The 72,089-nt window shown below is 40.3% G+C and overlaps 1 protein-coding gene and 1 non-coding gene across 2 annotated transcripts; both read left to right on the top strand.

Annotated features, from left to right (window-relative positions):
- The first annotated feature begins 43,022 nt into the window (after positions 1–43,022).
- LOC140894190 (small nucleolar RNA R71) lies at positions 43,023–43,129 on the top strand. The gene has a single exon (XR_012153736.1). It is a non-coding gene; the product is annotated as a small nucleolar RNA R71 (small nucleolar RNA).
- Positions 43,130–47,279: 4,150 nt separating this feature from the next.
- LOC140889405 (uncharacterized) lies at positions 47,280–54,630 on the top strand. Its single transcript, XM_073297118.1, has 3 exons — positions 47,280–47,500; positions 47,879–48,306; positions 54,400–54,630. Exons 1-3 carry the CDS (start codon positions 47,280–47,282, stop codon positions 54,444–54,446), a joined length of 696 nt encoding a protein of 231 aa, XP_073153219.1. The 3' UTR covers positions 54,447–54,630.
- Positions 54,631–72,089: the final 17,459 nt, after the last annotated feature.

Raw genomic sequence — 72,089 nt, 5'->3', positions numbered from 1 at the left:
CTTGAGGCATGATCAGGCTGTGGAGGAGAATGAGAAAGTCATCGCAGGTACATTTCTGCTTTATGGTATACCTGCTCTTGTACTTATTGACACTGGTGCATCTCATTCCTTCATTTCTGCACGTTATGTTAAGAAGCACAAATTACCATGCATTGCACTAGACGTAGTGATGTCTGTTTCTACTCCGATGGGCCAATCTTCTTTGGCTAAATGTCTAGTGATGGGTTGCCCCTTAGAGTTCGAAGTGAACATTCTGTTAGCGAATATCATGGTCCTGGCAATGGATGACTTTGATTGCATTCTGGGAATAGATATATTGACTACCTATTGAGCTTCAGTGGACTGCTATCAGAGATTAGTACGCTTTCATCCGGAGGGGAGTGAGAGCTGGTTTTTCTATGGAGAGGGAGCGCGACCCCCGATGCCTTTGGTATCAGCTTTGAGAGCCTGTCGATCTCTAGAGTCTGGCGGGGAAGGCTACCTTATCTATGTAGTTGATTTGTCCGCTGAGAGCATTGGGATAGAGAGCATTCCTGTTGTGGATGAATTTCCAGATGTATTTCATGATGAGATTCCGGGTTTTTCTCCTGCTAGGGAAGTCGAGTTTGGCATAGAGTTCATGCCGGGTACTTCACCTATTTCTCGAGCACCGTATCGTCTGGCTCCATCAGAGATGCGTGAGTTGAAGAATCAGCTACATGATCTTTTGGACAAGGGATACATTTGTCCTAGTGTATCTCCTTGGGGAGCTCCTGTTCTCTTCGTGAAGAAGAAGGATGGGTCGATGCGGCTGTGCATTGACTATAGGCAGCTGAATCGTGTTACAGTGAAGAACAAGTATCCATTGCCTTACATTGATGACTTGTTTGATCAGCTGCAGGGCACGTCAGTTTACTCCAAGATTGACTTGAGATCTGTGTATCATTAGTTGAGAGTCCGTGATCAGGACGTAGTCAAGACTGCATTCCGTACTCACTATGGGCATTACGAGTTCCTAGTGATGCCATTTGGTTTGACTAATGCGCCGGCTATGTTCATGGATCTGATGAACCGTGTCTTCAGGGAGTATTTGGACAAGTTTGTCATAGTCTTCATTGACGACATCTTGGTGTATTCGCGTAATACGGAAGAACATGTTTCTCACTTGCGGTTGGTACTGCAGACTCTTCGAGATGAGCAATTGTACGCCAAGCTGAGCAAGTGTGAGTTTTGGATGGATCGAGTTTTTCTTGGCCATATCATATCCAGGGAGGGGATTTCTGTTGACCCAAGCAAGATTGAAGCAGTACTTAATTGGTCGCATCCGACGACAGTTGCTGAGATCCGTAGTTTTCTGGGTCTAGCAGGGTATTATCGTCGCTTCATTCTGAACTTCTCTCAACTAGCTCGACCTTTGACGCAGCTTACCCGCAAGGGTGTGGATTTCGAGTGGTCCTCCGAGTGTGAGGAGAATTTCTGTGAACTTCGACGACGGTTGACTTCTGTGCCAGTGTTGGCATTACCATCAGGATCTGGAGGGTATGTGGTGTAAACTGATGCTACTCTTCAGGGGTTTGGTTGTGTCCTAACTCAGAATGGGCATGTGATCGCATACGCTTCTAGACAGCTGAAGCTTCACGAGGACAACTACCCAGTCCATGATTTGGAATTGGCAGCCATTGTGTTCGCTTTGAAGATCTGGCATCATTATCTGCATGGCGAGAAATTTGAGATCTTCACCGACCATAAGAGTCTCAAGTATTTGTTCACTCAGGCGGAGTTGAACATGAGGCAGAGACGTTGGATGGACTTGCTTAAGGACTATGATTGCGAGATTAAGTACCATCCGGGAGCTGCTAATATCACCGCTGATGCTTTGAGTCGCAAGGTGCGACTATCCGCACTTCAGACTTGTTCGATGACTGTTTTACTTCGGGATATACCTTCAAGCATAAGAAAGGTATGCAGAGTATCCAGATGTTTGCAATACTATCTGAGCCCGCTTTGTATTCACGGATTCGAGATGCTCAGATGTCTGATTCAAAGACCCAGCGTTTGGCTCGTCTAGCTAACGAGGGTAGCTCATCTGGATTTCACTATCAATCAGATGGCTTTCTGTGTTTGTCTTGTAGACTTGTGATTCCGCAGGATGAAGAGTTGCAAGAGAAGATATTGTCTCAGGCACATCGCACTAAGTTGAGTATTCATCCTGGGAGCAACAAGATGTACAAGGATCTATGCACTCGTTTCTGGTGGAAGGGAATGAAACGCAGTGTTTATCAGTTTGTTTTGAGATGTTTGGTGTGTCAACAGGTCAAGGCAGAACACCGACGACCTGGAGGATTGCTTCCCAGTCTGCCTATTCCTGAATGGAAATGAGAGTTTATCACAATGGACTTTGTGACCCATTTGGCGGTATTCCCGAGGAACTGTGATGCTATCTGGGTTGTGGTGGACCGACACACCAATTCAGCGCATTTCATTGCCTATAGCCGAGATTACTATGTGGATCGCATGGCACGGATGTACATTCAGGAGATCGTTCGACTTCATGGAGTTCCTGTGAGCATTGTCAGCGATCGGGACCCCAGGTTTACTTCTAGATTCTGGGGATTGTTCAGCGTGCGATGGGTACTACTCTCAGTTTGAGTACTGCCTATCATCCGGAGACTGATGGTCAGTCGGAGCGCACTATCCGTACTTTGGATGATATGCTTAGAGCGTGCGTCATGGATTTTGGTTCAGCCTGGTAGGATCATTTGCCATTGATCGAGATCGCGTACAACAACAACTATCATACTAGTATTGGGATGACACCTTTTGAGGCGTTGTACGGGCGACGTTGTCGTACTCCACTCTTCAGGGAAGAAGTGGGGGAGAGACAGGCTGAGGGATCGGAGTTTATCCAGCAGGCGATAGACATTGTTGATCAGATCAAGAAATGGATTAAGACTTCACAGGATCGTCAGGCCAGCTATGCTAATATCAAGCGTAGGCCTTTGCAGTTCGATGTCGGGGAGAAAGTATTTTTTAGAGTGTCACCTTTCCGTAAGATTCTCAGATTTGGTCTTAAGGGCAAGTTGTCTCCCAGGTTTATCGGTCCGTTTGAGATCTTGGAGAGCATCGGCGATTTGGCTTATCGACTAGCTTTACCACCACATCTATCCAATATTCACGACGTGTTCCACGTATCTCTTTTGCGACGGTATATGGCGGATGAATCTCATATTCTGCAGAGGTCTGAGGTTCAGGTGAACAAGGATTTGACCTATGTTGAGAAACCTATTCGTATCCTGGATTATAAGGATAAGGTTTTGCGGAACAAAGTCATTCCTTTGGTTTTAGTTCAGTGGCAGCGCCGAGGCACTGAGGAAGCTACTTGGGATCTTGAGGAGAGTATGCGTGAAGACCATCCTGAGTTCTTTTGATTTCATTCTTAAAGTTGTATTCAGTTGCAAACTCTATAAACGTTTGATTTGAATAAAGAATGTTTCTGTACCTTGTATTGCATTCAGTACTTAAGATCCATTTTCGAGGACGAAATATCTTAAGTGGGGGAGAATATAGTACTTCGTACCCGAAATTGGTAATTAAGAGATTAATTATGTTAATTAAACCAATTTGGTATCGGACGGATCGGAAGCTCCGAAGGTGAGATCGGAAGCTCCGATCAGGATCAGAAGCTCCGATCGATATTACGTCATGCATGACGTGTGGCAGGATCGGAAGCTCCAATCGCCCTATCCGAAGTCAACCAGTGATATTTTGACACGTGGTAGATAATGCAGATCAGAAGCTCCGATGGCAGGATCGGACGTTTCGATCGTGTTCGGATGTTCCGATCGCAGTTCGGAAGCTCCGGTCGCCGTCTATAAATAGGGGGTGCCAAGCTCATTTTTTAAGTGCACCATTCACCTCTTTTCTCTCGATTCCTTAGCCTTAGAGTTTAGATTTAGGGCATTCTAGGCGTTTCGTGGGGAATCCGGAAGTGGCATAGCAATCCAGGTGTCGTAGCGGAGTTGTGGCCAAGTTTTGAGGCTATCTACAACAAAGGGCTAACGACCGACGAAGGTATAGCTTTTGGTTCCTAAAAATATTTAGGAGTATGTTTTAACTTAGTTAAGGCTTTTAGAGTGCTTTAATGATAGTAGTATCATTTGGCATTGTAGAGCAGACTATAGGCGTGGACCTAGAGTTGGTAGAGCTTGCACTGATTTGAGGTACGAAAGTACTGTTCGAGATATCCTGACTGAATATGCATGTATTATGTGACTGCATGGTCAATATGTCATTGATTTATGTTGCATTCATTTGCATACTGAGCTATCTCCTTCAAGATGTTTGTTAGTAGGGTTGTACCCTATCCTGTTAGTGGATGGACTTCCATGGCTTTGGGTTCGGTAAATCCACTGGTATTATGGTATGGGAGCCACCTCCTGAAGCGACGGCACAACGTGCTACATACCAAGGCCCGGTCTGTCTCTGTTATCTGATCCTTGACCTCGAGTTTATAGGGAGTTCACTTTGCATGCATGTATACTCATACTCTCGTACTGAGCGTTTTATGCTCACGTCTCGTACTCTGTGTTTCTGGACACCCTATTCCATGGGGCAGGTTTGCGATTGGATGAGGCGGGTGGATCCAAGAGGGGCTAGGAAGTTGTCGACCAGCTGGAGCTTCGCCTAGGTTTTATTCTGTTGTTGATACAACTATTCGATTGAGTTGTATAATATTTGGGTATTTACAGATTCCTTTACTTGGGATTGTATAATATTTATGGTTTCCGCAGTTTATTCTGATATCTGTTTTATTAAGTTAATTGCATGCCTAAGTTTTGTTTAGTAGGTGATCCGGGTAAGGGTCACTACATCAATCCTCTAGACTCCGGAGCATTATAGAGAGTTAAATCTTGCAATTGTAGTAATTCGCCTACAAAGCCACTCAACTATAATCCCCAGAACGTCTAATTCAAAATGAAACAATCATTTGGCTCAATATGAATGCATGTGAATTCTAATACATTCAATCAATAAAATCAATTAGTTCACATAAACATGAAAGTATGTGATTTCTCGAGGACACTCGAATCAATCCGGATTCTAGTTAATCGTCCTATTCTTTCCAATATCGTCTTATACCTTCTCGTTGATTCACAATCTTCAATCGGCTTCGATCTTTAAAACAATCCAAAGCTTCAACCTCGCAACTCCACTGGCTTCAATTCAATCTATAAAAGAAGCCACAAAGATCAATATCGACAATCCAAACTCCAAGCAAACACGGTTCGATCAAATCGACGAAACGATATTCAAAACTCAAAATGACGACATAACGACTATATTCTGATCAACAGAAAACACAGACAACATAATATCGATTCAATAAACTCATATCAAACATCAATCATCCAATTCAACTCAAATCCAACAAATCCAAAACTCAAAATATCAAAAATCATCAATAAAATCATAACAATTCCGAACGACGTTCTAACTCCGATCCGACAGAGAATAAACACTGCCAAGTAGTTCAAGAACAACGTCCCCGATTATCGTTCGATTCTATAAACTTCAAAAAAATCAAACTTCAAATAAATAAGAGAAACTTAATTCTGAACGGAGCGCTCTCAGTCATGATCGTTAATATAACTTCAGAAATAATTCCTATCGGACGGATCGAGTCAAAACCGAACTTTCAGAAGCTTGAAAAGCTTTTCCCACGCCTTCAATGGAGGAACACGGCAAGGAGGAAGAAGATTGAATGATAAAAAAAAAATTTAAGTCATGCTTATATATATGTTAATGTCCAATTTTGCATTTTAGTCCCTAAAAATCCAAAAATTTTCAAAATGGTCCTTGATGTAAATCAAAACGGCACTCGAGTAATTAAATCTCCAGTTATCTAAAATAAACTCATTTAAGACAAATTCGAGACGTTACAATTCTCCCCCTCTAAGAATAGATTTCGTCCTCGAAATCAAATCAAATCAATCACATAAGATAGAATAAAGAATTTGTAGCACCTAAAATCCAATCTACTAAATTGCGTGAATTAAATTAAATAAATATTATGATTATTATTTTTAAGTTTTATTGAGTTAAATTCTTTATGTGAATTATGTGTTAATAAAATATTAATTATTTATTCAAATGATTCTTTTGTACTAACTATTTAATTAATGTTTTAATTGTTTAAGTTTATTTATTTAAATGATTTTATTGCGTAATTTACTTGTTTTAAAGATTTTTAAGATATAAGATTTGTTTATTTAAGTAATTTTTAAACGTTTAATATTTTTCTATTTAAATTATTTGAATTGTCCAGTTTATTTATTTAAAATAATTAAAGTTTATCGATTAGTTATTTAATTTATTTTAAATGTCTAGCTTATTTATTTAAATGTTTTTTATCTGTCCAAATCATTTTAAAAGGTTTCTTATACCGCTTGTGTATTTATTTAAATTATTTTTAAACGTTCGTTTAGTTTGTTTAAATTATTTTCTAATCCCTCTGTTTTTAAGTGTTTATTTTTAATTCCTAAGATAGTGCCTAAATTCATTTTTTTATATTTATACTTTTAATTTCTTGAATTTAAATTGCTTAAGTTTCTTTTAAAGTTATAGTTGCTCAATTTATTAAGTTATTTATCTTGAGATACTTGAGTTAGTAATTTCCATTTCCGGCAAGCGACGATGGTGGACTTTGGCGATAAGTTTCCAAGATTTTTATTTCTAAAATTTTGAAGTGAGAGAAATGAGGAGTTTAGACTAGAAGTTTTATTTTTGAGTTTCCGGGCATCAAAAACCACTTTTATCATTTTCTTGAGTTTATTCTTTAACTTTTTCAAAAGTTAGGATTTTATTAAATCCGAATTAGTAAAAACCCAATTTAAATACCTTGACTTGGAATTTTTAAATTTAAGTATTTTAAAGGTTCAAAGTTGTTGAGGTAAAGTTGTAATACTTAGACTAGCACTTTTACAAGTGTACTAGCACTTTTAAAATATACCTACACACTACACACTAAAACTTTTAACCTAAAATAAATCATTTGTTTCAAACTCTAGCCCTATTTTTCATGAAGGAGCCCCCCCCCCCCCCTCCCCCATCTCATTTCTTTGTTTCCCATCGGCCACCACTCCCCTTCATCTTTCCGGCTGCTGTCGCCCTCCAACACCGCCGCCGTCGCCGGAGGACCACCTTGGAAGGTCCACCTTGGTGTTGGTTTGAAGTTTCAGCCCTCATTCTCTCTTGATTTTGTTTTTTTTTTGTAGCAAAGGTTGAAGGCAAATATAAGCTTTTTTTGGGCTCTCAATCAAGCTATCTATGTTCTTGTGCCTATTGTTTCATTAAATTTTCGAAATGCTTAAGAATTTCAGCATGTTAGGTTCGATTTTTTCATACTTTTCAGCATGGTGATATGTTATTTTCGAAAATTGGTGTATGCGTTAATTTTAAGGGGTTACATGGTGATTGTGATTGGAAAGTTGAGGTGTTTTGATTGCTGGTAGCGCTTATCGTGTCACGCCCAAATTACCCGACTCAATCAGATAAATAAAAACATGCAGTAGTGTGAGTAGGGATCGTTCCCACGAGGAAAGGGAAATTTAAAAGTGTTCTTTAAAATTAAAAAGGGGATTTTGAATTGAGATTAACCACTAAAAATTCAAAAATAATTTATAATAAAATTCTATAACTGCCAAGAAAGATTAAAAATTAAACTGGAGAAATCAATAAGAAACAAGACTTGGTATCGGTCGACTACACCCTTGATATTATTCATTCAATCATTGATGACCTGAAAATAATTAATCCTATCAAATATTCACCATTGAAAATTTAATTCCTGTTTCACCTTAATTTTAGTTAACTAGACACAAGCGTTCTAAGTTAACCCTTACCCCATAAATTAACCCAATACAAGCGATTAGAATTTAAATCCACGGTAGCATTCAAACTAGCAAAACTGATAAACCTAGACAAAACATACACAAGCGGATGATTATTAATTGTAGTTGCTTTACAAATTAGATAATTCAAACAATTACGGATTTGAATTCAAATTTAGCATTCGATTGTATAATGAAATCCTAAGATGGCCAATCTAAAAAATCTCATACACAAGCATATCAATCAATTCAGAATAACTCTTGATACTTGATAAAAATCAAACATTGAAAATCAAAATCTCATGAATTAATAAATCAAAGGCTTCGTCTCCCTCAACCAAGTAATAGAGTTTAGCCAACAATACTCATGAATTTTCTACAAAAATTCATGAGAGAAAATAAAATTAAGAAAAGATAGATGAAAACCTAGCCTTCAGAGAGAGTTCTTCCCGTTCTAAGCTTGTAGAATCCTCTGAAATTCTCTCCAAAACGGAATTAAAAGTCTAATAAAAGTCTAGAGCCTTAATTAAAAGAGTTTCCAAAATTACAAATTTCTTCCCGCAACAGACCCGCGCGCTCAATCCTGGAATAATGCGCGATTGAGCGTGCGATACTGGGCAACTTTCTGCCTTGAAAATTCCTTGGGCGCGCTCAATCCGGGAAGAATGTGTGATCGAGCGGGCGAGTTGAGGCAGCCTACTGTCTTGAAAATCTCTCGATCTGGAAAAATGCCAGGAACGAGCGCATGCTTCTGTGATGAAAAATCTGCTCTGCTCCTTTCTTTGGACGCATCGACGCACTTCGATTTCTTTAATCAAAACATGGTAATTCCTACACAATAAATGAAAACTAAGTTAAGAAGCTCAATGCATGACATAAAATAAAACTAGAATAAAACATGAACAATGAAACAAAATGCATGAAAAACACTTAACAAAATGACACTAAAAATTCCAACAAAATAATACTATCAAATTCCCCCACACTTGAATCTTGCTCGCCCTCGATCAAGTTATACAAAACAAAATATGCAAACAAGAATCAAGAAATACTACGGAGCACTGGCCTCAGTTCATCTTTCAAAATTTTCACATCCATCCATCCAACTCACATTGTTTTGAAAATTTTAAAACCAGACTGATTTCACCTCACAACCATAGGCAAAATTCTCGCAACCCTCTCCACTAGTATATTGGGCGACTGTGACTCAGTCAATAGGTCTGAATTGGCTTATAATGTAGGCTTGGCTTATAGCTACAATAAAGGAAAATAATTCAAAGAGGGAGTAAATTATGTCTATATTTAGAGTTCACTCCTTTTTATTCAGTTTTCACACCGCTTTTCACTTCATTGATCTCCATTTTTTTCTTTTCTAATGCTTTTCACCATTAAATTTTCCTTCTTTTTCACCACTTTTTTCATCATTTTTTTCCATCCCTTTTTCACTACTATTTTTTTCTTTTCTTTCAAGCTATCATCACACCATTCCATATTAACCATTCAACGCAGGAGCATAAAATAATTTTAACATTAAATTCACTCCCTTAAAGGTAGGAAACATTGTTTAGGCTATGGGTAGTAGTTGTAGGACCTTGAAATAATGCCGAATGGGGGTTTACCACACGTTTGTACGCATGCCATTCGTTTTTCAATCAGGCTCAAACAAGTTACTAGGGATAATTAATAAAGTGGGTGGCTTGAAAAGCTCAAACGAATTCAGAAAAATTGCCTACATCACTCCTAAGTCACAATTTACCCGTATTTTGCCTCGAGGGGTGTTTGAACAAGTTCTAGACATGTCTCAATTCACAATCAAATCATACAAATATTAATCAGTGCAGAAAAGAGAAATCATCAACAGTAAACGATAATTTTGCATAAAATTCAGAAATATGCACCTCATGCGCTCATAGATATGTGAAAGCTCAAATGGCATCTAAGGACAAAAGATTCAAGAAAATTTAGGCCCAAATAATCCAAACAATGCCTCAATCCTATCCATGTTTGTATGTTTCAAAATTCAGATTTGAGTATAATTCACAGAGTATGTAGGAGTTCACTCGTCTACTGAGTTCCATCAGTGCAAAAACTTGTCAGATAGGCATGGAATTCACAAACAAAGCTTCATCATTGGCCAGGCTACCCGTTTCTTTTTCAACTCAATACAAAATGCAACAGAATGCTAAAATCCTAAAATGAACTAAATGCAAAAAAGCAACAAAAACAACAATGCAATGAAATGCAATGCATGAATGCACCCCCCACACTTAAACAAAACATTGCCCTCAATGATTGAGAACTAAACTATACAAAAGCACACAACAAAACAAGTAGCAATAAAAACAAAAAAAAAAAAAAAAATGATGCAATGCAAAAGTAAAAAAAAAACTCCCTAGATCTATGGATTTGCGTCCGCCCCATCCTCATCATGCTCTGGCGGTGGCACTGGGTCGACCCAAGGAAACTCAAAAGGTGGCGGGAAAGGAACAGCTGGGGGGAGCGTGGTGAGATCAATCCATAGCCTCTCGGAGATGCCACGAGATATGTAGTCCAACACCTGAAAATTTGCAGTCGTGGCCGAGTTGAAGGTATTCTGGTGCTGAGTAAAGGCGGCCATCTCTTGAAAAGTAACTGCAGTAGGGCGGCGCTGAGGTGGAATAGGACGCACCGGATCCTGGACCGCCACAAACTTGTCATCCACCACAAATTGGCTCCGCCTATAAGCCCTCTTGGCATCAACAACTTCTTGGTCAATGGGTCGCATCGGCTGCAACCATTCCTCGTCCGCTCTAGCTTGCACATCTGCTCGCATGCATAACTGTGTAATGATCATGGGAAAGAAAATACCGGCTGTCCTAGAAGTGATCGACCGCTGTATCTGATCATGAATAACTCGGCCCACATTAACCGGGAATCCGACATCGAGAGCATATAGCAACACAGCACGCTCAACATGCACTTCACTCGTGTGTGAGATTGGCATCAGACGGCGGCACAGGAATGTGTACCAGGTAGCCGGACCCACAAAAAGATATTTCTCTTTGAAGAATTTGAAAATGATCGGATCCAACCAAGCAGCCCCGGTAAAGCACAGCTGATAAAGGATTTCGTGGACATCCAGGTAAAGGGTCGCACTTTGGAATATGCTGTCATCGACATCTGGTGTCTCTAGCATGGCATTCAACTCAGAAGCTGCGTAGGAAACTAAAGTTCCCCGGACAAAGGCTTTGCCATCAGTCCGCTCTGCAACATTAGAGTAGAACTCCCTAACAAGAGGGACGATTGTTAGAGCGGGTTGCCTATAGAACGTTACCCACCCACGTGCCAAGACTTGAACCGCCACTTCGTTTTCATTCGCATCTAGATCAAAACCCCTTTCAGTAATAGGGGAGCGATGATTCTTGGCATGGTCGTAGCGATCCCAGGCCGCTTGATTGACAAAACGGTCGGCAAGGTTTAAGGATGCGGTTGCAGCTCGTGCACCTTGGCGAGAAGATTCGCCTCTCTCTGTAGTGCGTTTTAAACCCATGAGCACCCAAAAAATTGCAAGAATTGGTGGATGAGGCAATTCGTCAAACACATTGTGGACACCAACAATTCCGTCTTTTCTAGCAAAATATGGTCGTGGAGAAGTAGAGAGGAGGGAAGAAATGAAGATTCCATGTAGTGGCCCGTATCCAAAACTAATGATTAATGAGTAATGAGTAATTAAATCGTATAATCATGTCGGGATTAAGTAAAACATGATTAAGGAAATTCCAGAAGGGTTAACGGATTCCAGAAATGGATCCAGGACACTCGAAAATGGCTTAGAGGGTTTCATGGCTCGAGTGGGATCGGAACCACCGATCCAGGATCGGAGCCTCCGATCTTGGTGAGTTCAGAACCACATCGGAAGCAGGGAGATCGGAACGTCCGATCAGGATCGGAGTTTCCGATGGCTGTCGGTGACAGGTGTGTGGTTGCATGTGGACCGAATTGACACGTAGCGAACAGAACTTCCGATCGGGGAACGGAGCTTCCGATCTAAACGAACGGAGCTTCCGATCGATGCCTATAAATATGAGGTCCGAGCTCCTCATTTCTTGCCAATTCCGAGTTCCTCTCCTTCGCCTAGTAGCTCTATTTTAGGGCTTTGGGTACTCTTATTTTAGAGTTGGAGTAGAGAATATATTTTAGTATAGTCAGACAGTGTCTGACATAGTAGCGGAGCAGCGCTCGTGTAGCGGAGTAGTGCTCGAGGCTGTGGAGCTGCAGCAGGGGTGTGCCCCTAGTTGCGGGATAGTCGCCATCAGTGGGCTGACGACGGACGCAGGTATAGCTATGGTCTCCTTAAATTATTTAGGAGTATGCAATAGCTTAGTTAAGGCTTTTAGCGCTTATTGAATGATGCATGGGTATTTGCATTGTAGACTTGATGATAGGCTTGGAACCTAGAGTGGGACTACTAGGACTGCCTTAGAAAGGTACGTAAGTACTGACTGAGATTGCCAGCGGATATGCATGCTTATATGTTGCATTTATGTGTTTGCATGTTATTATTGTTATGCGGCATGTGCATATCATCTTGTGCCTGCACATCTGTATATCTTTTGAGATGAGCCAGTTAGGGTTGCTCAGCCCTGTTAGGACGTTTGATATTGAGTACCTTTAGGTACTGATATCTAGAGGACTCCGTGGTCCGCGTCCGGGATTTGGGAATGAGTGGTCGCACACAGTGGTTAGCTACCCCGATGTGACGAGCTTATATTCCAGGCGCCAGTATGAGCAGTTTGTATACAGTTATCCCAGATATGGATACCCTGTCATTTGCATGCATCATATTTGTATGTTTATCCGTATTTGCGTATTGAGCTTAGAGCTCACGTTTAGTCTTTTCTGTATATCTGGACACCATATTCGACGGGGCAGATTTAGGTGAGGGTTTGAGCACCAGGAGCTTGGAGTAATCAGTGACCTTGAAGACAATAGGATTAGCTGTAGGTTTTATTGGGTTGTATGATCGAATCTGTTTAGCCGGTTGTATTCCGCCGGTCTTTTTGTATTTAAGTCTTCCGCAGCGATGTTATTTAATGCATGTTTTGTTATGCTCTTATCTCTGATTAGGTAGTGGATCCGGGATGGGTCGCTACATTTATTGGTATCAGAGCAATGCATGCAAGGGACTTAGGAAATTGATATTAAGACTTCTTGATTATCCTTGTAGGATTGATTGAGACCCAGCGAAAGAAGATTTGGTTCTTCATTGCCGAGGTTTGCGGCATAAGTCTTTACTATAAGGAATGCAACAGTGATGAGAACACCAGTAGTAGCATATCGATAGATAGACTGACTGCTGTGGACAGTTCTCATTCGATGCATTGGGATGTTGATCGAATAATATATGGATTCCAGCCAAGGAAGTCTGGAAGAGAAGATCGAGTATATCGCGTCAGATACCTCTGAGGGCTTTTTGGAACGAATGGTGTTTAATAATCCATGTGGTTCGAGTCCTCGAATATTCTTCACTCATAGTTGGAGAGATTGTCAGATAGACCTTTACCAGGGAATGCTTCGAGTGCCTAAGGCATGGCAGGTTCCTAGCGTAAGGTCTGTAAACTCATGCAGAACATGGTTTTGCCGGTATGCTTGCATTCATGCTTTTGTTTGGCATACGGGAAACTTCATGTTCAAAAGCATGATTCGGATACAAGAAGAACGCTGATGGTAGATCGCGAGCAAAAGAAGTCGACCGACATGCACTGACGCAGAGCATAGCTGGTTAGCTATTACGTGCCATTTCTTCGGAGTTCTTCGCGGGAGGACATGTAGAGAGACTTGGACGGGAGTATGCTTGTATCGATGCGTGTGTCGATGGGAAGCTTCATGCTCTAGGAACGAAGACAAGATATGATGATTTTAAATACTGTATTGTTGTAGTTGTAAACAGTATTTCAGTTGTAACGAATCATCAGAATTTGGTTGTATCAGTTCAAGTTATTGGATGTACATTTGTTGTATTTTGAATACTGTATGTATTACATGGGATTGTAATAAAGGAAATTGTACATAACTTGAAGTAATGATAGATGTTTTATTTATTCAGCAATTCGTGATTGATTGCAAGTAATTTTATAAAGTTTGGCTTGGAATTAGTTGATTGGTAATCAACTAGGTTAGCTCATGGATTTTGGGTAAGCTAGCGGTAACGAATTGAAGTGAGGTTAGTCTAGGTGTTTTCCTAGGATTGACCTATTTAGTCATTTGACTGGGTTAGTGCCATTGATGAGGTGATTCATCTGGGGGCATGGGATTATTGATCTTGTTTTGGAATTTTGAGTTTCGTTCTAGATGATTTCCGTAGATCAATAGCTTGATTAACCTTCATAGGTTGAGACTTCGTGATGATGGAATTTCATCGGGATATATATATACCGAGAGTTGTGGACTATGACCATGACTAGACATGATGTAGCGCGACCCTATGCCAATGTTACTCTGGGAGTCTTTCGTACTTTGGAGAATGTCTGGAAGCCTTCGTGCTTCAGGATTGGCGGTGGGAAGGCTACTAGTCTAGAGTTGTGGTAACAGTCACAACGGGGTATGAATTTGGATTAGTTGCCTTGGTTAGGTATCAGTGGTTTAGATATCGTCTGACTGTCGTCAGAGATATTGGCTGGTTAAGTATCTGTGGTTTAGATATCGTCTGACTATCGTCAGAGATATTGCTTTGGATTTTGTCATAAGGACTAGTCTTGGAGGGATTTCCTTGACAAGTGCGTACTCTGAGCAGATAGTTTTAGACTAATTGGTTACTGCTAGACTAGTGGATCTAGTCGGTGTTTGGATGCTCTGGTGATAGGGGCTAACTAGGAGTTTGGTTTGTGAACTTCCTATAACGTTTGACTCGGGGATTAGTATTTTTTCAGCATTGATGGTTTCCTTCAGTGATAGATTATATCCGATGCTAAGGATTGTACATGACGATTTGAGGCGTGAGGATAGCGTGATTTATGCCAGTGTACACTTGGTGGTGATTTCAGGTGGGACACCGCGGCAAGTAACCTCAGTCTCGATTTGTTGCAGTCTTAGCAAGAGATATAATTATCAGGAGTATGTTCAACGATAGTTGAAATCATTCGGACTTGTATTGCGGCTTGAGTTGAACAAGTCCTTATGATCATCTTGGATGAAGATAGACAGTGGATAGTATGTCTAGACTGGTGGAGGTTTAGCACTAGTGACTACTTGTAACTTTTGTCTGACTCTGTCAAAGATGAGTGATTGAATCAACTGTGATTCTTTTGATTTCAAGTATTTGGGATCTGCGTACGTGTGGCATTGAGATCATTGATAGTGATCGGCCATGGGATTTTTCATTGTTCTGTGATTGTCTGATTAGAATTTGTATCGTCAGGCATAGCAAGAGCTACAGTAGATCAACTTGATTGATCAGAATATTCCAATTGGTACTGATTGGGATATAGTGAATCAAGAAGTGCTGGAATAGTACTTAAGTATGGTATGCTATGATATAGCGATTCAAATGCATTTAGGAAATTCTTTAGTCGCTAAGGAATCTCCAGGGATGCGGGAATCGAGACTTTTGGATTCTGCGGATCACGAAAGTGGTCATTAGTTTTCTTTTGCGATCGTAGTTGTTGGTAACGTTGCTTTGGCTACCAGTGACGGATTTTGATCTGAACATTGCTTGGTTTTAGCAATGATTTATTCAGTTTGCGGAAAAAGGATTCAGTGATTGTTCCAGGGTTGTCAGTCAACGAATTTTGGAGACTGTTAGTCGGAATGATCAGCTTGGGTGCTTCCAGCAGATTTCTCAAGAGTTGTTCTTGAGCGGTAATTCGACAAGTGCTTTTGGATTTCAATGAGCATTATCATGATAGCATTAGTTGTTTCATGGGATGAGACAACAGCTGAGACTTGTGTTTCTGAGTCTGGCAGGATTGTTGTCACTGATATCCCAGTGCGTTCTGATATGCTGTGTCATTGAAAGGATTTGATAACGTAATTGCCATCCGTATTGATAGATTCTATGCGGGATCGCGGTAAATCAGTTTGGTTATCCCCGCTAGGGAGCCAAGGGTTTGGTTATCTGGAACAGGATTAACCGGAATTGTTTTCGTTGATACTATCTCTAGTTCTGATATGGAAGTATACATCTGATTGAGACTACTGCTGAGGATGGTGTGGTCCATCTGGGAGTTTCAGCATGATGTTAGTGAATTTTGAGACGACGACCTCGAAGAATGCTTTTAGACAAGAAATTGTGTATAAGGATCTTATCACAATTGGGGTTAGTAATCTTTGTTTGCTAGTTGTTGTTCTTTGGGAACATTTGTTGGCCAATGGCAGGGTGAGTACTGAAAGTACATACTATGACGCCAGGAATTGTCAGGATTTTGTTGTTATCCATGGCAGGATGACTAATGTAATCGAGTAGATGCTATCTACGATGGCGAGATTCGGATCAAGGTTTATCGCAATTATTCTAAGGATTTCAAATGGTTAGAGTCGCGTGCAGTGGTGCGATTGCTCTGCGAGCGGGTGGCCGGTAGCTGCCATTTCTATTCGCATAAGGTACTGTTTTGGAAAATATATTTTATCCTTCGTGATAAAAAGTAACTCACACGAATTCTTGGAAAAATGATATCTAGGATTTGACCGAGAGTTGAATCTAGGTCGATTGTTTAGGGCTTTTCGATAACATCAAGAGATGAGATGTTACCGTTAGACCAGTGAGATACAATGTGTTGTATCTTGTTCTCTAGTTGGACTGCGATGGAGTTCGTACATATCTATAGATAACTGCTGATTAATTACTATCTTAGCAAGGGTGTCATCGCTAAGATTTGTAGGCAGTGTGACTGATTCAATGGGCAATTTGGACCGAAGGTGCCGTGTTGTTGAGGTTATCGATGGATAACTGACGGTAGTCAATAGTGTTACACTATTTTATCAAGGATTGGGTCTGTCGAAGGTTATTCGACCCAATATTTGGAACCGGAACTATTGATGAATTGGACAAGTGGTTTGTACTATATTCCGAGGTTTACCTTAGATTTCGAGGGCGAAATCCTTTTAAGGTGGTGGGAATGTAGTGGCCCGTATCCAAAACTAATGATTAATGAGTAATGAGTAATTAAATCGTATAATCATGTTGGGATTAAGTAAAACATGATTAAGGAAATTCCAGAAGGGTTAACGGATTCCAGAAATGGATCCAGGACACTCGAAAATGGCTTAGAGGGTTTCATGACTCGAGTGGGATCGGAACCACCGATCCAGGATCGGAGCCTCCGATCTTGGTGAGTTCGGAACCACATCGGAAGCAAGGAGATCGGAACGTCCGATCAGGATCGGAGCTTTCGATGGCTGTCGGTGACAGGTGTGTGGTTGCATGTGGACCGAATTGACACGTAGTGGACGGAACTTCCGATCGGGGAACGGAGCTTCCGATCTAAACGAACGGAGCTTCCGATCGATGCCTATAAATATGAGGTCCGAGCTCCTCATTTCTTGCCAATTCCGAGTTCCTCTCCTTCGCCTAGTAGCTCTATTTTAGGGCTTTGGGTACTCTTATTTTAGAGTTGGAGTAGAGAATATATTTTAGTATAGTCAGACAGTGTCTGACATAGTAGCGGAGCAGCGCTCGTGTAGCGGAGTAGTGCTCGAGGCTGTGGAGCTGCAGCAGGGGTGTGCCCCTAGTTGCGGGATAGTCGCCATCAGTGGGCTGACGACGGACGCAGGTATAGCTATGGTCTCCTTAAATTATTTAGGAGTATGCAATAGCTTAGTTAAGGCTTTTAACGCTTATTGAATGATGCATGGGTATTTGCATTGTAGACTTGATGATAGGCTTGGAACCTAGAGTGGGACTACTAGGACTGCCTTAGAAAGGTACGTAAGTACTGACTGAGATTGCCAGCGGATATGCATGCTTATATGTTGCATTTATGTGTTTGCATGTTATTATTGTTATGCGGCATGTGCATATCATCTTGTGCCTGCACATCTGTATATCTTTTGAGATGAGCCAGTTAGGGTTGCTCAGCCCTGTTAGGACGTTTGATATTGAGTACCTTTAGGTACTGATATCTAGAGGACTCCGTGGTCCGCGTCCGGGATTTGGGAATGAGTGGTCGCACACAGTGGTTAGCTACCCCGATGTGACGAGCTTATATTCCAGGCGCCAGTATGAGCAGTTTGTATACAGTTATCCCAGATATGGATACCCTGTCATTTGCATGCATCATATTTGTATGTTTATCCGTATTTGCGTATTGAGCTTAGAGCTCACGTTTAGTCTTTTCTGTATATCTGGACACCATATTCGACGGGGCAGATTTAGGTGAGGGTTTGAGCACCAGGAGCTTGGAGTAATCAGTGACCTTGAAGACAATAGGATTAGCTGTAGGTTTTATTGGGTTGTATGATCGAATCTGTTTAGCCGGTTGTATTCCGCCGGTCTTTTTGTATTTAAGTCTTCCGCAGCGATGTTATTTAATGCATGTTTTATTATTCTCTTATCTCTGATTAGGTAGTGGATCCGGGATGGGTCGCTACATTCCAAGCCCTTGAATGATCCTGTAATAGATTGATAACAAATTGTGAACAATTGTGAAATTTCGAAAATTTGGGGAAAAAGGGTTGGTAATTAATCAATTTCGGAGTGTTATTGAACTTCAAAAGAGAATATGGGCTTTTGATTTTGGGCCGGATCGGAAGCTCCGAACCCAGATCGGAAGCTCCGATCCTAGCCACTTCGGAAGCTCAGCGGAAGCACCGAGATCGGAAGCTCCGATCTTGGAACGGAAGTTCCGATCTCCAGCTGCCAGCTTTGCCCGATGACTCAGCCGCGAGTTTTGACAAGTGTTGATCGGGGGTGAGATCGGAAGCTCTGATCGTCGGATCGGAAGTTCCGATCCTGGCGTGTTCTGCATGCACGCAATGAGCTGGATCGGAAGCTCCGATCCCGAAATCGGAAGTTCCTATCCTGGCCGGGAATTTTGCCTATAAATAGGTCTCGTTCGATTTCATTTTGAAATACGAATTCCCTAGTTTCTTTCTTCAGTTATATAGTATGAGATATACACTTGAGGGCCCTATCGGTTATAATAGAGGTTCTGGAATAACCAAGGTGTGGTTATAGTCATCCGGGACTAGCGACTCCAAAGGGCTAACTACGGACGAAGGTATGGTCCGGGAATCTATTTAAGTTTTGGGAGTACTTATTAGCTTAGTTAAGGCTTATAGAATTTATGTAGTGATACGGTGAACTTTTGAATATAGGCTTGGAACCTAGGATCCTATTATACTTGAACTAGCCTAGAGGTACGTACACATTGACTGAGATTGCCAGCGAGTATACATGTTTATATGTTGCATTTATTTGACATTATTATATGGCATGATGTATGATTTATCGCTTTCTATACTTATATGTCATGTGCATATACACGTTGAGCCTATACCTTGTTATACCTGACTATAGAGCCGCTCAGCTCTATACTCAATAGTCTGTCACTGAGAGTATCGCGACGGCGGGGGCATTTATGTCTGTCTACTCTGGTGTACTAGACGAGTGTGGTTGCACCCAGAGGTTGATCCGTGCGGTGGCAGCACTCATGTGGCGCCGGTTCTGAGCATGATTTTTCTGATGACCCGTTACCAGTCATCATGTTGCATGCATTATATATATATGTTTACTCATGTTTATGTACTGGGCATTAGCGCTCACGTCCTAGTTGTTATCTTGGACACCCTATTCCATGGGGCAGGTCGTAGGATGGACGGAGCTGGTGGTTCAAGGCAGGACTAGGGAGCAGGAGCCTTGAGGATTTTATTATACAGCAGGACTCGATATAACTGTATAATATTTACTGTTTAAGTTTTCGATTTGGTTGTATCACTACAGTATTAAGCCTGGATTATTTACTAAGCTGATATGTAAATTATGGATTATGTTTCTGCACGTTTTTACTTTGTTATGTATTTTGTTGTATTAAGTTTAATGCATGCTATTAGTTGCCAGCTAGTAGGTGATTCCATGCAGGGTCACTACATTTTTGGTATCAGAGCATGCTTAGATTTTGGGATTAGTACTTGGGATTTAGTTTAGTCTTGAGTAATTCTTGCGCATTTGGGATTTTAATGTGCAATTCTTTTCAGGATATGGCTGACAAGAGTCACGGTAGTGTTGGACAGGGAGGTGGGCATCATCATCGTCATCACCGCCATCATGATGATCAACATCGTCATCATGAGGGTAGACGTCGCTACTCTATTAATAAGTTCATGCAAGTAGGACCGAAACCTTTGGTGATAGGCGAGAATCCTGAACAAGCAAGAAGTTGGATGTCTAAACTCGAGAGTACTTTTCGTGCTTTCGATTGTACTGAGGATCAGAAATTGGAAGTTCTAGAATTCATTCTAGAGGATCGAGCACGTTTTTGGTGGGATGCCAAAGCTGCTCAGGCACGGACTGAGAGAGGACAGGTGACTTGGGGGGATTTTTGTCGGGAGTTTCAGAAATTGTATTTTCCTACGGCTGTTCGCCAAGCACGATCTATGGAGTTGCTTACTTTGAGGCAAGGATCAATGACTATTGATCAATATCAGCAACGATTTCTTGATCTGCTACCTTTCAGTCCTCATATCAATGAGAGTGTTTCATCGAAGTATGATATCTTTCTACAAGGTTTGAACCAAGATATCTACTCTCAGGTTGTTGTCTGTGATGACCCGGTATGTTTTGAGACTTTGGTGAACCGTTGCCGTCTTGTGGAGACTAGCAACAGGCGGGCACAACTGATGATGCCAGGACAGCCTAGTGGATATTTTGAGCCTCGAGCTCAATCTGTTGTGCATTCTGGACCTACATCTTCTTATACTCCTACTACTTCATCTGTATCTCGTAGTTCACGAGGTATGTTCCGTTTTGGGAAGAAGAAGAAGAATGAGGAGTTTTGTAGTCACTGTGGAGGGAAGCATCCTGAATCTCCATGTCGGAGAGCTACTGGTGCTTGATATATTTGCGGTCAGCAGGGACATCTGCGAAGAGATTGTCCTCAGCGCATGGGTTTTGCTAGTGGATCAGGATCACAGGTTGGATCTCAGGCTTCTATTGTTCCACGGCAGTAGTCAGCACCACAGAGTTCTTCCGATTATCGTCCACAGACTCAAGGATAGGTGTTTGCTCTGTCTCAGGAGCAGGCTACAGAGGGAAGCGATCGCATGTTGGCAGGTACCTTTCTGTTATGTGGTATTCCTGCACTTGTATTAATTGATACTGGAGCATCGCATTCCTTTATTTCTAGTCACTTTGTTAAGTGACATAGATTACCTTATGTATCTTTAGATATGGATTTAGTTGTATCTACTCCGTTGGAGCAAGAGATAGTAACTAAGCGTCTAGTGATGGGTTGCCTTCTGGAGTTTGAGGGTAATGTGATAGTAGCTAATTTGATGATATTAGCGATGGCAGATTTTGACTGTATCTTGGGAATAGATATGCTGACATTGTATCATGCTACTGTGGATTGTTATCAGTGTCTGGTACAATTTCATTCGGATGAGGGTGATAGCTGGTATTTTTATGGTGAGGGTGCGCGACCTCCGATGCCACTTGTTTCGGCTCTGAAGGCATGTCATGTCTTGGAGTCAGGTGGGGAGGGCTACCTTATCTATGCAGTTGATATGTCCACGAGTAGTACGGGTATTGATCAGTTACCGGTTGTCAGCGAGTTTCCTGACGTATTCCCTGATGAGATTCCTGGTTTTCCTCCAGTGCGAGAGGTTGAATTTGGTATTGATTTAGTACCAGGAACTACGCCTATATCCCGAGCGCCTTATCGTCTGGCACCGTTAGAGATGAGGAAATTGAAATAGCAGTTACAGGATCTTCTTGATAAGGGATATATTCGTCCGAGTGTTTCTCCGTGGGGAGCACCTGTTTTGTTTGTAAAGAAAAAGGATGGATCGATGCGATTGTGTATTGATTACAGGCAGTTGAATCGTGTCACCATCAAGAATAAGTATCCTTTACCACGGATTGATGATCTGTTCGATCAACTACAGGGTACTTCTATTTATTTTAAGATAGATCTGAGATCTGGATACCATCAGATGCGGGTACGAGACTCAGATATATCTATGACTGCTTTCAGGACCAGATACGGGCATTATGAATTTCTGGTGATGCCATTCGGTTTGACGAATGCACCGGCAGTCTTTATGAATCTGATGAATCAGATATTTCGAGAGTATCTGGATAGATTTGTCATCGTCTTCATTGATGATATTCTTGTCTATTCTCATGACAAGGATGAGCATGCACAACATCTAAGGATTGTTTTACAGATGTTACGCGATAAGCAGCTGTATGCGAAATTGAGCAAGTGTGAATTCTGGCTTGATCGGGTAGTGTTTCTCGGTCATGTGATTTCTAATGAAGGGATATCTGTTGATCCTAGTAAGATAGAGGTAGTGCTGAACTGGTCTCGACCGACGACGGTTGCTGAGATTCGTAGTTTCTTGGGTCTAGCGGGATATTACCGTCGGTTCATCGGGATTTTTTCACAGTTGGCCAGGCCTTTGACTCAGCTTACTCAGAAAGATGTAACCTTCATATGGTCCTCGGATTGTGAGGATTCATTTCACGAGCTGAGTAGACGTCTTACTACTGCACCTGTGCTAGCTCTACCTTATGGATCAGGAGGTTATGTTGTCTATACTGATGCCTCTGGTCAGGGGTTAGGATGTGTTTTGACACATCATGGACATGTTATTGCCTATGATTCTCGACAGTTGAAGACGCATGAGAGTAATTATCCAGTGCATGATCTCGAGTTAGCCGTCATTGTATTTGCGCTCAAGATTTGGAGGCATTATCTTTATGGCGAGAAATTTGAGATATTCACGGATCACAAGAGTCTGAAATATTTATTCACTCAGGCAGAGTTGAATATGCGACTGAGACGCTGGATGGATCTTTTGAAGGATTATGATTGTGAAATCAAATATCATCCAGGTTCTGTTAATCTTACTGCTGATGCCTTGAGTCGGCAGGTGAGACTTTCTGCACTTCAGACTAGTGAAGTATCTCATATGATTCAAGAGTGCTGTTCATTGAGTTTTACGCTTAAGCATAAGAAAGGGAGGAATGGGATTCGATTGTATACTATTTTATCTGAGCCAGCATTGTATTCTCGGATCAGAGATGCTCAGATATCTGATGTTAAGACTCAGCGTTTGGCACGTCTAGCCAATGGAGTTAATACATCTGGATTTCATTTTAAGGCAGATGGTTTATTTTGCCTATCTAATCGAGTGGTTGTACCTAATGATGCGGAGCTCAGAACGATATTCTTTCTCAAGCTCACAGGAGTCGATTGTCAGTTCATCCTGGAAGCATGAAAATGTATAAGGACTTGCGAACTAGATTATGGTGGAAAGGAATGAAGAGAAGTGTGTATCAATTTGTTTCGAGATGTTTGGTTTGTCAACAGGTCAAGGCTGAACATCGACGACCAGGTGGATTACTGCAGAATTTTGATATTCCCGAATGGAAGTGGGAGCATGTGACTATAGACTTTGTTACCCACTTGCCTAGGACGTCACGTCAGTGTGATGGTATCTGGGTTGTCGTTGACCATTTGACGAAATCAGCACACTTTATTCCTTATAACCAGAAGTATTCTTATGATCGCATGGCACGTTTATACATCCAGGAGATACTGCGATTGCATGGGATTCCAGTGAGCATAGTCAGTGATAGAGACCCGCGATTTACCTCACGTTTTTGGGGTAGTTTTTAGGGGGCGTTGGGTACCACTATGAGTTTGAGCACTGTGTATCATCCGGAGACTGATGGGCAGTCAGAATGGACGATTCGTACGCTGGAGGATATGCTACGTTCTTCTGTCATGGATTTTGGCTTATCTTGGCAGGATCAGTTACCTTTGATTGAATTTGCCTACAATAACAGTTATCATCGTAGTATTGATATGGCACCTTTCGAGGCATTGTACGGTCGACGGTGTCGTACTCCGTTATTCTGGGATGAAGTCGTGGAATGACAAGTCGAGGGTCCTGAATTGGTGCAGCAGATTGTAGACAAGGTAGATTTGATCAAGCATAGGATCAAAGTTGCTCAAGATAGACAAGCCAGTTATGCTAATATTCGTCGCAGGCCACTTCAGTTTGAGTCTGTTGAATATGTGTTTCTCCGAGTATCACCTTTCAGGAAGGTGATGAGATTCGGCGTGAAATGCAAGTTGTCTCCTCGTTTCATTGGGCCTTTCCAGATACTGGAGAAGATCAAAGATGTTGCATATCGTTTGGCTTTACCGCCAAATCTTTCCAGTATACATAATGTTTTTCATGTGTCGTTACTTCGACAGTATATAGCTGATGAATCTCATGTGATTCAGTCTACTGATATTCAGCTAGAGCCAGATCTGTCTTTTGTTAAACGACCAATCCGTATCCTAGACAAGAAGGAGAAAGTTCTTCGGAACAAGACTATACCACTTGTGATGGTACAGTGGCAGCGCCGAGGCGGTGAAGAAGCAACTTTGGAAATTGAAAGTCGTATGCAAGCGGAATATCCTGAGTTGTTTGCTTTGTACTTTTAATTTACCATGTAAGATGCAATTACAGTTGTTGTAATAAAACATGGTTTGATGTTTCATATTGTTATCTTGATTTGTCTTTAGATGTTATTTCGCGGACGAAAAATCTTAAGGTGGGGAGAATGTAGTAACCCAGATTCCATTTTAAGATAATAATATGTTAAACATGATTAAGGGTTGGTAATTAATCAATTTTGGAGTGTTATTGGACTTCAGAAGAGAATATGGGCTTTTGATTTTGGGTCAGATCGGAAGCTCCGAACCCAGATCGGAAGCTCCGATCCTAGCCACTTCAGAAGCTCAGTGGAAGCACCGAGATCGGAAGCTTCGATCTTGGAACGAAAGTTTCGATCTCCAGCTGCCAGCTTTGCCCGATTAATCAGCCGCGAGTTTTGACAAGTGTTGATCGGGGGTGAGATCGGAAGCTCCGATCGTCGGATCGGAAGTTCCGATCCTGGCGTGTTCTGCATGCATGCAATGAGCTGGATCGGAAGTTCCGATCCTGGCCGGGAATTTTGCCTATAAATAGGTCTCGTTTGTTTTCATTTTGAAATATGAATTCCCGAGTTTCTTTCTTCAGTTATATAGTGTGAGATATACACTTGAGGGCCCTATTGGTTATAATAGAGGTTCTGGAATAACCAAGGTGTGGTTATAGTCATCCGGGACTAGCGACTCAAAAGGGCTAACTACAGACGAAGGTATGGTCCGGGAATATATTTAAGTTTTGGGAGTACTTATTCGCTTAGTTAAGGCTTATAGAATTTATGTAGTGATACGGTGAACTTTTGAATATAGGCTTGGAACCTAGGATTCTATTATACTTGAACTAGCCTAGAGGTACGTACACATTGACTGAGATTGACAGCGAGTATACATGTTTATATGTTGCATTTATTTGGCATTATTGTAGTAACCCAGGACTCATTTTAAGATAATAATATGTTAAACATGATTAAGGGTTGGTAATTAATCAATTTCGGAGTGTTATTGGACTTCGGAAGGAAAATTTGGGCTTTTGACTTTGGGCCGGATCGGAAGCTCCGATCCTAGCCACTTCGGAAGCTCAGCGGAAGCACGAGATCGGAAGCTCCGATCCTGGAACGGAAGTTCCGATCTCCGGCTGCCAGCTTTGCCCGATGACTCAGCCGTGTGTTTTGACAAGTGTTGATCGGGGGTAAGATCGGAAGCTCTGATCGTCGGATCGGAAGTTCCGATCCTGGCATGTCTTGCATGCATGCAATGAGCTGGATCGGAAGCTCCGATCCCGAAATCGGAAGTTCCGATCCTGGCCGGGAATTTTGCCTATAAATAGGTCTCGTTTGATTTCATTTTGAAATAGGAATTCCCGAGTTTCTTTCTTTAGTTATATAGTGTGAGATATACACTTGAGGGCCCTATCATTTATAATAGAGGTTCTGGAATAACCAAGGTGTGGTTATAGTCATCCGGGACTAGCGACTCCAAAGGGCTAACTACGGACGAAGGTATGGTCCGGGAATCTATTTAAGTTTTGGGAGTACTTATTAGCTTAGTTAAGGCTTATAGAATTTATGTAGTGATACGATGAACTTTTGAATATAGGCTTGGAACCTAGGATCCTATTATACTTGAACTAGCCTAGAGGTACGTACACATTGACTGAGATTGCCAGCGAGTATACATGTTTATATGTTGCATTTATTTGGCATAATTATATGCCATGATGTATGATTTATCGCTTTCTATACTCATATGTCATGTGCATATACACGTTGAGCCTATACTTTGATATACCTGATTATAGAGCCGCTCAGCTTTATACTCGATAGTCTGTCACTGAGAGTACCGCGACGGCGGGGGCATTTATGTCTGTCTACTCTGGTGTACTAGACGAGTGTGGTTGCACCCAGAGGTTGATCCATGCGGTGGCAGCACTCATGTGGTGCCGGTTCTGAGCATGACTTTTCAGATGACCCTGTAGCAGTCATCATGTTGCATGCATCATATATTTACGTGTACTCATGTCTATGTACTGGGCGTTAGCGCTCACGTCCTAGTTGTTATCTTGGACACCCTATTCCATGGGGCAGGTCGCAGGATGGACGGAGCTGGTAGTTCGAGGTAGGACTAAGGAGCCGGATCTTTTCAGGGGAATTTATACAGCAAGATTTGTTTTAGCTGTATAATGTTTACTTTTAAGTATTTCGATTTGGTTGTATCACTACAGATTTAAGCCTGGATTATGTTACAAAGCTGATATGTAAATTTAAGTTTCCGCACGTTTTACTCTGTTAAGTTATTTTGCTGTATTAAGTTTAATGCATGCTATTAGTTGCCAGTTAGTAGGTGATACCATGCAGGGTCACTACATTTTTGGTATCAGAGCATGCTTAGATTTTGGGATTAGTACTTGGGATTTAGTCTAGTCTTGAGTAATTCTTGTGCATTGGGATTTTAATGTGAAATTCTTTTTAGGATATGGCTGACGAGAGTCACGGTAGTGTTGGCCAGGGAGGTGGTCATCATCATCATCATCACCGCCATCATTATGATCAACATCGTCATCATGAGGGTAGACGTCGCTACTATATCAATAAGTTCATGCAAGTAGGACCGAAACCTTTGGTGGGAGGTGAGAATCCTGAACAGGCGAGGTATTGGATGTCTAAACTCGAGAGTACTTTTCGTGCTTTCGGTTGTACTGAGGATTAGAAATTGAAAGTTCTAGAATTTGTTCTAGAGGATCAACCACGTTTTTGGTGGGATGCCAAAGCTGCTCAGGCACGTACTGAGAGAGGACAGGTGACTTGGGGGGATTTCTGTCGGGAGTTCCAGAAATTGTATTTTCCTCCGGTTGTTCGCCAAGCACGATCTATGGAGTTGCTTACTTTGAGGCAAGGATCAATGACTATTGATCAATATCAGCAACGATTTCTTGATCTGCTACCTTTCAGTCCCCATATCAATGAGAGTGATGCATCGAAGTATGATAACTTTCTACAAGGTTTGAACCAAGATATCTACTCTCAGGTTGTCGTCTGTGATGACCCGGTATCTTTTGAGACTTTAGTGAACCGTTGCCGTATTGGGGAGACCAGCAACAGGCAAGCACAGTTGATGATGCCAGCACAGCCTAGTGGATCTTTTGAGCCTCGAGCTCAATCTGTTGTGCAATCTGGACCTACGTCTTCTTCTACTCCTACTACTTTATCTGTATCTCGTAGTTCACGAGGTATGTTCCGTTTCGGAAAGAAGAAGAAGAAGCAGGAGTTTTGTAGTCATTGTGGAGGAAAGCATCCTGCAGCTTCATGTCGGAGAGCTACTGGTGCTTGTCATATTTGCGGTCAGCAGGGACATCTGCGGAGAGATTGTCCTCAGCGCATGGGTTCTGCTAGTGGATCGGGATCAAAGGTTTGATCTCAGGCTTCTATTGTTCCACATCAGCAGCCAGCACCACAGATTTCTTCTGGTTATCGTCCACAGACTCAAGGGCAGGTGTTTGCTCTGTCTCAGGAGCAGGCTACAGAGGGAAGCGATCGCATGTTTGCAGGTACCTTTCTGTTAAGTGGTATTCCTGCACTTGTATTAATTGATACTGGAGCATCGCATTACTTTATTTCTAGTCGCTTTGTTAAGAGACATATATTACCTTATGTATCATTAGATATGGATTTAGTTGTATCTACTCCGTTGGAGCAAGAGATAGTAACTAAGCGTCTAGTGATGGGTTGCCTTTTGGAGTTTGAGGGTAATGTGTTAATAGCTAATTTGATGATATTAGCGATGGCAGATTTTGACTGTATTTTTGGAATAGATATGCTGACTTTGTATCATGCTACTGTGGATTGTTATCAGTGTCTGGTACAGTTTCATCCGGATGAGGGTGATAGCTGGTATTTTTATGGTAAGGGTGCGCGACCTCCGATGCCACTTGTTTCGGCTCTGAAGGCATGTCATGTCTTGGAGTCAGGTGGGGAGGGCTACCTTATCTATGCAATTGATATGTCCACGAGTTGTACGGGTATTTGTAGTGACCCGTATCCGTAATTAACGATTAATGAGTAATTAATCAAGTAATCATGTTGGATTAAGTAAAACATGATTAAGAAAACTACAAAAGGAAAATGGCTTAGAGGGTTCCAAGACTCGAGTGGGATTGGAATCACCGATCCAGGATCGGAGCCTCCGATCTTGGTGAGATCGGAACCACATCGGAAGCAGGGAGATCGGAACATCCGATCAGCAATCGGAGCTTCCGATGGTTGTCGGTGACAGGTGTGTGGTTTCATGTGGACCGAATTGACACGTATCGAACGGAGCTTCCGATCGGGAGAACGGAGCTTCCGATCTGCACGTTCGGAGCTTCCGATCAGAAACGGAGCTTCCGATTGATGTCTATAAATATAGGTGCGAGGGCTTCATTTCAAGGCGCACCGAGTTCCTCTCCTTCGCCCACGTGGCTCTATTTAGGGCTTTGAGTACTCTTATTTTAGAGTTGAAGTAGGAAACATATTTTAGTATAGTCAGACAGTGTCTGACATAGTAGTAGAGTAGTGCTCATGTAGCGGAGTAGTGCTCGAGACTGTGGAACTGCAGCAGGGGTGTGCCCCTAGTGGCGGGATAGTCGCCATCAGTGGGCTGATGATGGACGCAGATATAGCTATGGTCTCCTTAAATTATTTAGGAGTATGCAATAGCTTAGTTAAGGCTTTTAGAGCTTATTGAATGATGCATGGGTATTTTGCATTATAGAATTGATGATAGGCTTGGAACCTAGGGTGGGATCGCTAGGAACTGCCTGTAGTGAGGTACGTAAGTACTGACTGAGATGGCCAGCATGATATATATTGTATGTGTTGCATGAGTATGTGCTACTTGTTTTTACCATGTTTTTACGGCTTTAGCACATGCATGTTTTTACGGAGACTGCATCCAGTACGAGCATGATATATATTGTATGTGTTGCATGAGTATGTGGTACTTGTTTTTACCATGTTTTTATGGCTTTAGCACATGCATGTTTTTACGGAGACTGCATTCAGTACGATGTGAGTCTAGACAGTTTCCATCAGTTGAGGAATTTCTTCCTGAGGATTCGTGTCTAGGGACACTCAGCCCATGGTTTTGCTATCACTATGAGCGACCACGACGGTGGAGCAGACACTATAGTCGATAGGAGAATATGGGAGCGGCACCGCAGACTAGCTATCTGGCACAGCCCTGCATATTCTTGGCACCCTGAGTTATTGTTTAAACCCTGGTTTTAAATACACTTATGTGCTGCATATATTATATATATAATTGCTTATGTATTGAGCTTAGAGCTCACGTCCAGTCTTTTTTGTGTATCTGGACACCCCATTCCACGGGGCAGGTGTAGGTGCAGGATTGTGCACCAGGAGCTTGGAGTAGCCAGTGATCAGTGAAGACAGCAGGATTAGCTGTAGGTTTTTGCCCTTTAGGCTTAGTTATTCGATTGGGTTGTATAATCGAATTTATTTAACCGGTTGTATTCTGCCGGTCTGCTTTTATTTAAGTCTTTCGCAGTAATTTCTTTAATGCATGTTTAATTATGCTCCTAACTCTGATTAGGTAGTGGATCCGGGTTGGGTCGCTACATTTATTGGTATCAGAGCATATACATGAAAGAGACTTGGGATATAGTAATGAGACTTTGGGTTATCCTTATAGGATGGATGAGACCTTGGAAGAGGTGATGATGCGGCGATTAAGTTGCCCAGAGGTTATCATCATCGGCAGGATTTCTAAAGATTTGGCTTATGGGATTCCAGCAAGTGCGGACAGAAGTGATGGATCGTGTCCGAGTTTTCAAGATTTCTACTCAAGTGGATCCTAGCTTTGGATCGAGTACCGGATGCCAGAGGCAGTGGCAGAGGATTGGTGGGGACTTACTCGATGCTTGCATCTGTACAGTCAGTACCATGATGACACTACTCTGAAAATTCTCCACTCGTAGTTGGAGAGATTGTCATTTAACTCATGCAGAACATAGTTTTTTCGGTATGCTTATATCGATACGTTCGGTAGGCACACGGGAAACTCCAAGTTCAAAAGCATGATATGGATACGATCGTGAGCAGAAGAAGTTGACGGACATGCACTGACGCAGAGCATAGCGGGTTAGCTAACACGTGCCTTTTCTCCGGAGTTCTTTGCGTGAGGACATGTAGAGAGACTTGGACGGGAGTATGCTTGTATCGATGCGCGTGTCTATTAGAAGCTTCTTGCTCAAGGAACGAAGACTAGTACGATGATTAAAATATTGTACTGTTGTAGTTGTAAACAGTATTTCAGTTGTAATGGATCATCAGGAGACGATCGTATCATTCAAGTTATTGGTTGTACATTTTATTGTATTTTTGGAATACTGTATTGTATTACATGGGATTGTAATAAAGAAATTGTACATAATTTGAAGCAATGATACATGTTTTGTTTATTCAGTAAATCGTGAATGATTTCATGATTTTGTTAAAGTTTGGCTTGGTTTAGTTGATTAGCGTTCAACTATAGTAGCTCATGGGATTTGAGTGGGCAGACTGTGATTGTTTGACTTGTGGTTAGTTTAGACGTTTTCCTAGGATTGACCTAGTTAGTCAGAGGACTAAGATAGTGCCAGCGGTGAGTGGACTCATCTAGAGGCATTAGGAATGTTGTTCGGTTTAGAACATTGGGATTTGTTCTAGGATGTTTTCCTTAGAATAGTAGGCTATCTAACCTTCGTTAGGTTGAGACTTGTGATGATGGGTTGTCATCAGGATGCCAGGTCCAGTATATACCAAGAGTCATGGACTATGACCATGACTAGACGTGATGGGGCGCGACCCTATTCCAGTGTTACCTGGGAGCTTTTGTGCTTCAGGAGATGGTGGTGGGAAGGCTACTAGGTCTAGGGATTTGGCGACAGTCACGATGAGGTATGACCTTGGATTAGATATCAGGATTGGTATCGATGGTTCGATATCGTCTGGTACACAAGAGATATATGTTGAGTTTTCTGCTATGGAACCAGTCTTGGAGGGATTTCCTTGAATGAGTGTGTACTATGAGCAGCGGGATCCTACCTTTGGGATTACTGCTAGACGTGTGGATCTAGTAGGTGGACGGATTTCTACCAGCAATGGCTAGGGGTTGTCATCAGAGTTATGGTTTAAAATTCCTTGCGATAGGAAATCATCCAAGATACGGGATGGGATATTATTTCGAGACCTTGACTCGAACACGAGGACTACTCCGTGATGATTGAATTCATCAGTATTGGATTATATCAAATACTAAGGATTGTACAGTATTATTCAAGATATGAAGGAAGTGTGGCCTACACCCATGAAACCTTGGTTGTTATCCAGGTGGGATATCGTGGTAAGCTACCTTAGTCTTGAATTATTTTACGATCTTAGCAAAGAATATAATCAAGAGCGTGTCGGGATATTATGAGAATCTTTGGAATTCTTTAAGTAAAGATTCTTAAACTTGACGAGCCGTGGTGTTCATTATGAATGAACGAGGCAAGGACAATGAGTCCGATGTTTACGTTAAGTACTCGCTGATGCTTTCAGAAGTTGAGCATAGGATTTTCCATGGAATGAAAATGATCTAGGTTGATAGATCGTGGAAACTTATTTGGGTTTGATTCGCTTTGGTGTTCGCTCCGGATGAACAAAGCAGCGGGTAGTGATGCTAGGATGGCGCAAGACTTGTGCTGAATAAACGACGAATGTACTGTTATCTGACATCGTCAGGAATGGATGAGAGACATCCGATGCAGTCGTACGATTTTCCTAAGTGTTTGGAAATATTTCTTCGTGACAACTGAGTCATGGTTATTGACCAAGCCATGTAGGTTGAATGATCAGTGATGGTCTGATCTGATAAGTACGAGCTTAATAAAGATCAACGAGTACGATTGGTTGAGCCAATCAGGGATGATCAGGATGTAGCAATTAAGGAATACTTGGGATAGTATTTTATCGCTTTGAGATTGGGAGATGGGTACTTGGTACAATCTCAGAGCATTCGGCAAACCAAATGATTTGAAGTTTCTAGGGTTGCCAGAGATAAATAATTGGGATTGCTGTAATCGGGAATGATTGCAAGTGGACTTGCATGATCAAGTTAAGGTGCTAACTTGACAGTGGAAAGAAGCAAGAAATTTGTAGTTTCTAGTGTAGTGCTTTCTTGTTAAAAAGGAAACTGATATTGATCCAGTCAATTGCTTGGTGATAGCAATAGGTCAGGAAGGGATCATGTTGTTGTTGCATGTGGGAGTTGTCCATTGAACAACAACAATGAAGATTGTTTATCGGACATTTCGGTTAAGTGTTCCTGCGAGGACATCTGTATGTGTACCGTTATGTTTGGATCCGACGAGTAGTTGGAAATGCTAATGAACATTAGCAAGGAGACATTAGTCGTCTGATCTTTGTTGCATTAGCTAGGATTTGATTCTTGAGATCTAGCAGGATGTTTTATTAGTCTTCTAGCGTGTGATGAACGGTGTCTCTGAAATGACAGAGATAGTAGAATTTCGACTAGTAACCTACGAGGTTTGCTTTTGGGATCGAAGATTTCGCAAGATCGTGACGGATCAAATTTGTTCTTTTAAGTCAGTAAGTCATATCTATGCAGACTATTTGTCAAAAATATTGAGTTTTAGCAATGAACAACGAACAGAGGCGTTTTGTGTGGCGAGTTACTTCGAGCGTAAGTGTTTCCCAGGATCGACTAGGGGAACGACGAATTAGTTCGTTCAGTGCTGAGACTGATGCGTTCAGCAAGAGAGCGATTTGACTATCGAGATCCGTTGGGATTTAGTCTCAGGATCAGTGTGTTCAACCTCGGGAGGTTGGTATGAGATGACGATATCATCAGGAACTCCGAGTAAGTTATACCAGGCGCATGTAACTGACGAGTTTCGCGATGGAACAGGAAGCATTTCCATATGTCTGTGCGCTGTGGAATGTCCCAGTCAAGCATATTGGTGGGAGATTGCCTTAGTCTTGATGAGCGTGCAATGATTGCGAGTATGTATAACTATCAGTAGGATGTCCATCTATTAGAAATTCATGGGGTGATTAACCTATGGCTAGGATATAAATTAACGTCATTCTGGGCAAGTGATGATAGTTTTCATCAGGAAATATTGATAAGTTTTACTAAGAAACATGAACTGTGATTTGTATTAGACTGGATGGTCTGAGTTCCCGGTATTGCCTTGGGAAGCTTGTTTTGCTTTGGAATGGCATGGGAAAGATAATCAGTCTATAGAATCATGATAGGCAGTTATGTTGGATTGTAACTTTGTGTCAACTAGATTCTCTTGAATAGGAATTAGGGTTTTGTAGTGTCAGCACAGTGCTGGGATTATTGTTTCCTGACTGGAAGTGTTGTGATACACTAGTACCAGAGGAGTTCGACTGTCGACCTGTAGCGCAGTAATCTTCAGTGGAAGAATATTAATGCGGTTAAGCATTAATGGAGCTTATAGGGAATTCGACAAGAGTCGGAGTGTGTCGGAAGCTATTTCGACCAGACACTCGGGAAAGTGTCTATAATATGTTCTCGAGGGTCTGCCCTAGATTTCGAGGATGAAATCTTTTAAGGGGGGGGAGAATGTAGTGACCCGTATCTGTAATTAACGATTAATGAGTAATTAATCAAGTAATCATGTTGGATTAAGTAAAACATGATTAAGAAAACTACAAAAGGATTAATGAACTCCAGAAATGGATCCAGGACACTCGAAAATGGCTTAGAGGGTTCCAAGACTCGAGTGGGATCGGAATCACCGATCCAGGATCGGAGCCTCCGATCTTGGTGAGATCGGAACCACATCGGGAGCAGGGAGATCGGAACGTCCTATCAGCAATCGGAGCTTCCGATGGTTGTCGGTGACAGGTGTGTGGTTGCATGTGGACCGAATTGACACGTATCGAACGGAGCTTTCGATCGGGAGAATGGAGCTTCCGATCTGCACGTTCGGAGCTTCCGATCGATGTCTATAAATATAGGTGCGAGGGCTTCATTTCAAGGCGCACCGAGTTCCTCTCCTTCGCCCACGTGGCTCTATTTACGGCTTTGGGTACTCTTATTTTAGAGTTGAAGTAGGAAACCTATTTTAGTATAGTCAGACAGTGTCTGACATAGTAGTAGAGTAGTGCTCGTGAAGCGGAGCAGTGCTCGAGACTGTGGAACTGCAGCAGGGGTGTGCCCCTAGTGGCAGGATAGCCGCCATCAGTGGGCTGACGACAGACGCAGGTATAGCTATGGTCTCCTTAAATTATTTAGGAGTATGCAATAGCTTAGTTAAGGCTTTTAGAGCTTATTGAATGATGCATGGGTATTTTGCATTGTAGAATTGATGATAGGCTTGGAACCTAGGGTGGGATCGCTAGGAACTGCCTGTAGTGAGGTACGTAAGTACTGACTGAGATGGCCAGCATGATATATATTGTATGTGTTGCATGAGTATGTGGTACTTGTTTTTACCATGTTTTTACGGCTTTAGCACATGCACGTTTTTACGGAGACTGCATCCAGTACGATGTGAGTCTAGACAGTTTCCATCAGTTAATGCGTTTCTTCCTGAGAATTCGTGTCTGGGGACACTCAGCCCCTGGTTTTGCTATCACTAGGATCGACCACGATGGTGGAGCAGACGCTATAGTCGATAGGAAAATATTGGAGCGGCACCGCCGACTAGCTATCTGGCACTGCCCTGCATATTCTTGGCGCCCTGAGTTATTTTTTAAACCCTGGTTTTAAATACACTTATGTGCTGCATATATTATATATATCATTGCTTAGGTATTGAGCTTAGAGCTCACGTCCAGTCTTTTCTGCGTATCTGGACACCCCATTCGACGGGACAGATGTAGGTGCAGGATTGTGCACCAGGAGCTTGGAGTAGCCAGTGACCAGTGAAGACAGCAGGATTAGCTGTAGGTTTTTGCCCTTTAGGCTTAGTTATTCGATTGGGTTGTATAATCGAATTTATTTAATCGGTTGTATTCTGCCGGTCTGATTTTATTTAAGACTTCCGCAGTAATTTATTTAATGCATGTTTAATTATGCTCCTAACTCTGATTAGGTAGTGGATCCGGGTTGGGTCGCTACAGTATTGATCAGTTACCAGTTGTCAGCGAGTTTCCTGACGTATTCCCTGATGAGATTCCTGGTTTTCCTCCGGTTTGAGAGGTTGAATTTGGTATTGATCTAGTACCAGGAACTACGCCTATATCCCGAGCGCCTTATCGTTTAGCACCTTCAGAAATGAGGGAATTGAAACAGCAGTTACAGGATCTGCTTGATAAGGGATATATTCGTCCGAGTGTTTCTCCATGGGGAGCACCTATTTTGTTTGTCAAGAAAAAGGATGGATTGATGCGATTGTGTATTGATTATAGGCAGTTGAATCGTGTCACCATTAAGAATAAGTATCCTTTGCCACGAATTGATGATCTGTTCGATCAATTACAGGGTACTTCTGTTTACTTGAAGATAGATCTGATATCTGGTTACCACCAGATGCGGGTACGAGACTCAGATATATCTACGACTGCTTTTAGGACCAGATACGGGAATTATGAATTTCTGGTGATGTCATTCGGTTTGACGAATGCACCAGCAGTCTTTATGAATCTGATGAATCAGATATTTCGAGAGTATCTGGATAGATTTGTCATCGTCTTCATTGATGATATTCTTGTATATTCTCATGACAAGGATGAGCATGCACAGCATCTAAGAATTGTTTTACAGACGTTACGAGATAAGCAGTTGTATGCGAAATTAAGCAAGTGTGAATTTTGGCTTGATCGGGTAGTGTTTCTTGGTCATGTAATTTCTAGTGAAGGATTATCTGTTGATCCTAGGATAGAGGCAGTTCTGAACTGGTCTCGACCGACGACGATTGCTGAGATTCGTAGTTTCTTGGGTCTAGCTGGATATTACCATCGGTTCATCGAGAATTTTTCATAGTTGGCCAGGCCTTTGACTTAGTTTACTTGGAAAGATGTTGCCTTCATATGGTCCTCGGATTGTGAGGAGTCATTTCACGAGCTGCGTGGACGTCTTACTACTGCACATGTGCTAGCTCTACATTCTGGATCAGGAGGTTATGTTGTCTATACTGATGCCTCTAGTCAGGGGTTAGGATGTGTTTTGACACAGCGTGGACATGTTATTGCCTATGCTTCTCGACAGTTGAAGACGCATGAGAGTAATTATCCAGTACATGATCTCGAGTTAGCCGCCATTGTATTTGCGCTCAAGATTTGGAGGCATTATCTTTATGGCGAGAAATTTGAGATATTCACGGATCATAAGAGTTTGAAGTATTTTTTCACTCAGGCGGAGTTGAATATGCGACAGAGACGCTTGATGGATCTTCTGAAGGATTATGATTGTGAAATCAAATATCATTCAGGTTCTGTTAATCTTACTGCTGATGCCTTGAGTCGGCAGGTGAGACTTTCTGCACTTCAGACTAGTGAAGTATCTCATATGATTCAAGAGTGCTGTTCATTGAGTTTTACACTCAAGCACAAGAAAGGGAGAAATAGGATTCGATTGTATACTATTTTGTCTGAGCCAGCATTGTATTCTCGGATCAGAGATTCTCAGATATCTGATGTTAAGACTCAGCGATTGGTACGTCTAGACAATGGAGTTAATACATCTGGATTCCATTTTCAGGCAGATGGTTTATTGTGCCTATCTAATCGAGTTGTTGTACCTAATGTTGCGGAGCTCAGGAACGATATTCTTTCTCAAGCTCACAGAAGTCGATTATCAATTCATCCTGGAAGCATGAAAATGTATAAGGACTTGCGAACTAGATTCTGGTGGAAAGGGGTGAAGAGAAGTGTGTATCAATTTGTTTCGAGATGTTTGGTTTGTCAACAGGTCAAGGCTGAACATCGACGACCAGGTGGATTACTGCAGAATCTTGAGATTCCCGAATGGAAGTGGGAGCATGTGACTATGGACTTTTTTACCACTTGCCTATGACGTCACGTCAGTGTGATGCTATCTGGGTTGTCGTTGACCGTTTGATGAAATCAGCACACTTTATTCCCTACAACCGGGAGTATTCTTATGATCGCATGACACGCTTATATATCCAGGAGATAGTGCGATTACATGGGATTCCAGTGAGCATAGTTAGTGATAGAGACCCGCGATTTATCTCACGTTTTTGGGGTAGTTTTCAGGAGGCGTTGGGTACCACTCTGAGTTTGAGCACTGCATATCATCCGGAGACTGATGGGCAGTCAGAGCGGACGATTCGTACGCTAGAGGATATGCTACGTTCTTCTGTCATGGATTTTGGCTTATCTTGGCAGGATCACTTACCTTTGATTGAATTTTCTTACAATAACAGTTATCATCGTCGTAATGATATGGCACCTTTCGAGGCATTGTACGGTCGACGGTGTCTTACTCCGTTATTCTGGGATGAAGTCGGGGAACGACAAGTCGAGGGTCCTGAATTGGTGCAGCAGATTCTAGACAAGGTAAATTTAATCAAGCATAGGATCAAAGTTGCTCAAGATAGACAAGCCAGTTATACTAATATTCCTCACAGGCCACTTTAGTTTGAGCCTGGTGAATATGTGTTTCAACGAGTATCACCTTTCAGGAAGGTGATGAGATTCGGCGTGAAAGGCAAGTTGTATCCTCATTTCATTGGGTCTTTCCAGATACTGGAGAAGATCGGAGATGTTGCATATCGTCTGGCATTACCGCCAAATCTTTCCAGTATACATAACGTTTTTCATGTGTCGTTACTTCGACAGTATATAGCTGATGAATCTCATGTGATTCAGTCTACTGATATTCAGCTAGAGCCAGATCTGTCTTTTGTTGAACAACCAATTCGTATCCTAGACAGGAAGGAGAAAGTTCTTCGGAACAAGACTATACCACTTGTGATGGTACAGTGGCAGCACCGAGGCATTGAAGAAGCAACTTGGGAAACTGAGAGTCGTATGCAAGCGGAATATCCTGAGTTGTTTTCTTTGTACTTTTGATTTACCATGTAAGATGTAATTACAGTTGTTGTAATAAAACATGGTTTGATGTTTCATATTGTTATCTTAATTTTTCTTTAGATGTTATTTCGCGGACGAAAAATCTAAAGGTGGGGAGAATGTAGTAACCCAGAACTCATTTTAAGATAATAATATGTTAAACATGATTAAGGGTTGGTAATTAATCAATTTCGGAGTGTTATTGGACTTCGGAAGGAAAATTTGGGCTTTTGACTTTGGGCCGGATCGGAAGCTCCGATCCTAGCCACTTCGGAAGCTCAGCGGATGTACGAGATCGGAAGCTCCGATCCTGGAATGGAAGTTCCAATCTCCGGCTGCCAGCTTTGCCCGATGACTCAGCCGTGAGTTTTGACAAGTGTTGATCGGGGGTGAGATCGGAAGCTCCGATCGTCGGATCGGAAGTTCTGATCCTGGCGTGTCCTGCATGCACGCAATGAGCTGGATCGAAAGCTCCGATCCCGAAATCGGAAGTTCCGATCCTGGCCGGGAATTTTGCCTATAAATAGGTCTCGTTCGATTTCATTTTGAAATACGAATTCCCGAGTTTCTTTCTTCAGTTATATAGTGTGAGATATACACTTGAGGGCCCTATCGGTTATAATAGAGGTTCTGGAATAACCAAGGTGTGGTTATAGTCATCCGGGACTAGCGACTCCAAAGGGCTAACTACGGACGAAGGTATGGTCCGGGAATCTATTTAAGTTCTGGGAGTACTTATTAGCTTAGTTAAGGCTTATAGAATTTATGTAGTGATACGGTGAACTTTTGAATATAGGCTTGGAACCTAGGATCCTATTATACTTGAACTAGCCTAGAGGTACGTACACATTGACTGAGATTGCCAGCGAGTATACATGTTTATATGTTGCATTTATTTGGAATTATTATATGGCATGATGTATGATTTATCGCTTTCTATACTCATATGTCATGTGCATATACACGTTGAGCCTATACTTTGATATACCTGATTATAGAGCCGCTCAGCTTTATACTCGATAGTCTGTCACTGAGAGTACCGCGACGGCGGGGGCATTTATGTCTGTCTACTCTGGTGTACTAGACGAGTGTGGTTGCACCCAGAGGTTGATCCGTGCGGTGGCAACACTCATGTGGCGCCGGTTCTGAGCATGACTTTTCAGATGACCCTGTACCAGTCATCATGTTGCATGCATCATATATTTATGTGTACTCATGTCTATGTACTGGGCGTTAGCGCTCACGTCCTAGTTGTTATCTTGGACACCCTATTCCATGGGGCAGGTCGCAGGATGGACGGAGCCGGTAGTTCGAGGCAGGACTAGGGAGCCGGATCTTTTCAGGGGAATTTATACAGCAGGATTTGTTTTAGCTGTATAATGTTTACTTTTAAGTATTTTGATTTGGTTGTATCACTACAGATTTAAGCCTGAATTATGTTACTAAGCTGATATGTAAATTTAAGTTTCTGCACATTTTACTCTGTTAAGTTATTTTGCTGTATTAAGTTTAATGCATGCTATTAGTTGCCAGTTAGTAGGTGATACCATGCAGGGTCACTACAATTATTATATGGCATGATGTATGATTTATCGCTTTCTATACTCATATGTCATGTGCATATACACGTTGAGCCTATACCTTGTTATACCTGACTATAGAGCCGCTCAGCTCTATAATCGATAGTCTGTCACTGAGAGTACCGCGACGGCGGGGGCATTTATGTCTGTCTACTCTGGTGTACTAGACGAGTGTGGTTGCACCCAGAGGTTGATCCGTGCGGTGGCAGCACTCATGTGGCGCCGGTTCTGAGCATGATTTTTCAGATGACCCGTTACAAGTCATCATGTTGCATGCATTATATACATATGTTTACTCATGTTTATGTACTGGGCGTTAGCGCTCACGTCCTAGTTGTTATCTTGGACACTCTATTCCATGGGGCAAGTCGCAGGATGTACGGAGCTGCTAGTTCAAGGCAAGACTAGGGAGCAGGAGCCTTGAGGATTTTATTATACAGCAGAATTCGATATAGCTGTATAATGTTTACTGTTTAAATTTTCAATTTGGTTGTATCACTACAGTATTAAGCCTGGATTATTTACTAAGCTGATATGTAAATTATGGATTATGTTTCCGCACGTTTTTACTCTGTTAAGTATTTTGCTGTATTAAATTTAATGCATGCTATTAGTTGCCAGTTAGTAGGTGATTCCATGCAGGGTCACTACAATAAAACTGCAGAGAAATAAGGCGAGATGAGAGGCGCGCTCGAGCGCGCCTCTTAAATATGCCGACAGTAACTTTGGTAAAATTGCACGCTCAATCCGGTGAAATGCCAGGATCGAGCGCGCCTCTTAAATACTTGGGGCAGTGGGCTCGGGTTTTCTGCGCGCTCGATCCAAGGAAATGTCAGGATCGAGCGCGCACTACTTCAGAAATTACTTTTTTAATTTTCCAAAAATTTTCCGAAAATTAATTAAAAACAAAATTCAACAAAACAAAAAAATTAAAATGAAGCAAAAACAAAAAATAAAAAGGAATAGAAATAGAAATACTGGGTTGCCTCCCAGTCAGCGCCTTTGTTTACGGTCGTTGGCTCGACTGAATGATGTAGTTCATTAATATGGTTTAAACTTTGTTCTTTGTCCACCTTCACCCACTTAAGAAATTTTCCAGTTAATGTCCCATGCTTTTTCTGCTTCGATTTCTTGGGGATTCTTTTTGCTCGGTCAGAAGGACGTTTTGTCTCAATTTTAGGTACCAGCATAATAGAGAGAAAAATTTCAGTATTAGAAATTTCAGCAGGCATTGCAATAGTCTCCTTAACCTTATCACCATTCACAACCTTATCGTGTTCTTGCAACAAGTTATTAATGATATCAAGATTATTTACAATACTTTCACAATCAGGAATTTGCAAGTTATCAAAAATATGAAACTTAACAATCTCCCTATCAAACTCCATAGTGAGAGTACCATTATTCACATCTTTAACAGACTTTGAAGTTTTCAAAAATGGTCTTCCTAGAAAAATTGAACTATTCAAATCATTGCTTTTCATATCAAGCACATAGAAATCTGCAGGAAAAACCAAATCACCAACTTGCAAAAGAACATCTTCTAACAGACCCCTATGATGAATAGTAGATCTATCAGCCATTTGAATAACGATTGCAGTTTCAGTCAAAGGCCCAAGATTTAAGGAAGCATAAACAGAGTATGGCATGACATTGATCGATGCTCCTAAATCTAGCATGGTCGTATCAAGATGAATTTCTCCTATTTTACATGGAATCGAGAACATACCTGGGTCCTTGCATTTTGTAGGTACCTTCCTTTGAATGACAGCTGAGACTTGTTCTCCCAATTCGACTCTCTTACATCCCTTCAACATATGTTTTCTTTTCGCAGTACATAATTCTTTCAAAAATTTAGCATAACGAGGTACTTGCTTAATAGCATCTAACAGTGGAATATTTACCTCGCATCTACGAAAAGTTTCATATAATCCCTTAATACTTTCATCTTTCCAGGACTCTTTCAATGCTAAGGGAAAAGGGGCCACAGGATTATAGTCAGAAAGCGGAGGAAACTTACCTCTTGATGCATTCTTTTGAATATATTCACTCTCATCCACCTTAGATTCCTTGTCATCTTCAGTCTCTACCGGTTCTTGGACCAATCCTTCACGAATCTGCAGCTCTCGTCCACTCCTCAACGTAATAGCACTCACGTTTTCCTTCGGATTCACTACTGTCTGTGATGGTAAAACTCCAGACTGTTGTGCTTCCAATTTGTTTATTGCAGTTGCCAACTGTCCCACCTGAGCGTTTAAGTGTTGGATACTTGCTCTCGTTTCCTGTTGAAAACTCAAGGTGTTAGTCGCAAGATCCTTAACTATATTTTCAAGAAACTCACCTGGCGTTGGAATTTGTAGGCGCTGTGGTGGAGGATGATATGGTGGCCTATAAGCTTGATTGTGCAATTGTGCTTAAGGTCCAGGCTGATTCGCCTGTGGATTTCCGTATCTGAGCTTCGGATGATCCCTCCAACCTGGATTTTATGTGTTAGAATAAGGATCATACTTTTGCTGAGCTGGCCATGGAAATCCTCCTGCTGCATTAACTTGTTCCACAGATCCCTCTTGAAAAGTGGGACACATGTCAGTTGCATGTACCACTTGAGTGCAAATTCCACATACCCTTGAAATTTGTCCATTCCCTACAGCCATATGACGCACAAGAGACGTCAGTTCGCTCAGTTGTTGTTCAAGGGAAGAAACATTTACCTCGTTACTCTTCCTTGGCGCAGGATCACTTCTGTTGCTGCCAAATTGCTGAGAATTGGCAGCCATACTCTCGATTACATTCCTTGCTTGTACCGAAGTTTTATCCACGAAAACTCCTCCACTAGCCGCATCCAGCATACTCCTGTCATGAGGTAACAAACCTTCATAGCAGTGTTGAATTAACAAATTTTCACTTATCTGGTGTTGCGGACAGCTGGCGCACATTTTCTTGAAACGCTCCCAATACTCATGCAGCGATTCTCCCATCTGCTGTTTGATGCCATAAATTTCCTTCCTGATGTTTGCCGCTCTTGAGGCTGGAAAATATTTCTCTAGGAAAACCCTCTTCATTGCATTCCAGGTGGTGATGGAACCAGGAGGTAAATATTATAGCAATTCCTTTGCAGCACTCTTCAAAGAGAAAGGAAAGGCTCTAAGTTGAATCTGCTCCTCTGTCACTCCATGTGGTTTCATGCTGGTGCATACGACGTGGAATTCCATCAAGTGCTTGTGCGGATCCTCACGTGCAAGACCATGAAAAGCAGGCAATAAATGTATCAGTCCAGATTTTAATTCAAAAGTAGCATTATTTCCTAGAGTAGGGAAAGTAATGCATAAGAGCTGTTGGTTTGGATCAGGAGTGCCCAATTGTCTCAAGCTCAGATTTGCATTCGCCGCCATCTCTTCCTTAGGCTCTTCAACCTGATTTTCGTCCTCTTGCAATTTCTTTCGAGCTTCTCTCCTTCGCTTAAGTAACATTCTTTCTATCTCTGGGTCGTATGAAAATTCTTCTTCTTCCGAAGATTCGCCTGAAAGCATGAACAAAACAGAGTAGCACTACGAGGAATAAGAATTAAATAAAATAAAAAAAAACAAGGACAAAATAAATTTAAAACCGATCCCCGGCAGCGGCGCCAAAATTTGGTAGCGCTTATCGTGTCACGCCCAAATTACCCGACTCAATCAGATAAATAAAAACATGCAGTGGTGTGAGTAGGGATCGTTCCCACGAGGAAATGGAAATTTAAAAGTGTTCTTTAAAATTAAAAAGGGGATTTTGAATTGAGATTAACCACTAAAAATTCAAAAACAATTTATAATAAAATTCATTAACTGTCAAGCAAGATTAAAAATTAAACTGAAGAAATCAATAAGAAACAAGACTTGGTATCGGTCGACTACACCCTTGATATTATTCATTCAATCATTGATCACCCGAAAATAATTAATCCTATCAAATATTAACCATTGGAAATTTAATTCATGTTTCACCTTAATTTTAGTTAACTAGACACAAGCGTTCTAAGTTCACCCTTATGTAGCACCAAGAACTTCTAAAATTTGAAAATCATGCCTAAAATTATTTTCAGTATTTATATTTTAAATTTATTGGAGTTAATTGTTTAAGTTTCAGTTAAAGTTAGTCTTGCTTGACTTATTTGAATTAAATGCCTTGAACTGTTTAGTTAGTAATTTTTATCCAGGCAGGCGACGACGGTGGGCTTCGGTGGTTTATTTTCAAGATTTTTAATTTTAAGATTTTAAGTTAGAGGTAAAAGAGGGGTTTTGGCCAAAAATGCAAATTTTGAATTTTTAGGGGTCAAAAAGCAATTTTATCATTTTCTTGGGTTATTTCCTAAATTTTCCATAAAATAGGATTTTATTAAATCCGGGTTAGTGGAATTTCAATTAAAATGTTGAGAGTTGAAATTTTAAATTTAGAAGTTTGAAAATAGCAAAAAGTTTGAGGTAAAAAGTTTTAATAGTACAAGTAGTACTTTTGCTAGTACAAGTGAAATTTTAAAACACTACACACAATACACTACACTTTTAATTTACACTATCATTAAAACATTTAAATTAAAATCAAGACACAAACCCTAACTCCCAAACCCTAGCCCTAGCCGCCCACTTCTCCCCTCTCCCTTGAAGAAGCCGTCCAACCCCTCCAGCCGCCGCCTGCCGCCGTCCCAGCCACCGGAGAAGCTCCCCTAGGTGCTTAGCTTGGTGTTTGGTTGAAGTTCCACTCTCATCTCCTCTTCTTGTTCGAAATTTGTTGGTAGATTGGTGAAGGCAAGTGTACCTATTTCTTTGGGCTAACATTCAAGCAATATCTACCCCCACCCTTAAGACTTCTTGCAATAATTTCGAAAATGCATGATGTTGTGATGTTAGGGTTTCGAATTTGGGCATTTAAGGGGCTGATTTTGCTAAATGTGTTATGGGGTTGAGTTTATGTGATTTAATTTTGAGTATATGTGCAATGACATAGATTTATATGGATGTTCTTGCCAAAATTCGAATTTTCAGAATGTATAAGGACCTAAATTTCGAAATTTTGCATGTGTAGGGGCTGAAATTTAATTGATGTTGAAGTATTTAATGGTCTTGCATTGGTCTTGATTGATTGTTCAATATTTTGGAGTTTTGATGGTTAATTCTTGATGTTCTTGATATGTGTTGTGAAAGTGTGGATTGAGTGTAGCCCAAGTGTTTGGAAAAAGTCCTAAGAGAGGTTATTTGAGGTGTTTGGGTGTTTGGTGTGGAGATAAGTTGAGAAAAGTGGGCTAAGTGTTTGAATTGTTGGAATTGGAGGTGTGTGAGGTGCAGGGCAGTACTGTTCACGGGGCAGGGCAGTGCTGGTCTGAGGTCTGGGCAGTGTTTGGTCTGAACCATAGTAAATTTCGCGTCGTTGTGGTCGCGTCAATATAAAATGGGCTCGATTCGGATAAGAATTGAGTGAGTTATGGATTTTTCAAAATTGGGTGTAAGTGCAGATTTTTCCTTTGAATAGGGGCTGTCCGATTTTTGTGTTTTGAAAATTTGCTCTTTTGATCTTTTGATGATACCACCTATTCCTTGGGATGATTTGGAGTGTTTTTTGAGTGTCGGTTCAAGCGGGACGGGTTTTGGATAAGGCATGACAAAGTTAAGGGCTTTTCGGTTTACTTGCTCGAGTTAAGTCAAGTTTGAGGATTTTGTTGGGTAAGTTGTCTTCTTTGGACTTAGGGGCAACCACTCATCCACCTTAAACTCACATTTTCGAGTCGAGACTCATGTCTTAAAGATTGCTTATTCGTGTGCATATGACGTGTTCTTGAGTTTAATAAAGAAAAAGGAAGTTTACTTGTTTGCATGCCATTTAATGTATGAGTTGAGTCTTTATAAATGAAAAGGGAAAAGAAAGCAAATATTTTTGAATGAAGTGATCTGTTTGTGACAAGAGGGGTGTTGCTAGGCCGGGGGATGCCTCGGTCTACTCACCAAGAGGTTATAGAGGTTAGGCAAGGAGCAAGAGACATCTTGTTTACCCTTGCCACAGAGGGGCAATGTGGGATCGGGAGGCATCTCGGTCTCCTTGCCATAGAGGGGTTAAGTTCGTCGGGAGAAATCTCGTCGTCTTGCCGGCATAATGCACTGCAGCCATGATCATGATCGAAACAGAGGGTCACAAATCAGGGATCGGATTTCTAAGAGGAAAAAGTAAAGAAAAGTTTAAAAGTTAAAGTTTCACAATTTTAGTTGACTAGTTTTGCATTGATGTCAGTCTTTCAGTTATGCATGAGTCTAAGTTGAATGTTATGAAAGTTAAAGTTTATCATAGTGTGAGTTCATTAATGCATGATTTCTATATCTTTCTAGTTTCATGCATATTACAGTTTAAGTTGAGTTTTTGCATCACGTATTTTAAACCCTTGTTATTATCCTAGTTATGCTTGTTGAGTCTTTAGACTCACTATGCTTGAATGTTTGCAGGTGAGGATTTTGTGGAGGAGACGGAGGGGCGTGATCTACTGGGATGAGGTCATCGGTAGTGCGAGGCCCAGTGACCGTTTCTTTCTTTTAGTTTATGTTTTTCCGCACAGTTATCGAATTTATAATAATGAAGTATTATTTGAGATCTTGTAGTATTTATAGCCAGGATGTGCATTCCCTGTGCTACAGCTTATGTTTTGAAGTACGTTTTCCGCTTTTGCAAGTTTATGATTATCGTTGGAATTAATTTTAAATGCTTTAGTTTACTTTATGCTGTAACCGGGAGGTGGTTACTAGGATTGCATGTTTATGTTTAACGCACTTAAGTTTTGAAGTCAATTTTCTTTCCTTATTTAAATTGCTGTTTGAGTCTTGATGGCTTATTTGTTTTACAAATAGGTCATGTCAAAATTTTTAAAAATCCGTAATTTTCCTTTATTTTAATTATAGTCTAGTAGCGAGTAGTTAGGGTCGTTTCAGTTGGTATCAGAGCACGGTCTTGGTTTGGGCTGAGCCTACTGCCGGTTGCTGATACTCAGGGGATCTCGCCTCAAAGTCTGTATGATTTAAGTTTAATGTCTCTATCTGTTTAAGTTTTGATGTATTAGTTTCTTGAGTTATTGAGAAGTTTAAATTTGAAGTAAAAATATTTTCTAAGGCATGAAATTTGAATGTTGGATTTTCTCAATGCGTTTAGATGGCTCGTCGTCGTGATCCGCGTGCAGTTACGCCTCCATCGCTGCCTCCTCCACGGCTGCCGCCTTCACCGCCGCCGCAGGTGGATGTAGGAGGACAGGTGCTAGCGGGATTGGCCCGCATTCTCGAGCGTCATGTGGATGCTCCTAGAGCTGGGATGGGGACTGTTTATGAGCAGTTCCGGAAGATGAACCCGAAGGACTTCGCTGGCACCACTGATCCGTTGATAGCGGAGGGATGGATTCGCTCACTAGAGGTGATCTTTCGCTACATGCAGCTGGGAGATCCAGATAGAGTGAGGTGTGCTGTGTTTCTCCTCCAGGATGATGCCGCCCTCTGGTGGGAGGGAATGGAGAAGATTGTGGACCCAGCTACTCTACCTTGGACTGAGTTCAAGAAGTTGTTCTTTGAGAAGTATTTTACTGCTGATGTGAGAGGCCGTTTGAAGACGGAGTTTATGAGCTTGAGACAGGGAGACTTGTCGGTGGCACAGTTTGTGGTGAAGTTCGAGAGGGGCTGCCATTTCGTGCCTTTGATTGGAGATGATGAGAAAGAGAAGCTGGAGCACTTTCTTGTAGGGCTTCGACCTACCATCCGTAGGGATGTGCTGATGGCTGAGCCATCTGATTATGCTTCAGCACTGAGGCGTGCCTTGAGGTCCGAGCAGACGCTGAGAGATATTAGCGCGGAGGCGCATGGCAAGAGGCCCTTCCCTCATCAGGGCCACTCTCAGCAGCAGCAGCACGGCAAGAAGCCGTATCATGGACCCCCGAGACAGCAGGGACAGCAGGCACCGCAGGGGCGTCAGGCCCAGAGACAGGTTCCTCCCAAGGCTGGGGAGAAGCCTATTTGTCAGTTTTGCCATCGTCCGCATTTTGGGAAGTGTTTGAAGGATGCTGGAGTTTGCTTCAAGTGCAAGAAGCCAGGACATATGTCTACCCATTGTCCAGAGCTGAGGAGGCCCGTGCAGGGCAGAGTGTTCGTGATGGAGGCTGAGCAGGCCGACCCAGACACTACTCTTCTCACAGGTAATATCTTAACTTTTGGGTTAGAGCAGTTAAAGATTTGTAGATGCATGTGACTCTAAGTCTTTGCTTGTTTGAGGTTTTCTCTAAGTATCTTGCTGTTTGTCTTAGGTCCTTTGACTGTTTAGCATGAATAGTATCTTGTTTGGGAATTGTTGAATTAGAATGAGCCTAAGTAGAACTCGTGGTTTTAACTTCAACCTTTTGTCGTTGTAACTACTGCTATGCAGGTAGGATTGTTGTGGCAGGCGTAGCCACGAGGGCCTTATTAGACTCAGGGGCTACCCATTCCTTTATATCGGAGTCTTTTTCCCTTGAGAGGGGCATTCAGAGCGAGGAATTGGAGGTTGGATTCTCAGTTACTATCCCCTCAGGAGAAGAGCTATCCACCAGGAGCTTGGTGAGAGACCTTGTATTGCTTTTGCAGGGTCAGTCAGTGGTAGCAGACCTCATAGTGCTACCTTTGCTAGAGTTTGACCTAGTTCTTGGGATGGATTGGATGACGAAGAATGCGGTGATGATAGATTTTCAGCAGAGGTCAGTACTAGTCAGGCCTGAGGGCGAGGAACCGTTTTGGTTCGAGGCTGCTAAGAGCTTGAGGAAGACTCGAGTCATTTCTACTTTGCAAGCTCAGAGGCTTGTACTTAGTAGGTGCGAGTCATTTCTAGCCAGTTTATCTTTGACAGAGCTGCCAGAGCGACCAGTTATTTCTGATGTGGCTATCGTCAAGGAGTTTGAGGATGTGTTCCCTAGCGATATTGTGGGAATTCCGCCCGATACAGAAGTGGAGTTCTCTATAGATTTGGTTCCCGGTACTGTGCCTATCTCCAAGGCACCGTACAGGTTGGCTCCTACCGAAATGAAGGAGTTAAAAGAGCAGATTCAAGAGTTGCTTGACAAGGGATTCATTCGCCCTAGTTTCTCCCCTTGGGGTGCACCAGTCCTCTTTGTTAAGAAGAAGGACGGTATTCTAAGACTATGCATAGACTACCGAGGTTTGAACGGAGTGACTGTGAAGAACAAGTACCCATTACCTAGGATCGAGGACCTCTTCGATCAATTTCAAGGTGCATCCGTCTTTTCGAAGATTGATCTTCGTTCAGGTTATCACCAGTTGAAGGTGAAGGAGTCAGATGTGGCGAAGACAGCTTTTAGGACTCGTTACGGTCATTACGAGTTCCTTGTGATGACGTTTGGGATGACGAACGCGCCCGCTGTTTTCATGGATCTTATGAACCGCGTGTTTCATCCTTACTTGGACCGCTTTGTCATTGTTTTCATCGATGACATCCTCATTTATTCGAAGGATAGAGTGGAGCATGAACAACATTTGAGGACCGTTCTTGAGGTGCTTCGAGAGCACAAGTTGTTGGCCATGTTTGATAAGTGTGAATTCTGGTTGGAGAAAGTTTCTTTCTTGGGTCATATTATTTCTAAGAGCGGTGTGGAAGTAGACCCTTCAAAGGTTCAAGCAGTGAAGGAGTGGTCTATACCGAGGAGCGCGTCTGAGATTCGCAGTTTTCTTGGATTAGCCGGTTATTACCGAAAATTTATCAAGGGTTTTTCCTCCATTGTTGTGCCTATGACAGCGTTGACTAAGAAGAACGCCAAGTTTGTTTGGAGTGCCGAGTGTCAAAGGAGTTTTGATACTTTGAAGGAAGCTCTTACGAAAGCGCCAGTGTTGACCATGCCATCCGGGCAAGGTGATTTTGTGGTGTATACTGATGCTTCCAAGTTGGGATTGGGAGCAGTTCTGATGCAGCAAGACAGAGTTATTGTCTATGCTTCTAGGAAATTGAAGGAGCACGAGAAGAACTACCCTACTCATGACTTAGAGTTGGCAGCGGTAGTGTTTGCTCTTAAGATTTGGAGACATTATCTTTACGGAGAGAAGAGTCAGATCTTCACAGACCACAAAAGCCTCAAGTACTTCTTCACCCAGAAGGAGTTGAATATGAGGCAGCGTAGGTGGTTAGAGTTGGTGAAATACTATGACTGCGATATTAGCTACCACCTGGGTAAAGCTAACGTGGTTGCAGATGCTTTGAGTAGGAAGACCGCAGTGCTTACCTCCTTGTCAGTAGCTAGACCGTTGCAGGTTGAGATTCAGAAGTACGGTCTTGAGTTTTATGCGAGTGGTAGAGCTCCCCGTTTGTCTTCCCTTAGTGTGCAGACTACACTTTTTGATCGTATCCGTGCAGCGCAGTCAGTTGATGAGCAGATCAGGAAGTGGAGACAGAGAGATGAGGAGAAAGGCAGCGGTTTGTATGCTGTGGTAGATGGGATTGTGAGGTACAGAGGTAGATTTTGGGTTCCCGCAGGTGATTCTCTGCGAGTTACTATCATGGTAGAGGAACATACGTCGCCGTACTCAATCCACCATGGTAGTACGAAGATGTATCGGGATCTTCAGCAGCTTTATTGGTGGCCAGGCATGAAAAGTGACATTGCCCGATTCGTGTCAGAATGCCTGACATGCCAGCAGGTCAAGGCGGAGCATCAGACACCGGCCGGATTGCTTAAGCCTCTCCCTATTCCTGAGTGGAAATGGGAGAATATCACCATGGACTTTGTTGTGGGATTGCCGAAGACAGTGAGAGGTTCAAATGCTATTTGGGTTATTGTAGACCGTTTCACTAAGTCGGCTCACTTTTTACCGGTGAAGATGACTTTCACGATGACTCAGTTCGCGGAGTTGTATATCCGGGAGATAGTCAGACTACATGGTATTCCAGTCTCCATAGTGTCTGATAGAGATCCACGGTTTACTTCGTCTTTTTGGAAGAGTTTTCATTCCGCTATGGGTAAGAAGCTACTTTTTAGCACCGCCTTTCACCCGCAGATTGATGGCCAGTCAGAGAGGGTGATTCAGATTTTGGAGGATCTTTTGAGGGCATGTGCTATTGATTTTCAAGGTAGTTGGGAGTCGAGACTACCATTAGTGGAATTCGCGTATAATAACAGTTTTCAGTCCACTATTGGCATGGCTCCCTATGAGGCACTATATGGGAGGAAGTGTAGATCTCCAGTGTTGTGGGATGAGATAGGTGAGAGATCAAAATTTGGTCCGGAGATTGTTCAGTTGACCACCGAGGTAGTGGCTAAGATCCGTGATAGGATGAGGACTGCCCAGAGTAGGCAGAAGAGTTATGCTAATCACCGGAGGAGAGACTTGGAGTTCTCGGTGGGTGATCATGTATTCATCCGTGTAGCGCCGCTGAAGGGAGTTTTGAGGTTTGGGAAGAAAGGAAAGTTGGCACCGAGGTTCATAGGGCCCTTCGAGATTTTGGATAGGGTAGGGGTACTGGCTTATAGAGTGTCCTTGCCGCCTAACCTTGATAAGATCCATAATATCTTCCATGTGTCGATGTTGAGGAAGTACATCTCGAACCCATCCCATGTGCTTAGTTCGGAACCGCTTTAGCTATCTCCTCACTTGACCTATGAGGAGAAGCCCATCCGGATTTTGGATAGACAGGAGAGAAGACTCCGTAACAAGTCGATTCCAATGATCAAGGTGAGATGGCAGAACCATTCGGATGAAGAGGCCACTTGGGAAGCAGAAGCAGATATCAGAGTTTGATATCCGAAGCTTTTTGGTAAGTTTTAATTTCGAGGACGAAATTTCTTATTAGGGAGGGAGGAATTGTAGCACCAAGGACTTCTAAAATTTGAAAATCATGCCTAAAATTATTTCAGTATTTATATTTTAAATTTCTTGGAGTTAATTGTTTAAGTTTCAGTTAAAGTTAGCCTTGCTTGACTTATTTGAATTAAATGCCTTGAACTGTTTAGTTAGTAATTTTTATCCAGGCAGGCAACGACGGTGGGCTTCGGTGGTTTATTTTCAAGATTTTTAATTTTAAGATTTTAAGTTAGAGGTAAAAGAGGGGTTTTGGCCAAAAATGCAAATTTTGAATTTTTAGGGGTCAAAAAGCAATTTTATCATTTTCTTGGGTTATTTCCTAAATTTTCCATAAAATAGGATTTTATTAAATCCGGGTTAGTGGAATTTCAATTAAAATGTTGAGAGTTGAAATTTTAAATTTAGAAGTTTGAAAATAGCAAAAAGTTTGAGGTAAAAAGTTTTAATAGTACAAGTAGTACTTTTGCTAGTACAAGTAAAATTTTAAAACACTACACACAATACACTACACTTTTAATTTACACTATCATTAAAACATTTCAATTAAAATCAAGACACAAACCCTAACTCCCAAACCCTAGCCCTAGCCGCCCACTTCTCCCCTCTCCCTTGAAGAAGCCGTCCAACCCCTCCAGCCACCGCCCAGCCGCCGCCTGCCGCCGTCCCAGCCACCGGAGAAGCTCCCCTAGGTGCTTAGCTTGGTGTTTGGTTGAAGTTCCACTCTCATCTCCTCTTCTTGTTCGAAATTTGTTGGTAGATTGGTGAAGGCAAGTGTAACTATTTCTTTGGGCTAACATTCAAGCAATATCTACCCCCACCCTTAAGACTTCTTGCAATAATTTCGAAAATGCATGATTTTGTGATGTTAGGGTTTCGAATTTGGGCATTTAAGGGGCTGATTTTGCTAAATGTGTTATGGGGTTGAGTTTATGTGATTTAATGTTGAGTATATGTGCAATGACATGGATTTATATGGATGTTCTTGCCAAAATTCGAATTTTCAGAATGTATAAGGACCTAAATTTCGAAATTTTGCATGTGTAGGGGCTGAAATTTAATTGATGTTGAAGTATTTAATGGTCTTGCATTGGTCTTGATTGATTGTTCAACATTTTGGAGTTTTGATGGTTAATTCTTGATGTTCTTGATATGTGTTGTGAAAGTGTGGATTGAGTGTAGCCCAAGTGTTTGGAAAAAGTCCTAAGAGAGGTTATTTGAGGTGTTTGGGTGTTTGGTGTGGAGATAAGTTGAGGAAAGTGGGCTAAGTGTTTGAATTGTTGGAATTGGAGGTGTGTGAGGTGCAGGGCAGTACTGTTCATGGGGCAGGGCAGGGCTGGTCTGAAGTCTGGGCAGTGTTTGGTCTGAACCATAGTAAAGTTCGTGTCGTAGTGGTCGCGTCGATATAAAATGGGCTCGATTCGGATAAGAATTGAGTGAGTTATGGATTTTTCAAAATTGGGTGTAAGTGCAGATTTTTCCTTTGAATAGGGGCTGTCCGATTTTTGTGTTTTGAAAATTTGCTCTTTTGATCTTTTGATGATACCACCTATTCCTTGGGATGATTTGGAGTGTTTGTTGAGTGTCAGTTCAAGCGGGACGGGTTTTGGATAAGGCATGACAAAGTTAAGGGCTTTTCGGTTTACTTGCTCGAGTTAAGTCAAGTTTGAGGATTTTGTTGGGTAAGTTGTCTTCTTTGGACTTAGGGGCAGCCACTCATCCACCTTAAACTCACATTTTCGAGTCGAGACTCATGTCTTAAAGATTGCTTATTCGTGTGCATTTGACGTGTTCTTGAGTTTAATAAAGAAAAAGGAAGTTTACTTGTTTGCATGCCATTTAATGTATGAGTTGAGTCTTTATAAATGAAAAGGGAAAAGAAAGCAAATATTTTTGAATGAAGTGATCTGTTTGTGACAAGAGGGGTGTTGCTAGGCCGGGGGATGCCTCGGTCTACTCACCAAGAGGTTATAGAGGTTAGGCAAGGAGCAAGAGACATCTTGTTTACCCTTGCCACAGAGGGGCAATGTGGGATCGGGAGGAATCTCGGTCTCCTTGCCATAGAGGGGTTAAGTTCGTCGGGAGAAATCTCGTCGTTTTGCCGGCATAGTGCACTGCAGCCATGATCATGATCGAAACAGAGGGTCACAAATCAGGGATCGGATTTCTAAGAGGAAAAAGTAAAGAAAAGTTTAAAAGTTAAAGTTTCACAATTTTAGTTGACTAGTTTTGCATTGATGTCAGTCTTTCAGTTATGCATGAGTCTAAGTTGAATGTTATGAAAGTTAAAGTTTATCATAGTGTGAGTTCATTAATTCATGATTTCTATATCTTTCTAGTTTCATGCATATTACAGTTTAAGTTGAGTTTTTGCATCACGTATTTTAAACCCTTGTTATTATCCTAGTTATGCTTGTTGAGTCTTTAGACTCACTATGCTTGAATGTTTGCAGGTGAGGATTTTGTGGAGGAGACGGAGGGGCGTGATCTACTGGGATGAGGCCATCGGTAGTGCGAGGCCCAGTGACCGTTGCTTCCTTTTAGTTTATGTTTTTCCGCACAGTTATCGAATTTGTAATAATGAAGTATTATTTGAGATCTTGTAGTATTTATAGCCAGGATGTGCATTCCCTGTGCTACAGCTTATGTTTTGAAGTACGTTTTCCGCTTTTGCAAGTTTATGATTATCGTTGGAATTAATTTTAAATGCTTTAGTTTACTTTATGCTGTAACCGGGAGGTGGTTACTAGGATTGCATGTTTATGTTTAACGCACTTAAGTTTTGAAGTCAATTTTCTTTCCTTATTTAAATTGCTGTTTGAGTCTTGATGGCTTATTTGTTTTACAAATAGGTAATGGCAAAATTTTTAAAAATCCGTAATTTTCCTTTATTTTAATTATAGTCTAGTAGCGAGTAGTTAGGGTCGTTTCACCTTACCCCATAAATTAACCCAATACAAGCGATCAGATTTAAATCCACGGTAGCATTCAAACTAGCAAAACTGATAAACCTAGACAACACATACACAAACGAATGTATTTAGCCTAGTTAATTGTTCACTACAAGAAAATTTCAAAACGACAACGGATATTATCCGTTGTCGTAGGGGAGATTAAAACCGTTGTAACTGGGTGCGTTGTAAAAAAGCATGCCCTATAACAACGGTTTATATCCGTTGTTGTAGCCATCCTACCACAATGGTTTTGCAACAGTTTGTAACCGTTGTCGTAAATCTCCAAAGACAACGGTTCTGCAACAGTGTAAATCTGTTGTCATTGACTATTTAAGACAATGGTTTTGTACAGTTTATATCCGTTGTTGTTTATGGCTTAGGACAACATATTTGCAACAGTTTATATCCGTTGTCATTTGTGGATTACAAGAACGGTTTTGCAACAGTGTATATCCGTTGTCGTTTGTGATATACGACAACGGTTTTGTCAATAACATAAATCAGTTGTATTTGGAGTCATTAAAACCGTTGCCTAATTAATCTTCATACGAACTATAAATATTAATAAAGAAATCAATATAAAATAAAATATTTACTACATTGAATCCATGAAAATATTCAAGTTCCAAAATAGTTACACACATCTAATTTGGAAGATAATACTACGTAGTCGAAACTCAAAATATCTCATCTAATATAATATAAATGTAACAAAAGTAGTTCCAAAAGATGGTTGTATCAAAACATAAATCATCATGTGTTTGTTCTTGATAACGATGTTCACGAGATGACTTCAACGTATTACCAAGGCGATCTGAAACACAGCTCAATACTTGCATCAAAACCCCTTATGCATTACTCTCGAGTTACCTACAAGAAAACACATTCTCAGTCCAAAATTATCAACAAAATCTTAAACCAATTTAAACATGGAATCCAATCTCAACTATCAAACTAATATCTCGCTTGTCATGGAAAAAAATAAAAGAAAAAAACTCAGAAACTCCAAAAGGGAAGGCAGTGCAGATTTTATTCAACTCATTTTTGCATTTGTATTGAATTCATAAAATATAGTAGGCACAGTTGACAAACCGTGGGCTCCGACCAACCCACAGGCCACAAGCTAAACCATGGATTTGGCACTTTCAAGTTCCACTCCACAACATCCCAATAACTCAAACCACACACCATTTCAAGTTCCACTCCACATCCCAATAAGCTAGCCTCCCAACTTTAATTCATACTAGCATGGATCTGCCTTCTTGTTTGATATCATAAGCAAATTAACATTATTTTAGGTACATGTAAAATAAGCTATGCATATTTAATCTCTCCTATTCTACAACATATTTCATTTTAACTAAAAGTTGACTAAAGATCCTATGCAGCTAGTTAGGCCTTGTTCGTACCTTAGGAGGGCTAAAACATTAATGAAGGATAGTTCCCATTAATTCCAGAGTTCAGACCTCTCCTAGCTAGTGTTTTATTTATGCACCTTCTAATTAATCTTTTACAAAAGAAAAAAAATTTCAATCTTAAGCTTTTTACAGATTATTAGAACACCTTGTTAGAAATTTCTGCAAACTACAGGTAGTGAACTCCAAATTTATTTTACTCGAAGATTATAACGATGCACAATGATAATGTGATTTCCAGGAAGTCACGCATAGAAAGTACAACTCGTTAGAGAACCATCATTAATCAACAGCACATTATGTGCAGGGAACTTAATAAAAAAACAAGAGTCGATTATCACAGCAGAAAATAAAAACTCATTAAGCAAAAGTGAAAAATAAGAAAATAAAACAATATTAATTAAACATACCTAGTCATAATTAATATAGTCTAGTACGCATTCCGCCCATTCGGATCGCACTTCATCAATTTCTTCATTAGAGTAAACTATTTTCATGAACTGTGAACAAACTCAAATTATATTAGTAAAAAAAACAATAATGAAGAAGAAATATGATATAAACAAACTTATTTGAGAAGATTGAGAATATGTCAAATATACTATTGAGGAAAGTGAATCCTTATCACTGGCAGCATTTCCTTCAACAATTTCTTTCATAAACCTCATCAAATAATACCCACACTGTTTTGCATCTGGTTGGCGAGGACCCTATATTATCAAAAAATTGTCAATGATTAATACATGTATAAATATTTGTCAATTTATCGCAGATAAACATATATAAGAAATACCTTTATCGCTTTCCATGTAGGATTTTTTTTCCCTTTCCTCTCCTTGTTCGAATTAAACAATCTCAAGCTCCTTCATATAGCAACAAGATTCGACATGAGTTTTCCATTGGCTAAATTAAATTCTTAATTAAGAAAAGAATATATACTCACATATCCACTACATATTTTCAGTCCTCATAGCGATTGCGATGCTTAAGTGAATCCAACAAATAAACTACCTCCACATAAGGATCGATGACAGTTAGAATCCAATGAAAACTATAGGCACAAAACAGATAGTCAATTAACACGTTTCGCAAAATTGTTGAAAAAAATCAATTATAAGTGATATTGTATTTCTGATTTACCCAACATTGTATGGCACCAAAACTAATTGATTTCTTGCTGCACCACTTAGCCTATCTGCCAAAAAACTTGCCCAGCTATTCAAGTGTTCAATTTTTTCATTTTTATCAAGTTTGGATACATATGGCATGACTGGGATGGTGTGTGGATTCATAAATCTAAATTTTTCGACCTTGTTATCTTTTTTCATCTTTTTGAAGAGAATCCTGCCATTTGAACAGAAAAATGTTACCAGATTAATGAATTTTATACAAAATATATGCTAAACAATTCAAAGAAAAAAGTTAAATTTAATCGAAAACTTACCACATGTAAAAAACTATACAATGGCAGATATTGGCTCCAACAGATAAAAAGGTGTGATATCTTCAAGGTCCACAAGTAGTTCGTACTCATCGTCAAATAAATCATGATCAAGAAACATTGATATATGTTTTCCAGGTATTTCCAGCCAACGCTTAGCATAACAGTACAAAATATGCAATGATCTCGGCACATTGGATGGCAAAACAGGATTACTTTTTTTCTCAACAATTTTATTTCTTTGAGGCTTCTGAAAATCGCACATGTAAAAAAGGATGGATACGCCCTAAAACTGAACATATTACAACTCTGAAAAAATCTTATATATTAACTAACCCGAACCAACATTTTTACCTCATCTTTCATCACTACCAAGTGTGCAGGACAAGCCACATGGGTTCCTATAGCATCACCAACAGTATCACATTCTTTTGGTATTGGAAATGGCAACAGTGCTGATTTCTCCACAGCCTCATCAACGGAGATGCGCATGCAATTCATGGGTAATGGAGCACCATGAAGTAACTTTCCATCCCCATTGACATCAACAATTGTACCATAGACAACAACATTGGTCTTAGAAACCAATGTCAAAGCAACCGGCTTATCCTAGAACACAATCAATCATGTTATAAATTGATGCAACTTATTCTTGCAATAATATCAAGTAATGTAACCACAATTAAACAAACATATACCTGAAGATACTCATCCTTGCTCAAAACTTTCATGTCATCATCAATCAAAGTTTCATAATTTGGGACACTCTTTTCTGTTTTGATCTTATCTACACTCATGGGAGGTAACCTCACTGAGCAACTTCCTTTTTCATCAACCTCAATGTCGCATGCACCTTTTCGGAATATTTCTTCAAGTTTCTGTATGCGTGCATCTTGCTCTGCCATGCGTGCATTTTGTTCTACCATGCGTGCATCTTGCTCTGCCATGCGTGCTTCTTGTTCAGAAATTAGCATCTTTGCCTCTAGCAATTCCTTTTGATGACGAACGATTAATTGACCTCCAACATTAAAGTAGATTGTTGGAGTGATATGACCTCCAACAGCCCTCACACGCCCAGCATGTTCTTCTGAATCGAGTGCATTTGTAAGGATATCTTTCTTTGCCCCTTCAAAGTGAAACTTCCCCTCTCGTTTTTTTTTCACATAATCATCCTGTAATCACCAAACATACAAAATAATTACTAAATCAGTTTTAATAAATAACAAAGTATTTATTATCATGTATTGATTGCATACAATCTTTTGTACTGCCATTCTCAGATCATCCCCTTCAAATTCACCCTCCTTGTTGACCCGTCCTCCCTTCCAAATAAGAGCTCGATTTATCTCATCGTCATCACATAATTCAGATGCCTATAAACAAGGAGCAATCTTAGAATACAGATTTTGGAACATAAATTCCAGCACATAAATAAATGGACAACGCAGGAGACACTTCTTCAGCCGGTTGGACAGCTTTATTAATGTGATATTCATAACAAGAATGTACGTAACACCTTCAATTAGGTTGAAATACAGAATGGGTGTTGAATTATTGGACAACAATATGTGCCTAAAATCATGCGCAACATGCCATCCATAAGGAAATCTGATTTCCAAATATTAAACTAGTAGTTTCAAAAATATATTAATGTGCAATATTAACCAGCAGCTTCAATATACTTACAATTTCATCAGCAAAACGTGCATATCCTTTACGGGAATGTCGATGAGGGTATACGTTCTGCCTTCTTCTCTTCTTTTGCTCATCACTTTCTTTCTAGTTAATTGAACATTTCACATACGTATCAGATTTCAATAGAACTAATGATATTGTAATTGACTTATTTGTAAAAGACAAATTATGAATCTTACCATGAAGTCGTCAGTCATGCGGCTGATTACGAAAGAACTCCAGTCATCTCGTGTAATACCATAGCCAATCGGTGGATCTTTCAACTCATCTGGTTTATCCATCTTGCTGAAAATGAACTTTTGAGTGAGAAAAGCTTTATATTGACGCCATTTATTATTTGCTGAACTTAGACATCCCTTCTTCCAGCTTTGGTCAATATTGTACGTCAGCTGTAGAAAATTATTAAAAAAAACAGCACATTCAATATATCGTAACCATTTGAGAGCTAATTGAAATTGTGTAAGCATTATAACTTACATTCACCGATTCCCATATTAACTCTTTAACATCATTTGGAACCTGCTTCCAGGTCTTGTAGCTTATCTTAATCTTCTCTCGAACGAGCACGCCGATATAACTTTGCATTTCACCCGCAAATTCTCCAATTGGCTGTCCAATCTTGTTGAACTTTACATCCTTCCTAATTCCATGAACCCTTTGCCTAACAAGCTTATCCAAAGGTGTACGACCTCTACATGTCCTTGTTGATTCGGTCTCTGTAGATTCAATTACTGTTTGACCCTCACAACTATTGTTAGTCGCAGAATATGCAGTACTATTTCCTTTAGCCTTATCAATCCTCCGTAATATATTGCTCTTCTCAACCGTTTCATCAACTTGATACCCTATAGGAAGCTTTCCACGAGCTGCCATAGTGTCATCAAAGAAATGAGGAGATTATTGAATGCCGAAACCTTGTCAAGATCCTCAATGACCCAATTCCTGCAAAAAAAAAATAGACAACTTGTTAGGCATGAATATTGGTGACGCTGCTGATAATCATTATGCACAGATGAAATTAGAAGACAATGGTGAATTGGGTTATTCAAATCTCTACGCATTTTATTTCCTAAGCAATTAACAATAAGATAAAGATTTATGAAGGGGACCATAGATACGCAATATTATAAAATTTCTATTTGGGACATTAAATATTAAACAAAAAGGCAGAGTAGTGTATATATATATATCAATATCTAAAGACAAAAACAACATTGGTAGTATAAAAAAAATATTACATTTAATTATTTTCAACCCAAGTCCCATCACAATCTTCACGAACGCACGGTGGTTCATTCTCATCTGTTCCGTCATCATCCAATGATTTCATTGATACAAACCCTCTTGTAGAACACTGGTAGTGGATTGACTCATTTTCCAACTCATCACAATTCATGTATTCAATGTAATCCTTAGTAGGAGTGGAAGTACAACATGCCATGTAGGATCTTGAGGATCTTCAATGTAAAATACCTGCTTTGCTTGACTGCCCAATATAAAAGAGTCAGACTTGAATCCAATCACTAGTATTATTGCTAAAGTTAAAATGAGATCACCCCCTATCTGCACTTATTGTTGTAAAACTGGACATATTAGACCTTAGTGTAGATCATTAAGAAATCATTATAATAAAAGAAGTTATTTGAAATGGGTTCCTAAATATTCATCAATAATTATGAGGTGACATTATGAAAACATGATCTGAGGGAGTTCTTCACAGACCGGTTTAAACTGCCTTGACTTGCGACTTGTCTCCCTGATGAACGTTGCTCTGTCTAAGGAGATAGGTTTTTAAAGAGGCCTTAGCCCTACCTACCTTTCATGGGAGCACTCTTAGAAAGTGTTGATTATGTTACTAAGTAATTATTGATCTTCATTTCTAACATAATTGGACCCAAAAATAACTAAAGGGTACAAAAAATTTATATTGTAGGGACAAAAAAGAAGTATGCCTCCAAGAATATGGTATCTCGACAGTGGATGCTCCAGACACATGACGGGAAACAAGGAGCTGCTTCAATCAATCAAACCAAAGGAAAAAAGAATTGTCACTTTTGGGGACAACAACAAAGGATTCATTAAAGGCATCAGATCAATATGTATATCTAACTCTTGTCTGATTGATGATGTACTCCTAGTGAAAGGGCTTAAACATAACCTACTAAGTATAAGTCAATTGTGTGATAGAGGTTATGAAGTCAAATTCACTCCGCAACACTGCACTGTATCACTCACAAGTGACACATCCATAAATTTCAAAGGATATAGAAGTGAGAATGTTTACAAGGTTTCTTTGAACAAATTATCCTTTTCAAATGTAAAAAGCCTTGTATAGTTAAATGTTGATGACAACATTCTTTGGCACAGATGATTAGGTCAGGGATAACAAACTAATACCTTCAAGAAATTTTATTACGTGAGAATAAAATGAAAATAAAGCCTCCAACTTACCTGTACCTCCAACCGTCCCGCAGTTTCATTAATTATCATGATATCAAACTAATACCTCCAAAAGTTTGATTACATGAGAATAAAAATGGAAATAAAGCCTCCAACTTACCTGTACGGAAATACTTCCAATCCTCCAATAGCTTGATTACAACATTTTGATTACAAACTAATACCTCTAACAATTGATTACTCATTGATTAATTGGAGATACTTAATATTCTCCACAATTTTGAATCTCAATAAAACAAAAGGTCTACTTATTTTGGTTTTTAATGCAATAACGGCTCAGTTTGTAGTTTCATTGAAATATTGAACACGTCGATTACATCGCACTAAGTGAATAGAAAGTATAACAACTTTGAATACACTAAAGGAAGTATTTACTATCCCATACATTCAGGTTAAGGTAGCAAGGGAAATCATAAGAAGAGATGGAGTGCATAATGTACATATTTGCAGAAGGGGAAAAAAGTGCAATCAATTATGTTACGTCTTAAACACATACAAATCTCGTATTGTGAGATTAATGTTTTTAATGCATTAACAAGTCTCAAAAATTATGTTTTGATGATTACAAAACTAGGTTAAGTGTTACTAATTATTTAAATTGAGAAAATGCAGATATTAATTTTTCGTGTTAGAAAATACCGAAGAATCGAAGATCAAAATTGATGGATTAAAATTGAAGAACAAATCAAGAGTAAAAATTTTCGAATTACAGAGTTCGGATGGTCTGAAGCCCTGTTCGGATGGTCCGAAGTATTTCCAAACTATTTTATTGTTTGGAACCAGTTCGGATGCTACGAAGAAGCAGTTCGGGCGATTTGAAGACCCGATCGGACGTTTTGATCTCTTTACGACGATTGAAAAGATTTGTCCGGAGACTTTGCTCGACAAAGGATTTAATGCAGCCGATCGGACGGTCCGATCTTAAGTTCGGATGATCCGAACAGTGCCACAACCGTAAAAATTTGAATTTGAATCAGTACAGTTCGGAAGCTCCGGAGACAGGATCGAATGATCTGATATCACCCGTTTCAGCACTATAAATAGAGGCATTCCAAGGCCAAATGAAGACACAACTCAAACATTCATCCTCTCATCCTCTAAAGCACCATTTGAGCGATTCTTCAAGCATTCTAAGCCTATTTCAAAATCCCTCAATATATATTTGTGTATCGAGTTGTATAATTTCTTGAAAAATTGTAGTTGTGTATACTCGAGTGTGAAGCCGAGTTTATCGGGTATTTTTGGCTATCCTTGGAGCCCTTAAGGCCAAGTGTGTTGAGTTGTTGTAAGGCTATCCTTGGAGCCCTCAAGGCCAAGAGACGTGGTGATCGTGTTGTCGTTTTATCGGTTACTTGGAGCCATCAAAGCCAATATGAAGTGCTAGTGATACCTTGGTTATTCGACCTTAACCAAGAAGGTGAGACGTAGACGATTTATCATCGAACTTCCATAAACATATTCTCTCATATTTATCGCTTTATTTACTTTCTGTCATTTACTTACCGCATTTATTTTAATTTCCCTAAGTCTTCCGCTTGCGTTTTTACAAAATTATTTTAAATTTCTAAATTTGCCAATAGAACCTAATTCGCCCCCCCATTAGGTTCTAAAAAGTTGTATCAGAGCCCACTTTTTTTTTTATTTTTCAAAAGGCTCTATGGCAAATCTAGCGAGTGATTATGCTCAAGGGCAATTTACCAATCGTCCTCCTCTTTTCAATGGCATAAATTACGTGTGAGGCCTCGATTCTAATCATCTAATCAAGAATTAATCCTGTCGATAATCAATCAAGAGTCAAGTTGGAAACCCAAATTAAAAAAAAATTAATTGCAGGTGAACAGTGCTCGCTCGATCGGTAAAATCTTACCGATCGAGCGGCCGAAAATAATCAAAGTTCTGCCCAGAATTTTAAGGCCCCCGCTCGATCGGTAATATCTTACCGATCGAGCGGATACAAAAATGCCCATTTTTTGATTCTGCGCAGGTATGCTCTGAACCAAAAAATTAGAGTTTCTCTCATACAAATTCAACTCCAAAGTACAACAATTCAAAAGCATAACTCACTCCAACGACATGCATAATTCAATACAAATGTAGTTATAGAGTTATACAATATACGAACTAATAGAACATACTCCATCTCTAAGTTCTCAATACAATACAAATACATGTTCGAATACAAGAGTTAAACTTCTAACAACAACGATCCCTCACTTCTATCATCTCAACACCTAGCCATGCGATCTCTGACTCGGTCCTGCCCCATCTGTTTCCAAGCACACACACAATGATAAGACAACAGCCGGATAAACCGGTGAGAATAACTCCCAGTATAAGAGACAAACATGCTATATCAAATAACCATCTCAAGTAATGATATAAACAACTTTCACATAATCAAATGAAAGTGCAATGAATGCATTACTTCAAATCTCTAGATTATCAAGCTCAGATAATCAAAATGCATCTCATCTTTTCTTTTCTTTGGTTGGGATCCCGAGGATAAAATATCACAACGATCACACCGAACTCCCATTTCGAGGCGGATTATGTATATTTCAATCCTCTAGACTCCGGAGCATTATAGAGAGTTAAATCTTGCAATTGTAGTAATTCGCCTACAAAGCCACTCAACTATAATTCCCAGAACGTCTAATTCAAAATGAAATAATCATTTGGCTCAATATGAATGCACGTGAATTTTAATACATTCAATCAATAAACTCAATTAGTTCACATAAACATTCAAGTATGTGATTTTTCGAGGACACTCGAATCAATCCGGATTCTAGTTAATCATCCTATTCTTTCCAATATCGTCTTATACCTTCTCGTTGATTCACAATCTTCAATCGGCTTCGATCTTTAAAACAATCCAAAGCTGCAACCTCGCAACTCCACTAGCTTCAATTCAATCTATAAAAGAATCCACAAAGATCAATTTCGACAATCCAAACTCCAATCAAACACGGTTCGATCAAATCGACGAAACGATATTCAAAACTCAAAATGACGGCATAACGACTATATTCTGATCAACAGAAAACACAGACAACATAATATCGATCCAATAAACTCATATCAAACATCAATCATCCAATACAACTCAAATCCAACAAATCCAAAACTGAAAATCTCAAAAATCATCAATAAAATCATAACAATTCCGAACGACGTTCTATCTCCGATCCGACAGAGAATAAACACTACCAAGTAGTTCAAGAACAACGTCCCTGATTATCGTTCGATTCTATCAACTTCCAAAAAATCAAACTTCAAATAAATAAGAGAAACTTAATTCAGAACGGAGCTCTCTCAGCCGTGATCGTTAATATAACTTCAAAAATAATTCCTATCGGACGGATCGAGTCAAAACCGAACTTTCAGAAGCTTGAAAAGCTTTTCCCACGCCTTCAATGGAGGAACACGGCAAGGAGGAAGAAGATTGAATGATAAAAAAAAAAAGTTAAGTCATGCTTATATATATGTTAAAGTCCAATTTTGCATTTTAGTCCCTGAAAATCCAAAAATTGCAAAATGGTCCTTGATATAAATCAAAACGGCACTCGAGTAATTAAATCTTCGGTTATCTAAAATAAACTCATTTAAGACAAATTCGAGACGTTAAAATTCTCCCCCTCTAAGAATAGATTTCGTCCTCGAAATCAAATCAAATCAATCAAATAAGATTAGAATAAAGAATTTGTAGCACCTAAAATCCAATCTACTAAATTGCGTGAATTAAATTAAATAAATATTATGATTAATATTTTTAAGTTTTATTGAGTTAAATTCTTTATGTGAATTATGTGTTAATAAAATATTAATTATTTATTCAAATGATTCTTTTGTACTAACTATTTAATTAATGTTTTAATTGTTTAAGTTTATTTATTTAAATAATTTTATTGCGTAATTTACTTGTTTTAAAGATTTTTAAGATTTAAGATTTGTTTATTTAAGTAATTTTTAAACGTTTAATATTTTCCTATTTAAATTATTTGAATTGTCCAGTTTATTTATTTAAAATAATTAAAGTTTATCGATTAGTTATTTAATTTATTTTAAATGTCTAGTTTATTTATTTAAATATTTTTTATCTGTCCAAATCATTTTAAAAGGTTTCTTATACCGCTTGTGTTATTATTTAAATTATTTTTAAACGTTCGTTTAGTTTGTTTAAATTATTTTCTAATCGCTCTGTTATTATTTAAATATTCCATTAATCCCAGTGACATCAAAATATTATAAGTGTTGATTTTTAATTCCTAAGATAGTGCCTAAATTCATTTTTTTATATTTATACTTTTAATTGCTTGAATTTAAATTTCTTAAGTTTCTTTTAAAGTTATAGTTGCTCAATTTATTAAGTTATTTATCTTGAGATACTTGAGTTAGTAATTTCCAGTTTCGGCAAGCGACGATGGTGGACTTTGGCGATAAGTTTCCAAGATTTTTATTTCTAAAATTTTGAAGTGAGAGAAATGAGGAGTTTAGACTAGAAGTTTGATTTTTGAGTTTCCGGGCATCAAAAACCACTTTTATCATTTTCTTGAGTTTATTCTTTAACTTTTTCAAAAGTTAGGATTTTATTAAATCCGAATTAGTAAAAAACTAATTTAAATACCTTGACTTGGAATTTTTAAATTTAAGTATTTTAAAGGTGCAAAGTTGTTGAGGTAAAGTTGTAATACTTAGACTAGCACTTTTACAAGTGTAGTAGCACTTTTAAAATACACCTACACACTACACACTACACACTAAAACTTTTAACCTAAAATAAATCATTTGTTTCAAACCCTAGCCCCATTTTTCATGAAGGAGCCCCCACCCCCCACCCCCTGTCATTTCTTTGTTTCCCATTGGCCACCACTCCCCTTCATCTTTCCGGCCGCCGTCGCCCTCCAACACCGCCGCCGTCGCCGGAGGACCACCTTGGAAGGTCCACCTTGGTGTTGGTTTGAAGTTTCAGCCCTCATTCCCTCTTGATTTTGTTTTTTTTTTTTTTGTAGCAAAGGTTGAAGGCAAATATAAGCTTTTCTTGGGCTCTCAATCAAGCTATCTATGTTCTTGTGCCTATTGTTTCATTTAATTTTCAAAATGCTTAAGACTTTCAGCATGTTAGGTTCGATTTTTTCATACTTTTCAGCATAGTGATATGTTATTTTCGAAAATTGGTGTATGCATTAAGTTTAAGGGGTTACATGGTGATTGTGATTGGAAATTTGAGGTGTTTTGATTGCTGGTAGCGCTTATCGTGTCACGCCCAAATTACCCGACTCAATCAGATAAATAAAAACATGCAGTAGTGTGAGTAGGGATCGTTCCCATGAGAAAAAGGGAAATTTAAAAATGTTCTTTAAAATTAAAAAGGGGATTTTGAATTAAGATTAACCACTAAAAATTCAAAAAACAATTTATAAAAAAATTCTATAACTGTCAAGTAAGATTAAAAATTAAACTGAAGAAATCAATAAGAAACAAGACTTGGTATCGGTCGACTACACCATTGATATTATTTATTCAATCATTGATCACCTGAAAATAATTAATCCTATCAAATATTCACAATTGGAAATTTAATTCCTGTTTCACCTTAATTTTAGTTAACTAGACACAAGCGTTCTAAGCTAACCCTTACCCCATAAATTAACCCAATACAAGCGATTAGACTTAAATCCACGGTAGCATTCAAACTAGCAAAACTGATAAACCTAGACAACACATACACAAGCGGATGTATTTAGCCTAGTCAATTGTTATTCCTATAATTTAATAAACTCACAAGCGGACGATTATTAATTGTAGTTGCTTCACAAATCAGATAATTCAAACAATTACGGATTTGAATTCCAATTTAGCATTCGATTGTATAATGAAATCCTAAGATGTCCAATCTAAAAAATCTAATACACAAACATATCAATCAATTCAGAATAACTCTTGATACTTGATAAAAATCAAACATTGAAAATCAAAATCTCATGAATTAATAAATCAAAGGCTTCGTCTCCCTCAACCAAGTACTAGAGTTTAGCCAACAATACTCATGAATTTTCTACAAAAATTCATGAGAGAAAATAAAATTAAGAAAAGATAGATGAAAACCTAGCCTTCAGAGAGAGTTCTTCCCGTTCTAAGCGTGTAGAATCCTCTAAATATCTCTCCAAAACAGAATTAAAAGTCTAATAAAAGTCTAGAGCCTTAATTAAAAGAGTTTCCAAAATTACAAATTTCTTCCCGCAACAGACCCGCACGCTCGATCCTGGAATAATGCGCGATCGAGCGCGCGATACTGGGCAACTTTCTGCTTTGAAAATTCCTTGGGCGCGCTTGATCCGGGAAGAATGTACGATCAAGCGGGCGAGTTGAGGCAGCCTACTGTCTTGAAAATCTCATGACCGCGCTCGATCTGGAAAAATGCCAGGATCGAGTGCATGCTTCTGTGATGAAAAATATGCTCTGCTGCTTTCTTTGGACGCATGGACGCACTTAGATTTCTTTAATCAAAACATGGTAATTCCTACACAATAAATAAAAACTAAGTTAAGAAGCTCAATGCATGACATAAAATAAAAATAGAATAAAACATGAACAATGACACAAAATGCATGAAAAACACTTAACAAAATGACACTAAAAATGCAAACAAAATAATACTATCAAATTCCCCCACACTTGAACCTTGCTCGCCCTCGAGCAAGTTATACAAAAGAAAATATGTAAACAAGAATCAAGAAATACTACGGAGCACTGGCCTCAGTTCATCATTCAAAATTTTCACATCCATCCATCCAACTCACATTGTTTTGAAAATTTTAAAACCAGACTGATTTCACCTCACAAACTTATAAATCCCGCAACTCTAGTTCAAAACACTCGCCTCCAAATCCAATTCACACATTCATAGATCATGAGGAATTTTCATGGTTTCACAGGATTACAATGAATAGAAATCAAATCAACACACTCACAATCGGTTAAACACAAAGAAATCTAGTGTGTGCATGTTTTGATCAAAAATTATACTCATGAATAGTGTCAATCGACAGTCCATAGGCAAAATTCTCGCAACCCTCTCCACTAGTATATTGGGCGATTGTGACTCGGTCAATAGGTCTTAATTGGCTTATAATGTAGGCTTGGCTTATAGCAACAATAAAGGAAAATAATTCAAAGAGGGAATAAATTATGTCTATCTTTAGATTTCACTCCTTTTCATTCAGTTTTCACACCGCTTTTCACTTCATTGATCTTCATTTTTTCTTTTCTAATGCTTTTCACCATTAAATTTTCCTTCTTTTTCACAACTTTTTTCATCATTTTTTTTCCATCCCCTTTTCACTACTATTTTTTTCTTTTCTTTCAAGCTATCATCACACCATTCCATATTAACCATTCAACGCAGGGGCATAAAATAATTTTAACATTCAACTCACTCCCTTAAAGGTAGGAAACAGTGTTTAGGCTATGGGTAGTAGTTGTAGGACCTTGAAATAATGCCGAATGGGGGTTTACCACACGTTTGCATGCATGCCATTCGTTTTTCAATCAGGCTCAAACAAGGTACTAGGGATAGTTAATAAAGTGGGTGGCTTGAAAAGCTCAAACGAATTTAGAAAAATTGCCTACATCACTCCTAAGTCACAGTTTACCCGTATTTCACATCGAGGGGTGTTTGAAAAAGTTCTAGACATGTCTCAATTCACAATCAACTCATAAAAATATTAATCAGTGCAGAAAAGAGAAATCATCAACCGTAAACGATGATTTTGCACAAAATTCAGAAATATGCACCTCATGTGCTCATATATATGCGAAAGCTCAAAGGGCATCTAAGGACAAAAGATTCAAGAAAATTTAGGCCCAAATAATCCAAACAATGCCTCAATCCTATCCATGTTTGTATGTTTCAAAATTAAGATTTGAGTATAATTCACAGAGTATGTAGGAGTTCATTCGTCTGCTGAGTTCCATCAGTGCAAAAAGTTGTGAGATAGACATGGAATTCACAAAAAAAGCTTCATCATTGGCCAGGCTACTCGTTTCTTTTTTAACTCAATACAAAATGAAATAGAATGCTAAAATCCTAAAATGAACTAAATGCAACAATGCAACAAAAACAACAATGCAATGAAATGCAATGCATGAATGCACCCCCCCACACTTAAACGAAACATTGTCCTCAATGATTGAGAACTAAACTATACAAAAGCACACAACAAAACAAGTAGCAATAAAAAAAACAAACAAACAAAATGATGCAATGCAAAAAGTAAAAAGAAAACTCCCCAGATCTATGGATTGGCGTCCGCCCCGTCCTCATCATGCTCTGGCGGTGGCACTGGGTTTACCCAAGGAAACTCAAAAGGTGGCGGGAAAGGAACAACTGGTGGGAGCGTGGTGGGATCAATCCCTAGCCTCTCGGAGATGCCACGAGATATGTAGTCCAACACCTGAAAATTTGCAGCCGTGGCCGAGCTGAAGGTATTCTGGTGCTGAGTAAAGGCGGCCATCTCTTGAACAGTAACTGTAGTAGGGCGGCGCTAAGGTGGAATAGGACGCACCGGATCGTGGACCGCCACAAACTGGTCATCCACCACAAATTGGTTCCGCCTATAAGCCCTCTTGGCATCAACAGCTGCTTGGTCAATGGGTCGCATCTGCTGCAACCATTCCTCGTCCGCTCTAGCTTGCACACCAGCTCGCATGCATAACTGTGTAATGATCATGGGAAAGAAAAGACCGGCTGTCCTAGAAGTGATCGACTGACGTATCTGATCATGAATAACTCGACCCACACTAACCGGGAATCCAACATCGAGAGCATATAGCAACACAACACGCTCAACATGCACTTCACTCGTGTGTGAGATTGGCATCAGATGGCGGCACAGGAATGTGTACCAGGTAGCCGGACCCACAAAAAGATATTTCTCTTTGAAGCATTTGAAAGTGATCGGATCCAACCAAGCAGCCCCGGTAAAGAACACCTGATAAAGGATTTCATGGACATCCGGGTAAAGGGTCGCGCTTTGGAATATGCTGTCATCGACATCTGGTGTCTCTAGCATGGCATTGAACTCAGAAGCTACGTAGGAAACTAAAGTTCCCCGGACAAAGGCCTTGCCATCCGTCCGCTCCGCAGCATTAGCATAGAACTCCCTAACAAGAGGGACGATTGCTAGAGCGGGTTGCCTACAGAACGTTCCCTACCCACGTGCCAATACTTGAACCGCCACTTCGTTTTCATTCGCATCTAGATCAAAACCCCTCTCAGTAATAGGGGAGCGATGATTCTTGGCATGGTCGTAGCGATCCGGGCCGCTTGATAGACAAAACGGCCGGCAAGGTTTAAGGATGCGGTTGCAGCTCGTGTACCCTGGCGAGAAGATTCGCCTCTCTGTAGTGCGTTTTGGACCCATGAGCACCCAAAAAATTGCAAGAATTGGTGGATGAGGCAATTCGTCGAACACCTTGTGGACACCAACAATTCCGGCTTTTCTAGCAAAATATGGTCGTGGAGAAGTAGAGAGGAGGGAATAAATGAAGATTCCAAGCCACTTGAATGATCCTGTAATAGATTGATAACAAATTGTGAACAATTGTGAAATTTCGAAAATTTGGGGAAAAAGGGTTCTAAGGGCCGAGGGAAATTTTGAAAGGGGGAGTGGGGGAAAAGAGCATAAAACTGCACAGAAATAAGGCGAGATGAGGGGCGCGCTCGATCCTAGAAATATACTCGATCGAGCGCGCCTCTTAAATATGCGGACAGTAACTTTGGTAAAATTGCGCGCTCGATCCGGTGAAATTCCAGGATCGAGAGCGCCTCTTAAATACTTGGGGCAGTGGGCTCGGGTTTTTTGCGCGCTCGATCCAAGGAAATGTCAGGATCGAGCGCGCACTACTTCAGAAATTACTTTTTTAATTTTCCAAAAATTTTCCGAAAATCAATTAAAAACAAAATTCAACAAAACAAAAAAAATTAAAATGAAGCAAAAACAAAAACTAAAAAGGAATAGAAATACTGGGTTGCCTCCCAGTCAGCGCCTTTTTTTTACGGTCATTGGCTCGACTGAATGATGTAGTTCATTATGATGGTTTAAACTTTGTTCCTTTGTCCACCTTCACCCACTTAAGAAATTTTCCAGTTAATGTCCCATGCTTTTTTTGCTTCA

The sequence above is a fragment of the Henckelia pumila genome, chromosome 3, assembly GCF_033568475.1.
Source record: "Henckelia pumila isolate YLH828 chromosome 3, ASM3356847v2, whole genome shotgun sequence".
NCBI classification, from domain to species: domain Eukaryota; kingdom Viridiplantae; phylum Streptophyta; class Magnoliopsida; order Lamiales; family Gesneriaceae; genus Henckelia; species Henckelia pumila.
The sequence above is the reverse complement of the archived record's forward strand: the minus strand, read 5'-3'. Positions and strand labels throughout refer to the sequence as shown.

Coding starts and splice junctions, on each gene's coding strand:
- LOC140889405 (XM_073297118.1), top strand. CDS start 47,280: ATGGCTCGTCGTCGTGATCCGCGTGCAGTTACGCCTCCATCGCTGCCT. Junction 47,501..47,878: donor TTCGCTGGCACCACTGATCC/GTTGATAGCGGA, acceptor TACCATCCGTAG/GGATGTGCTGATGGCTGAGC. Junction 48,307..54,399: donor AGACACTACTCTTCTCACAG/GTAATATCTTAA, acceptor GAATGTTTGCAG/GTGAGGATTTTGTGGAGGAG.